The 72089-nt window shown below is 42.5% G+C and overlaps 1 protein-coding gene across 1 annotated transcript; it reads left to right on the top strand.

Moving 5' to 3' along the window:
• Positions 1 to 26884: 26884 nt before the first annotated feature.
• On the top strand, positions 26885 to 27694 carry LOC309550351 (olfactory receptor 13C9-like; the record flags this gene model as incomplete). Its single annotated transcript, XM_082250748.1, has 1 exon — positions 26885 to 27694. One exon carries the CDS (start codon positions 26885 to 26887, stop codon positions 27692 to 27694), a length of 810 nt encoding a protein of 269 aa, XP_082106874.1.
• Positions 27695 to 72089: the final 44395 nt, after the last annotated feature.

Genomic DNA, 72089 nt, shown 5'->3' with positions numbered 1-72089 from the left:
TTATTCTTTACTTTTAAGGTTAACTTAACCACTTGCCGACTGCCTAACGCAGATCTACGTCGGCAGTCAGCCCCTCACAGGCAAAGCGACGTAGGTCTACGTCGCTAGCTTGTGAGGGTCTAGGGAGCGAGCGCGCAGTCGGAGGCGCGCTCCCGCTCCCGCGCGGTCACGCACCCCCCCGCGCATGTGACCGGCGAACCCGATGTCCGCCGGTCACTCTGCGATCGTCAGGGGAGAGGGAGAAAGTCAGGCGGCTTGTGTAAACAAGCTGCCTGTCATTCTCCCCTGTGTATGAAGGATGATCATACGGTTCTACTATGTAGAACCGTTGATCACTGTTCATACATCTGAAGCCACAGCCAATCACAGTGGAAAGCACGCCCCTAGGGACACACATAGCCCCTCCCTTTCAAAAAAAGTTAACCCCTTCACTGCCAGTGTATTTTTACAGTAACAGTGCATATGTATAGCACTGGTTACTGTAGAAATGTCACTGGTAACCCCAAAAGTGTCAAAAATGTCAGTCAAGGGTCCGATCTGTCCGCCGCAATGTCGCAGTACCGCAAAAAAAATCGCAGATCGCCGCCATTGCGCGTTAAAAAAAAAAATGACAAAAATCTTTCCCTTTGTTAGTAAACGCGATAACTTTTGCGCAAACCAATCAAAATACGCTTTTTGCAATTTTTTTTACCAAACATAGGTAGCATAAAACAAATTGGCCGAAAATGTTAAAAAATTTTGATTTTTACATTTTTTTGGGGGGGGAATTTCATATAAAAAAAATGTGAAAAATATTGCTATTTTTGCAAAATTTACGCTCTTTTTTTGTTTATAGCGCATGATCAAAAAATCGCACAGGTGATCAAATACCACCAAAAGAAAGCTCTGTTTGTGGGAAAAAAAGGACGCCAAATTCGTTTAGATACAGCGTCGCACGACCGTGCAATTGTCCGTTAAAGTCACGCAGTGCCGAATCGCAAAATACCCCCTGGTCAGGAAGGGGGTAAAATCTTCCGGGGCTTAAGTGGTTAACAGGTTGTTGTGACATGGGTGGTTGGGGTGGATGGGTCGGCCCTGCCTACGGAGTCTCATGGATGTATCATGGATCAGTGTGCAGGATGATACGTTTTCCTAGGCTCTCTCCAACCACTTCCCCACTTAGGCCCACACACGTTACTGGCGACTATGGTCACTGTGTGTCACTTGGATTGTTGTTATTAACCGTTAGGGCAGTTGGGAGGGTCGCATCCATAGTTGATTGGACCACTCTGACTGCGGTCCTTGATCCCCTGTGATCCCCTTCCCTGCCCCCCTTTCTTTCCCTCCTTCCCCCTGTCCCCCCCCCCTTTTTTTTTTTTTCTCTTCTCCTATTATCCTTCCTCCCTAGACTGGGGATGGACGATTTAAAGATTATCTCCCTCAACGCGAGGGGTCTCAATACTCCAGAGAAAAGGCGTAATCTCCTTTCTGATCTGAAGCGCTCCCGGGCAAGTATTATTATATTGCTTATATTCAGGAAACAAATTCCAGGACAGATTTACCCTTATGTCTACCATTCTACTAACGTTTCTGCCAAGTTGCATGGTGTCTCTATACTGATATTCGGGAAAGTATCATGGACTTGCCAGGCCGTATTCAGTGATCCTGATGGTAGATACTTGTTCCTAAAATGCTCAATAGGTGATGAACAAGCGACGCTTGCTACAATCTATACCCCTAATTGTCATCAGGATATATTAATTTCTCACACTATAACCAGCCTCCTGGACTTTGCGGAAGGCCAATTGATTTTAGGTGGCGACTTTAATGGCCCCCTTATGCCACACTTTGACACCTCCTCTGGGGCCTCTGCACTCTCCCCTGGCTCCAACAACCGCATAGCGAAGTCTATACACGCGGCACAACTCGTCGATATTTGGCGGTTGCAACACCCGGCCGAAAGGGATTTCACATTTTATTCCTCACTGCATAACAGTTACTCTAGAATAGATTTTTTCCTTATCCCCCATGCCCAGTTACACACGGTGTGCCAATCCTCTATTGGCGACATCACATGGTCAGATCACGCTCCAGTTTTGATTATCTATACTCTGGCGGAGGGCTCCTCATCTAATTCCCACGATTCTGTGGGAAGCCCATAAAACCATTATGAGGGGCTTCCTAATTAAACATGGCATGCGGATCAAGAGGGAACGCAATAAACAACTTGCATCACTCCTTCAAACACTCCGAATCCTAGAGGCACGTCACGAACATGCCCCTTAAGCTACGATACATACGGAGCTCATCACTACTCGGAAACACATTAATGATCTCCTACATTATAGGGCTAAAGCAGCTTTATAGTTCTGCCACAAATTAAGCTATGAATCTGGGAATAAGTGTGGAAAATTGATAGCCAGATCGGTTAGGGCGCCTAAGTTGCTGTCCTATATTCCTCATGTACTGTCCCCTGGGGGTCTCAAGTGGACTCTAACTGCGCAAATACCCCAGGAATTTAGGAATTTTTACTCTTCCTTATACAATACAATCTGGCGGGTAGTTCCACCTCCCAATAGGACATTGACCAATACCTCACCTCTTCCCAGCTACCTATACTGTCCGCTGAGGCCCGTGCAACTCTCGATACCCCTATCTTATTAACGTAAATACAACAGTCATTGGGGACAATGAAACCGGGGAAGGCCCCCGGGTCCTGATGGCTTTACCCTACAGGACTACCAGACCCTACTCTCGATCCTAGGCCCATATCTCGAAAGGCTTTTTAACAAGACTGGTCCATCTGCAGGCCTTCCCTAGAGACACTCTAACAGCTCACATCTCACTTATCCCCAAGGACAGGAAAGACCCGTCTTTGTGTGGAAGTTATAGGCCCATATCACTTTTGAATGTCGATCTGAAGGTTTTCACTAAAATTCTTGCGACCCGCCTAGCTGGCCATCTCCCGGATCTAATACATCTGGATCAAGTAGGCTTTATCCCATCTAGGGAAACAAGGGATAACACTACAAAAGTCCTCAACCTAATTCACATTGTAAACATCACTAGTACCCCCTGCGTTTTCTTGAGTACCGATGCAGAAAAAGCTTTCGACCGCGTCGATTGGACTGGTTTTTGGTTCTTAAGCATATCGGGTTGGGTGATTTCATGATAAATTGGATAGTTAGAGTGTACTCCAATCTGACAGCTCGGGTGAAAGTCAATGGTGTCCTTTCGGAACCTTTTTTCCATTAGGAGTGGAATGAGGCAGGGATGTCCACTATCCCCCCTCCTCTTTGCCTTATCTCTTGAGACTTTCCTATGTAGAGTCCATCTGAACCCAGACATTCACAGGGGTACCAGTGGGGAATGACCAATGCAAAATAGCCACGTACGCAGATGATCTGCTATTGTCACTGACGAATCCGATAGTATCACTCCCGAACTTACTACGCAAATTCGATTGCTACGGGGTCCTCTCTAACTTAAAGGTAAATTTTGGGCCATGGGAGTGGGAATTCCTCCCCCCCTCTGCTTTGAAGTCTAGCTTTAAGTTGAAATGGACTGACTCGGCGTTGAAATACCTAGGGACCTGTATCCCCAATAAATTATCCCGAGTGTATGAGCTTAATTTTCCACCACTGGTGGCTGCCACCCACGCACTACTCGATCAATGGTATCAGGGGCTACATTCATGGTTTGGCAGGTGTAACCTGTTGAAGGTGTGCATTCTGCCATAACATCTTTACCTACTGCGTGCCTTGCCTATTAGGATCCCCACCAGCTATTTTAAAATGGTCCATTCCCTATTTGTCAGCTTCATCTGGGCTCATAAACGGCCACGCCTCTCATGCTGGCACCTTACTTTACCAAAACATATGCGGGGTCTTGCCCTTCCAGACATACGAAAATACCACCAGGCCTGAGCAGGTTGCTAGACTTGCGTTGTCATTCCAGGTCTAAACTCTGGACTCATATAGAGCAAGCGCAAACTGCCGTCCCTTTAAAGAGTGCATTGTGGTGTTACCACTCTTTACCCTCGGTGTTGAAATCACACCCTTTAATAGGCAACACACTACGTATATGCTCTCAAACCTGTCTTCAACACACTCTTACGGCATCTGACTCTCCTTTGTTTCCTGTCCTTGGGAACCCCCAAATTGCTCTGAGCCTCAGCTCTTGGGAATTTGCTACCAGATGGGAGGCGGGCCATGAACAGGCTTCAGGATATCTAGTGCATGGGAAATGGCCCTCGATCTCCAGACTGATGGATACAGGGGGCTGTTTAGTTTCCCCTTCTGGCGGGCACTACAGCTGCACCACTTTCTGCACTCGATCCCAAATCCTGAACGTTTCACCAGACCCGTAACAGTGTTTGAAACAGTGGCGGCTGGTGCACAAATTTTTTTTTGGGGGGGGGGGGCGCAAACAGAAAAATGTAATAGGTATTGCTTTGCGGCAAAAAAAGCTGTAAAAAAATTGCTTGACTTTGAGGTCACAAAAGTGTGAAAGGGGCCTTCAGTAAATAAGGTATAGGACGGACGGAGCGCTTCACCGAGGTACTGGCGAGACTGTCAGGCTGAATCTACACAGCGGAAAGGACACAGCTGCGGCGTCTCCCACTACACCACCACGGTATTCTGAAGGTTGTTAAACCTAATTTGTATGGCGGTCTAAAGGTGCATGGATGCACCAACGCATGTGAGTGCATTACCTTATGTTTTTACAAGAATTAAAAGGTTTTAACCACTTAAGCCCCAGCCCTATTTCGGACACTTTTTGTTTACAAGTTAAAACCAGTATTTTTTCCTAGAAAACTACTTAGAACCCCCAAACATTATATATATATATATATATATATATATATATATATATATATATATATATAAATATATATATATATATTTTTAGCAAAGATTCTGGAGAATAAAATGCCGGTCATTGCAATATTTTTTGTCACGCGGTATTTGCGCAGCGGTCTTTAAAACACCATTTTTTGGGAAAAATCCTGAAAAATTACATTTCACTGCATTTAAAAAATACTAACCAGTAAAGTTAGCCCATTTTTTTGGTATATTGTAAAAGATGATGTCACGCCGAGTAAATAGATACCCAACATGTTACAGTTTAAAATTTCGCACACCCGTGGGATGGCGACAAACTACGGTCAATAGAGATCTCAATAGGCGACGCTTTAAATGTTTTTAACGGTTACCAGTTTAGAGTTAGAGTGTAGCTCTTTTTTTTAGTTATTGCTCACGCTCTGGTTATCGCGGCAATACCTCGCATGTGTGGTTTGAACAGCGATCTAATTCGCGGCTCGACTTCCGTATACGTTTTTTTTTTGTGCACGAGCTAACGGTGACGGTGACCCCTCCACTACACTTCCATGTATGCAAAACGCCGAAAACTGAGTTTTGGCATACAGCCGTTTTTTAAATTTGCCGCACAGTAACCCTGAAGTGACGTCATGGACGCCGCCTCCGGGTTACGTCATCGGAGACCCGATCAAAGCTGTTTCTGGCTTTGATCGGGACTCCATCCAGCCGGCGGACGTGAGCAAAGCCACGGAAGGTGGCGGGAGGGGGGGCATCCCCTCCCGCTCACCCGGGTAACGATCGAGCGGCTCCCGAGCCGCAACGGTCATTACCGACGGAAAGCCGACCGTTGGCTCTAAACCACGGTACTGGGATGGTGCCTCTAGCTATACTACCGCAAAGTTTGCCAACGTACCCCTAGGTCACTTTGCGGTAAGTGGTTAAAGGTATAAGCACTATTGTAAGCTTTTTATTTACATGATACATTGGCTGTTACGTTGAGATTTGCTGATATGGGGAGGTGATCACCCGGGAGTGTCATCCATAGGATACCCTGCATTTGAGCCTAACTGAATCAATTTTAAGGTGAACACCCAATCACAAGGGGGTGCACAGTTAAGATTGAGCTGTGACACCTCGGTCACTCACTTTGTTTGGGAAACACTGCCACATCCAGGTGGCTTGAGCACTTATAAGAAGATTCTTTTATACCACTCTGCACTGATCATCACCAAAGACTTTTTTGGATAACTCATCATTATTTGATTTTTAAATATTGCATGGATTGATTTATATATTTTTATCACTGGGATTTATTGCAATAATTCATCATCTATTTGATTTTTTACATATTGCATGGACTGATATATATATATATATTTTTATCACTGGGACTTGTTGCAATATTCACTTATGCTTTGCACTTTGCACTTTTTTGCCTTTTAGCATTGGATTTTATTAATGATATATTGTTATACATTTTTAAATTCAGGATTCTTTGCTTGAGGGCTGATATTTATATACACATTTTTTTATATATTTCAATACTTATGCTCTTTTACACATTTAAATAGATTTTTATTTGCGCAACACTATTATAATATTTATTTGCTCTTTGCACTTTTATGAGAAGTGAGGTGTCAGCGGCATTTAAAATCTGATATAGGTAGGTTGCTCGCAGGAATCCTTGTTTATTAGAAAAATGTAATAGGTATTGCTTTGCGGCAAAAAACGCTGTAAAAAATTGCGTGACTTTGAGGTCGCAAAAGTGTGAAAGGGGCCTTCAGTAAATAAGGTATGGTGTGCCCCCTTTCAATGCAGAGTAACCAGCGTGCCCCCTTTCAATGCAGAGAGACCAGCGTGCCCCCTTTCAATGCAGAGAGACCAGCGTGCCCCTTTTCAATGCAGAGAGACCAGCATGCCCCCTTTCAATGCAGAGAGACCAGCGTGCCCCCTTTCAATGCAGAGAGACCAGCGTGCCCCCTTTCAATGCAGAGAGACCAGCGTGCCCCCTTTCAATGCACAGAGACCAGTGTGCCCCCTTTCAATGCACAGTGACCAGCGTGCCCCCTTCAATGCAGTGACCAGTGTACATGCCCCCTTTCAATGCAGTGACCAGCATACATGCCCCCTTTCAATGCAGTGACCAGCGTACATGCCCCCTTCAATGCAGTGACCAGCATACATGCCCCCTTTCAATGCAGTGACCACATACATGCCCCATTTCAATGCAGTGACCAGCATACATGCCCCCTTTCAATGCAGTGACCAGGGTACATGCCCCCTTTCAATGCAGTGACCAGCATACATGCCCCCTTTCAATGCAGTGACCAGCGTACATGCCCCCTTTCAATGCAGTGACCAGCATACATGCCCCCTTTCAATGCAGTGACCAGCGTACATGCCCCCTTTCAATGCAGTGACCAGTGTACATTAGGGTTGAGCGAACACGGACTGTATTATTCGTGTTCGTACCGAATAATTGGATTTTTGTTACCCGAACACGGACCCAAAAACTTTACTGTATATTCGGGTAAAAATCCGTGTTCGGTCATTTTATTTCCGGGTTTTGTATGCATTGGCGCGCTTTTCATGGCGGGCTTTCAACAGCCAATCAACAAGCGTTTAACTGGTGTGCCTTAAGCCATCCCAGCCATGCCTACAAATGTATTAGTAGCTGTGTTTGGCCATGTGAAGCATGTGACCAAGTCTTTATAAGTTCGAGCCAGCGCAGCTGCGTCATTATGCTGTGTAGTTCAGGGACAGAGCACACATCATACGTGCTGGCTGCTGATTAGGGACAGACAGGCAAAAATCATTTGTGTCCGGATAGAATTGAGGGACAGGTCGGAGTGTGTTAGGCAGGGCGAGTTGTAGGGCATTTTAGGGCGAGGCTGCTGATTTTTAGGGTCAGTGTTCTACAATCGATTTTGTTGTGTGGGGGGGGGGGGGGTTTGCAGTGACCGATCTTATCAATCCTTTTAGGGAGAGGCTGGAGATAGGCAGGTGTCAGTGGTCCACATCGATTTTGCTGTGTGTGGGGTGCAGTGAACACAATCTTTTTTGCCCACTGAGGAGGAGGGAGAAAAGTATTTTTCTATCAGTCACTGTGTGTAGCGTTTTTCCTTCAGTGCTGTGCTGTGCTGACTGTGATAATACACTGCTGTGTTCACATGTGCTATTATTGAGAGATTTCAATAGTTATAAACTTTTTTCTATTCCACTATTCAATATACATCCTTGGGTTAAAAAAATTAAATTGTGGCATAGTCTGTACTAATCTAGTTAAAAATTACAAACTTAAAAGGGGAATTTTTTTTTCCCTCCATAGCCTGCAGCAGAGCTGGTCCACATCGGTTTTGCTGTGTGTGGGGTGCAGTGAAAACAATCTTTTTTGCCCACTGAGGAGGAGGGAGAAAAGTCTTTTTCTATCAGTCACTGTGTGAAGCGTTTTTCCTTCAGTGCTGCTGTGCTGACTGTGATAATACACTGCTGTGTTCACATGTGCTATTATTGAGTGATTTCAAAAATTATACACTTTTTTCTATTCCACTATTCAAAATACACCATTGGGTTAAAAAAATTAAATTGTGGCATAGTCTGTACTAATCTAGTTAAAAATTACAAACTTAAAAGGGGAATTTTTTTTCCCCTCCATAGCCTGCAGCAGAGCTGAATGATATAAGACACTGCTGTTCCCATGTGCTATTGATAAATCACACCAATTTTATATCATATTTTCTATTCCGCTATTCAATAAAAACCTTTGGGTATAAACAATTAAATTGCGGGATAGTCTGTGTTGGTACGTGTGAGATACACCTTTCCAATTTTTGGGGTGCATCTCATACTTCTGAAGATTTGAGGGTGCTGCCTGTTCCGAACTCCTCCTACTCCTCATCCTGCCTTTGGGGGTACAAAAAATAGTAATTGGGGCCTAGTCTGGTTCTGTACGTGTGAGATACATACACTTTTTTTGATAATATTTTCTATTCCGCTATTCAATAAAAACCTTTGGGTATAAACAATTAAATTGCGGGATAGTCTGTGTTGGTACGTGTGAGATACACCTTTCCAATTTTTGGGGTGCATCTCATACTTCTGAAGATTTGAGGGTGCTGCCTGTTCCCAACTCCTCCTACTCCTCATCCTGCCTTTGGGGGTACAAAAAATAGTAATTGGGGCCTAGTCTGGTTCTGTACGTGTGAGATACATACACCTTTTTTTGATAATATTTTCTATTCCGCTATTCAATAAAAACCTTTGGGTATAAACAATTAAATTGCGGGATAGTCTGTGTTGGTACGTGTGACATACACCTTTCCAATTTTTGGGGTGCATCTCATACTTCTGAAGATTTGAGGGTGCTGCCTGTTCCGAACTCCTCCTACTCCTCATCCTGCCTTTGGGGGTACAAAAAATAGTAATTGGGGCCTAGTCTGGTTCTGTACGTGTGAGATACATACACTTTTTTTGATAATATTTTCTATTCCGCTATTCAATAAAAACCTTTGGGTATAAACAATTAAATTGCGGGATAGTCTGTGTTGGTACATGTGAGATACACCTTTCCAATTTTTGGGGTGCATCTCATACTTCTGAAGATTTGAGGGTGCTGCCTGTTCCGAACTCCTCCTACTCCTCATCCTGCCTTTGGGGGTACAAAAAATAGTAATTGGGGCCTAGTCTGGTTCTGTACGTGTGAGATACATACACCTTTTTTTTATAATATTTTCTATTCCGCTATTTAATCTACACCTTTGGGTAAAAACAATTAAATTGTGGGATAGTCTGTGTTGGTACGTGTGATATACATACACCTTTTGATATCATATTTTCTATTCCGCTATTTAATCAAAACCTTTGGGTATAAACAATTAAATTGCGGGATAGTCTGTGTCGGTATGTGTGAGATACATACACCTTTTGATATCATATTTTCTATTCCGCTATTCAATCTACACCTTTGGGTAAAAACAATTAAATTGCGGGATAGTCTGTGTCGGTACATGTGAGATACACCTTTCCAATTTTTGGGGCGCATCTCATACTGCCGAGGATTTGAGGGTGCTTCAGTCTGCCTCCTGCCTGTTCCGAACTCCTCCTACTCCTCATCCTGCCTTTTAGGGTACAAAAAATTGTAATCGGGGCCTAGTCTGTCTTTGTACGTGTGAGATACACCGTATTATAAAATTTTTCCTATTCTGCTATTCAATATACACCCTTTTGGAGTGTAAAAAATTTAATTGCGGGATAGTCTGTGTCGGTACGTGTGAGATACACCTTTTAAATTTGTTTGGCGTATCTCCTTCCACCGCCAGGGATTGCAGGGCGCTTCAGTTTGCCTCCTGTTCCCAACTCCTCCTACTCCTCTTCCTCATCCTGCCTTTAGGGTACAAAAAATTGTAATCGGGGCCTAGTTTGTGTTTGTACGTGTGAGATACACCGTTTTGTAAACTTTGTCCTATTCCGCTATTCAATATACACCCTGTTTGAGTGTAAAAAATTAAATTGCGGGATAGTCGTATCGGTACATGTGAGATACACCTTTTTAAATTTGTTTGGCGCATCTCCTTTTACCGCCGAGGATTGCAGGGCGCTTCAGTTTGCCTCCTGTTCCCAACTCCACCTACTCCTCTTCCTCATCCTGCTTTTAGGGTACAAAAAATTGTAATCGGGGCCTAGTCTGTGTTTGTACATGTGAGATACACCGTATTAAATTTTTTTTCCTATTCCGCTATTCAATATACACCCTTTTGGAGTGTAAAAAATTAAATTGCTGGATAGTCTGCGTCAGTACGTATGAAATACACCTTTTAAATTTGTTTGGCGCATCTCCTTCCACCGCCAAGGATTACAGGGCGCTTCAGTTTGCCTCCTGTTCCCAACTCCTCCTACTCCTCTTCCTCATCCTCCCTTTAGGGTACAAAAAATTTTAATCGGGGCCTAGTCTGTGTTTGTACATGCGAGATACACCGTTTTTTATCCTTTTTCCTATTCCGCTATTCAATATACACCCTTTTGGGGTAAAAAACATTAAATTGCGGCATAGTTTGCATATTTGACTGTGAGATACACCCGTGCGATACTGTTGTTGTTTTGTTCCGCTATTCAATAAACACCTTTCTAGGGCAAGATCATAAATTACAGAAATATCAGGAGACCGTCAAATAGGGGCAGTGGCCTGGGTCGTGGTGCTGCTGGTAGAGCTCCTGTTGCAAGGAGAGGACGTGGTCGATCTGTGCCAGCTACATGCACAAGTGAAACACCTTCCTCAAGTGTGAGTAGGCGACAGAACCTGCATCAGTATTTGGTAGGGTATCATACGCCTCTAGAAGTGATGAGGCCAGAACAAGTAGAGGCGATAGTAGATTGGTTTGCTGCTGACAGTGCCTCCAGTTCCTTCACATTGTCTCCCACCCAGTCTACTGCAGAAAGGTCAGAGTTGGCACCTGCAGCCGATGTCCAACCATCTTTCACCTCACCCCCTTGCAAATCAGGCAAGCAGTCTGAGCCCCAAGCCATACAGCAGTCTCTTCTTCTTTTTGATGATTCTGTCAGCAGGGTTTCCCAGGGCCATCCACCTAGCCCTGCCCCAGAAGTGGAAGAGATTGAGTGCAGCGATGCCCAACCACTTATTTCTCAAGATGAGTACATGCAAGGACCATCGCAGCACGTCTCCGATGATGACGAAACGCAGGTGACAACTGCTGCGGCGTTCAGCATTGTGGAGACCGACAAGGAGGGCAGGGGTGAAGACTGGGTGGAAGATGATGTGGAGGACGATGAGGTCCTCGACCCCACATGGAATGAAGGTCTTGCAGGTGACCTGAGTAGTTTGAAGAAAGAGGCGGTGGTCGCACAGAGCCACCAGCACAGCAGAAGAGGGAGCAGGGTGCAGAAGCGGAGCGGCCGTGCCCTAGACACTACGCCTGCTACTGCCCAACGCAGTAAGGGAACGAGCGCAGCAAAGCCAGCTCAAAGGAGTTCTCTAGCGTAGAAGTTCTTTAGAAAATGTGCTGATGACAGGACACGAGTGGTTTGCACCCTGTGCAATCAGAGCCTGAAGCGAGGCATAAACCTTCTCAACCTGAGCACAACCTGCATGATCAGGCATCTAAGTACAAAGCACGAGCTGCAGTGGAGTAGACACCTTCAAAACCAAGAAACGTCTCTGGCTCATCCTGCTTCCTCTTCTGCTGCAGTCTCGGCCGCTCCATCCACATCTGTAGTGATACCGGCACCTGCCACCCCGCAAACAGACGATCTGTCAGCAACACCACCACCTGGGTCACCAACCATCTCCACAATGTCCCGTGGAAGCGTTCAGTTTTCCATCTCCCAAACACTTGAGAGGAAGAGGAAGTACCCCCCTACCCACCAGAAATCCCTGGCCCTGAATGCCAGCATTTCAAAATTCTTGGCCTTTGAAATGCTGTCATTCCGTCTGGTGGAGATGCACAGTTTTAAAAATCTTATGTCGGTGGCTGTCCCACAGTACATCGTGCCCAGCCGCCACTACTTTTCCAGGCAAGCCATCCCTTACCTGCACAACCAAGTGGGGGAAAAAATCAGGTGTGCACTGCGCAACGCCATCTGTGCCAAGGTCCACCTAACTACCGATACGTGGACCAGTAAGCACGGTCAGGGGCGTTATATCTCCCTAAAGGCACACTGGGTAAATGCAGTGGCGGATGGGCCTGAGGCAGATAGCAATTTGGCGCATGTCCTTCCACCACTGAGGATTGCAGGGCGCTTCAGTTTGCCTCCTGTTCCTAACTCCTCCTACTCCGCTTCCTCATCCTCTACCGCCTCCTCATCCGGACAGCGTAACACCTTCACCACCAACTTCAGCACGGCCAGGGGTAAACGACAGCAGGCAGTTTTAAAACTTGCCTGTTTGGGGGAAAAACCACACACCGCGCAGGAGTTGTGGAGGAGCATGGAACAGCAGACAAATGAGTGGTTGCTGCCAGCGAGCCTCAAGCCCGGCCTGGTGATGTGCGATAACGGGCGAAATCTCATAGCAGCTCTGGGCCTAGCCGGTTTGACGCACATCCCTTGCCTGGCGCATGTGCTGAATTTGGTGGTGCAGAGGTTCCTTAAAAACTACCCCGATATGTCAGAGCTGCTGCAGAAAGTGCGGGCTGTCTGTGCGCACTTTCGGCGTTCTCACCCTGCTGCTGCTCGCCTGTCAGCGCTGCAGCGTAACTTCGGCCTTCCCGCTCACCGCCTCATATGTGACGTGCCCACAAGGTGGAACTCCACCTTGCACATGCTGGCAAGACTGTGCGAGCAGCAGCAGGCCATAGTGGAGTTTCAGCTGCAGCACGCACGCGTGAGTCGCTCTGCGGAACAGCACCACTTCACCACCAATAACTGGGCCTCCATGCGAGACCTGTGTGCCTTGTTGCGCTGTTTTGAGTACTCCACCAACATGGCCAGTGCCGATGACGCCGTTGTCAGCTTAACTATCCCACTTCTATGCCTCCTTGAAAAAACAATTCGGGCGATGATGGAAGAGGATGTGGCACAGGATGAGGAGGAGGAGGAGGATGAAGAGGTAACATTTCCAAGGCTTTCAGGGCAGTCATTCACAAGGGGCTCCGCGGGTGGGTTCCTGCACACACAAACGCCAGGGACACAATTGTCCAGCAGGGGCACAGTTCTGGATGATGAGGAGGATGAGGAGGAGGAGCTGGCTGAGGAGATGGAACCATGTTCACAGCAGGGTGGCACCCAGGCCAGCTCATGGCCATCACTGGTGCGTGGCTGGGGGGATACAGAGGACACAGGCGATACACCTCCCACAGAGGACAGCCTTTCGTTGCCTCTGGGCAGCCTGGCACATATGAGCGATTACATGCTGCAGTGTCTCCATAACGACCGCCGAGTTGCCCACATTCTAACTTGTGCTGATTACTGGGTGGCCACGGTGCTGGATCCCCGTTACAAGGACAACGTACCGTCCTTAATTCACTCACTGGAGCGTGCTCGCAAGATGTGCGAGTACAAGCGCACGCTGGTAGACGCGATGCTGCTGGCATTCCCACCTGACAGCGGGGCCACAGTGGAAGCACAAGGCAGAGGAGGAGGAAGAGGTCGCCAACACAACCAGGGCACTGCCAGCACCTCAGAAGGCAGGGTTAGCATGGCCGAAATGTGGAAAAGCTTTGTCAGCATGCCATAACAAACAGCAGCACCAGCAGCTCATATGGAACGTCTTAGCAGGAGGCAGCATTTCACCAACATGGTGGAGCAGTATGTGTGCACACGCCTAGACGTACTGAATGACGGGTCTGCCCCCTTCAACTTCTGGGTCTCCAAATTGGGCACATGGCCTGAGCTTGCCCTTTACGCCTTGGAGGTGCTGGCGTGCCCTGCAGCCAGTGTATTATCTGAACGGATATTTAGCACGGCTGGGGGCGTTATCACAGACAAGCACAGCCGCCTGTCCAGAGACAATGTGGACAAGCTCACGTTCATTAAAATGAACCAGGCATGGATCACTTTTCCGTACCTTGTGCAGAATAGCGATGGATACCGACCTTACCCAGCCATTGTTCTATTTTTGCTCTTTCTCACTCTTTTGGGGTGTACCCTCATTTAAAATTTCTGACAAAAAGCAGTGTTGGCTACCTCGTCCTCCTCAGGGCCAGATTAACATAGGGGCTATTGGAGCTGCAGCTCCAGGCCCCTACCTTAATATAGGCCCCGGGTTGGCCATATTCACTGTTACCGCTCTTCTGTCACTTGTAAACACAGAAGTCTGGCTTCTATGCTCGCTTCCCCAGGCAGCTCCCTCAGAACTTCCCCACACAGCACGAAGGCCGGACAAGGAGGGACAGTTGCCGATGCATGGATGTGTTTATGGTTTTCAGAGACAGCATCCCATGTTGAATTAGGCATGCATGGCTGCACCCTTCCTCCTCTGGGTGCATGCCAAGCCACGGCCCTTAAGGCCATTCAAAATCCTCAGCACCAAGCCCATGATGCTCTTATTTCGGCCCTGGTCCTCCTCCACCGCCGCTTCCACCAACACCGCCCATAGGTGTGCGCAGCCTATTGCATTAGGGTGTGCACCCCAAAATAAATACACATGAATGTGTTTGCCTACATGTACATGGCCCCAATACATTACTCTCCCTGCTGGCAAAGTGAAATAGAGCAGAGTAGGTCCGAAGGGAAATCTTTCCCATCTCCTCACTGGCAAACAGAGCGATAATGCTATGTGCCCTGTGCGCACGCCTATGACACCGCCACATCCACCACCACCTCAACCTCCCTCCTACTCCATATGGGCCTCGTCCTTCAGAGATGAAGAACATTGTTTTATTTTTCTGTTTTTTTTTTGTTGTTTTAAGTTATTTCCCTATACACATTTGTTTGCAGAGCACTTGCCATGCTCTTAACTATGTTTGCTGCCATTTGCAGCACTCTAGCCCTTTCCATTGGTGTTTTAGAGCCATTTTAGTGCCTGAAAGTTCGGGTCCCCATTGACTTCATTGGGGTTCGGTGTCCGGGAAAAGTTCGGCAAAAGTCCGGTACACGGACCCGGACTTTTTTTTCAAGTTCGGCCGAATCCGCCGAACACGGACATCCAGGTGTCCACTCAACTCTAGTGTACATGCCCTCTTCAATGCAGTGACCAGCGTACATGCCCCCTTTCAATGCAGTGACCAGCGTACATTCCCCCTTCAATGCAGAAACCAGCGTGTGTGCGTGCCCCCTTCAATGCAGTTTCGGCCCCCCCCAGACCAGTGCACTTACCTGGAGCCCTGGAGCAGCCGCGGCGGCTTCTCCTCACTGTGTCCCCCGGCGGCGCGTCTCCACTCTCCTCGAGTCCTCCCACTCCCTCCATGGCCAATGGCATGGGGTTTGCCTTGCGGCCAATAAGGAAGCCAGTATTAAACCGGCTTCCTGATTGGCCAGGAGGAGGATCGGTGTGACAATAGCAAATTTTCATTCGCTATTGTCACACAATGGGCGGGCTCGGGGCGCACTGCTCTGCGCCCTGGGATCACCCTTTGTATCACCCTATTAGAGCCTCTGGCTCTAATCAGGTGATTAAAAAAAAACCCCATTAGCTCCATTCGTCCGGTGCCCCTGCATGCAGATTAGGGGGCCGGACGCATGGATGGGGGGCGGCCCCCCTGTGCCCTCAATACCGTGGCCGCCACTGGTTTGAAACATACTGTTCTGACTCTGGCAATCTCCCACGCACTTTGTCCGTTACATATGGTTTACTGATTACACCTTTAGAACAACCACGTTTGTCCTGTCTAGATAAATGGGAGAATAACCTAAATTGTAAGTTTACGCCAGTGCAAATCCAATTGATCCTGAAATTTGCTCTTAAGTCTTCGACATGTACCAAAATCCAGGAAACAAACTTTAAAATTCTGACAAGATGATATCTTACCCCTCATAGAGTACACAAATACTTCTCACACACCTCGGATTGTTGCTGGAGGTTCCGAAAGAGTTGCAGAACACTCCTTCATATCTTTTGGTCCTGTTCTAAAATACGACCTTTCTGGCTAGCAGTGAGATTTATAATCCAGAAACTTACAGGCTATGACATTCCTGATGACCCAGCTCTATTTCTCCTTCATGTCTCTAACGTCCCTGCTAAGATTTATGGGGGATTGATTGTTCATCATCTGTTGAATGTCATTAGGGCCTGTATCCCTCTTTACTGGAGAAAACACTTGGCTCCATCCGTATCGGATTGGCTTAGTAGAGTAGAAGACATTAATAAAATGGAAGACCTGATTCTCACCCCACAACAACAACAGGAACAATATGATAAAACCTGGGGTCTTTGGAACCTATTTATTCTCTCTGAGGGGGGAAGACTGGCAAGTTGCAACATAATTTAGTATATCCCGCCCAATCTCCCTGTGTGGAGTAGGGGAAACTAGCTCTCTGTACCCCCTCATCAGTATTAGGTACCGTCCGTACCCTGTTCCTATCAGTCCCCCCCTCCCCCCTTTTTTTTTTCTTTTCTCCCCCCATCTCCCTTTTTTTTTCTCTTTCCCCTTCGCTATTTAGATAAAATGTCTAAATGTATGGGAGGCAAGAGAACAGGGAAATTAGTATTATACATTGGTGGTGGATGCTGGGGGGTAATGTGATGGGAGAGGAAGAGTTTATACCAAAATTGTTCGGTTTACTTCCCCCCCCCCCCCTGTAGAGACTCTACTTTATACGAGATCCTTGCATTACTCTCCCCGCTGATGTTTATTTTATGCATTCCATTTATGTACCGTCTACTGTACCTTTGCCTCTCTGGATTTAAGGAAATGTATTCTTTGTTTTGGTTTACTGTACTCTTCCCAAACCTTTAATAAAGTTATATTTGAAATTAAATAATAGAAACAGAATTTCAACCAAATATCCAGGAAAAAAAAAACATGATACAGATGTTATAACTTAGGTTGCAGTTCAGTGAGTAAAATAAGAATTTGATCCCCAAGCAAAACATGACTTAGTACTTGGTGGAGAAACCCTTGTTGGCAAGCACAGAGGTGTAAGACGTTTCTTGTAGTTAGTGACCAGTAGGTTTGCCAACATCTGAGGAGGGATTTTGGTCCACTCTTCTTTACAGATCTTCTGTAATTCCTTAAGATTTTTTGGCTGTCTTTTGGCAACTCAAAGTTTCAGCTCCCTCCAGAAATTTTCTATAGGATTAAGGTCTGGAGATTGGCTAGGCCACTCCATGTCCCTAATGGGCTTCTTGTTAAGCCACTCTTTTGTTACCTTGGCGGTATGTTTTGGGTCATTGTCTATTCAAATTCATTCTATTGAAATTGGAATTTCGGAAGAAGTTATAATATTACCATCTTAAGAAATTTGGATTTTAAATAGAATAAATTTGAATTTAAATAGAACAGAATAGAATAGAATAGAATAGAGAATAGTAGATAAAATATAGGAATAGAATAGAAAATAATAGAATAGAAGAAAAACAATAGAACAGAATAGAATAAAATAGAAAGAATATATAACTATCTTTCAAAATGCGAATTTCGAAAGAATAAATTCTAATTCGAATAGAAATTATTAGAATAGAATAGCAAAGAATAGAATAGAAAATAATAGAAAAGAATAGAATAGAAAATCAATAGAACAGAATAAAATGAAATAGAAATAATATAATAGTTATATTCTATTTTATAAATTCTATATTAATTGTTTTTCAATTCTTTTATATTCTATTCTCTTAGTTTTATTCTATTCTTATCTATTATGTTCTATTTCAATCTTTTTTATTCAAATTCATTCTATTTCAATTTCAAATTTCTGAAGATGGTTTTATTCTTTATATTTTATTCTATCCTATTGTTTTTCTATGCTATTCTATTCTTTTATTTTCTTTTTTCTTTTATTTTCTAATATTTTTTGGATTCCATTGTTTTGGATTCTATTCTAATCTACTCTATTCAAATTCGAATTTAGAAGAAGGTCATATTCTATTTTATTCTATTCTATTACATTCTATTCTATTCTTTACTATTCTTTGATTTTTTATTATATTGCTTTTATTATTTTATATTCTATTTTATTGTATTATCTTTTACTTTCAATAATGTTTATTGAATTTTTCAAAATACATGAATAACAAAAAATACATGGGGTAAACAAAAAAAAAAAGGGGGTATAATGGACAGTGAAGGATACATACGATTGCAAAAGTCCTTGTGCAGTCAAGTAAAATACAACATATACAGTATACTGGTACAACAACTGTGTATAGTAGGACTAATAACATACGCTATATGGAACATATCAAAATGGATTAACTCCTGTTGGAGCTGTAGGAACTGTCATAACACAATGAAACAGAATAGTTGAAACTGTCAACAAGAAGGGGTAAAATATTTGCTTTGCATCCAAATTGACCAGTCTTTGTGGAATTTAGGACCCTTGAGGGTAGAGTAGGCGTAAGCTCTTTCCAGAGAAAACTGGAGATTGATTTGTCTAATGGCCTCTAGGTGTGAAGGAGCAACAGGTTGTTTCCAACACCTGGCTATAATTGTTCTGGCCGCTATTAAGATGTGGATCATAGGAGTCTAGGCCCAGGGAAAGGAGTGCCAAGGCCGGATCTGGGCTGAGTAGTATACCGGTGGTATCTGACAGAATCTCAAAGATTTTGCCCCAAAAACTGGTCAAGCCCTTGCAATACCAGAAGATATGAACAATTGTGCCCACCTGATCACAATTGCGCCAGCAGAGGGGGCTTTGAGCATCAAATATTTTAGACAGTCGATAAGGGGTCAGGTACCAATGAGTTAGGAGTTTTTGCGCCAGTTCCCAATGTGATACACATTTGGATGCTTTGTACGTGGCACGGATGGCTAACTGCCATTGTGCGTCTGAAAAAACCTGTTTGAGTTCTCCTTCCCAGGCGACCATATGCAGAGATTTGTGGAACAATGTTTTGTGTTTGATGGTGTTGTAGAATAAGGAGATGCCCTTTATAGAGCATAAGGGGTTAGTGAGAAACTGCCATATTTGAGGTGATAGGAGAATCTCCGGCGGAGGATGTTTACGCAGGAAGCTGAAAATGCTATTGTATGCAAAAATGGCTTGTGCGGATAATGAAAATTCACTTTTGAGTGACGCGAACGGTTTAAGAGTTTCGCCCTGGTAGAGCTGTGAGATAGAGGTGATAAAATTTTGAAATGTTGACACAGGGGAGGAGAACGCTGAGAGCAGCAAGCGGGATTGACATTTTATAGGTGTTGGAGATCCCGGAAGGTGCGAGGACAACAATCTCCACGACAATAGGGGGGCTTGTGTTGATAGGGGAAGCGTGTGAAGGGAAATCTGTTTCCATCTATCTGCTAACAACAAATTACTAAGAGTTTCCACTTTTGAGAGTGCTGTTTCTATAGGAATCCACGGGAGACCGGAACGTTCGGAAAACCTTCTGGTAGCGTCCGGAGCTTGTCGACCCTTCACAAAGCCCATATGGTGCTAACCAAAGTTGGAAGGATTACTGCAAGTCTATTGGCTATTTGTTTGGCGAAAATTTTTACGTCAGTATTTAATATTAAAATGGGCCTGAAATTGGCGGGAGTGGAAGGTGGTTTACCGGATTTGGGGAGGGTAGTAATATTGGCTTGGAGCATTTCCGGCGGGAGACCACCGGTTTGGACGGCTTCAGAAAATAAGGGCAGCATGTGTGGCATTAAAATATCTTGCATGGTATGATAGTATTCGTTCGTCAGGCCATCTAGACCTGGGGATTTGTGGAGGGGAAGAGCTTGTAGTGTTTTGGCCAATTCTTGGGTTGTGAAGGGTCGATTCAGATGAGATAGGGAGTCAGCGAACAGCGATGGCAGGGCAAGGCGGTCGAGAAATGACCTTATGTCAGATTCAGTGGGTTGGGGGGGTATCTCTGTCTTTGTCTAGATTATAGAGGGAGCTGTAGTAATCTGCAACGGTGTCAGCGATTTTATGGGGGTGGGTCAGTTTTTCGCCGGTGTAGGGGTGGGTAATGGAATATATTTGCGTTTTCACTCATTTAGCTTTCAGCCTGGAAGCCAAGAATTTGCCCGCTTTGTTGTGGGATGAGTAATACTGTAAACGCAGTCGAGCTAGCATTTTATCATGCCGGTCAATCAAGAGCCGACGAAGATCCGAGCGTAGGGATGTGAGTTTGGAAGCGTTGGCGGGAGAGGGCGTAGTTTTGTTGATGGTGTCTAAGGAGTGAATTTCTGCAGTAAGGGCCTGTAACTTATTATGGTATTTCTTTTTCAAACGAGAGCCTAGTTGTATAAGGATCCCCCTAATAAACGCTTTGTGGGTATTCCAAAGGGTGGTAGGGTTGATTTCAGGGGTGCCATTGGCATCAAAGAATTCCCGCAGTCGTGCCTGCAGGTGTTTAAGGGAGTCAGGGTCAGACAAAATGGAGTTATTGCAGCGCCAAATAAATGAAGATGGGTTGGCTGGGCTGGTAGAGATGGTCATGTGTACTGCTGCATGGTCGGACCACGTGATAGGGGAAAGGCCAGTATCCATGACTAGGGGTAAGGTGGCAGAGTCTATCAAGAACATGTCAATTCTAGTGTATGTGTTGTGGCAAGGAGAAAAATAAGTGTAACCTCTCTCTTCCGCGTGTTGGTATCGCCACACGTCATGGAGTCCTTCAGCATGTGTGAGTATTGCCAGGGTAGGCAGTTTCGATTTGACCCTAGAGGAGGAGTCCATGGCGTGGTCCGACACCAAGTTGAAATCACTGCATATGATTTGCTTACCTACAGTAAATTTTGCAACCTTGGCATACAGTTTACGTAAAAATCGTAATTGGTGAGTGTTAGGCACATAAACATTCACTATCGTATAGGGACAGTTATCCAAAATACAATTGATAATAATGTATCGTCCCTCTGTGTCCTGCACCACCCTGGAGTAGGCGAAGGACACAGAGGCACGGAATGCCAGCAAGACCCCCCTTTTCTTCTCGCCGGAGGAGGCCAGAAAAACGTGTGGGAATTCATGGTGGGAGCGTTTGGGGGTGCCGCCCAGCTTGAAGTGCGTCTCTTGGACGTCCGTCTTGGAGGATAGTGCTTCTTGCCAGATAGAGTAGCGCTTTGCTGGGTGGTTGAGGCCCTTAACGTTCATTGAAATAAAATGTAGGGGCATCATGGTATCATATAGGGGAATGCAAATGTGCCAGGGTCTGTGGAGTAATACAGTCTTCCGGGGCTTGGGTGGGTATCAACCAAGAGTAGAGAAAAAAGAGAGAAAAAAAAGCAAGGCCATGGCATGGAGTGTGGGAAAGCAGCAAGGTGATTGAGAGTACCTGAGAGGAAAGTAGTCACTGTAGAGTGGATGCAGGAGGCACAACAAGTATCAGAGGGCCGAAGACAGGGACGTATCCAACGTTGGATCAAAGTAGCAGGAGATGTCCGGAGATATGAGCAGCAAACGCAGCCAATACTGGAGTCATGTTCCAGAGCTGTAGAAAAAAAAGGGACAAACAAGACCAAAAACAAACAACAAAGCGGGGAGGGAAGGTAAAAAGGACTTGGTCCATTAGGACCAGGCGTGCAATCTAGATTGCAGAGATTGCGGGGTTCATGGACACGGTGGTGGGTGTCCATCAAAGACATCGGGGCCGGGTGTACCCATGAGGTGTAAGGCATACGACGGTGAGACGATCTGGACGGTCTGGACATGACATGCCAATCTGGTTGGACATGATGAAGCTGTGGTGGGGCGCTGTTGCTTGAAGAGTTGTCTGGAGGCTCTGGAACTATTCCCCATTGCCAGAGCATACGAATCCCCTGATCAATGTTGGTTATTTGGGATGTTGTTCCCTGATAGGTAACGCAAAGTTTGGCCGGATACTTCCATTTATTTTTGATCTTGTGATTTCGAAGGGCTTTGGTCACGGAGTTAAGGTTGCGTCGCTGTTGTAGGGTGTATTGGGAATAATCAGGGAGGATCTGGAGATTTGCAGCTTGGTCTGGTAGGTGATCCTTGCGTCGGAATGTCTCCAGAATCTTCTCCTTCACTTGAAAGAAATGCACTCTGAGCAAAACATCCCGGGGGGGATTTCTTGTGGGAGAAAGGAAGGTTTAGGGATGCGATGGATTCTATCTACTCTTAAGTCCGCATTAGTAAGCTCAGGAATGGATTTCTGGAAAAGATCCCTCACAAAAGAAGGTAATTGGTTAGGGAGGACGGACTCCGGAATACCGCAGATTTTCAAGTTATTTCGCCGTGAACGGTCTTCAAGGTCTGCCAACTTGGCGGTGAAGATCATTTTGTTGTGCTGTGTGGGAGTCCACTAGGGTGTTATAAGATGCTGTAAATTCACCCATTTTGTCTTCAATAGTATGTACTCTGTTCCCTAGCCCATGGAGTTCTTTCTGACAGTATGTGATTGAGGCAGTGATGTTTGCTTGCAGAGATGTGTGCAGCATGGACATCATGTCCCTTAACTGACACAGGCTGACCCGTGGTGACCAGGGAGGCGAATGGGTCTGGGGTAGGAGTGTAGGCCTCAGCGTGAGCGTTATGAACTGCGGCAGCGCTCACCTCCATATCCGGATGCTCCAGGGCTGGCAATGCTTCTTCCCACCTAGGATGAGACTTGGCCGGGCTCTCCGTGGACGGTGTGGAGGGCAAGGAATCTGAGGAGCGAGAGGGCCGCATCAGTATCGGCTGTGCAGAGAGCCCGGGAGCCGCAGGGGAAGCCGCGTCATCTGTGCGCGCTGCCGCAAGAGGGCGGAGGCGCTGAGGTAGAGGAGAGGCGCCGGCGCCATCTTGCTGTAGACCGCCGGCGGACGGCTTGAAGAATTCAGAAAGTTTACGCACTACAGGCGCATCCAATTTCTTCCTCGTCATGGCCGTGGGATACAGGGCAGGTTCAGACAACCTGATTTGCTCAGTAGGGGTACTGACCGTCACTGTGGTGGGCCGTAGATGCGGAGATGATCGGGTACACGCCGGAGCACAGAGTCGCCACGCCCCCTCTTATTGTATTATCTTTTAGAAAACCAATTTGTAATTTTTTCAAATTCAATTTCGATTCAAATTTGTTTTTTAATTCAAATCAAATTTTGTCCAAATGTTTGATATTAGATTCAGAACTAAACAAACCACACATGTCTGCTTACCTCTCTGCTTGCCAACAAGGGTTTCTCCACTAAGTACTAAGTCAAGTTTTGCTTGGGGATCAAATACTTATTTTACTCACGGAACTGCAACTTAATTTATAGCATTTGTTTTATGTGTTTTTCCTGGATTTTTAGTTGATATTCTGTCTCTATCATATGATAAAAATGATAGACCCTTAATTTCTATGTAAGTGGGCGAACTTACAAAATCTGCAGGGGATTAAATAATTATTTTCCCCATTATATACTGGAATTTTTTATTCTAGTAATGGTGGCCATTAGCGACTTACTGGGACTGTGATATTGCATGGGACAATCTGACACTAACTGACACTTTTGACACTTTGTGGGAACCAATAACACTAATATAGTGATCAGTACTAAAAACATTCACTGTCACTGTACTAATGACACTGGCTGGGAATGGGGTTAAACATCTAGCATAATCAAAGGGTTAAATGTGTGCCTAACCAGTGTTTTTGTGTGCACAGTGTGCTGCTTTCACTAAGGGATGTTCTGGATTTTTTTCCCCCTGCAGGGAATCTCCCTGTCCACTGCATCTCCTCGCCGATCGGCAGTCATCCATTGGTTAGCACCCCCTGATCAGCTTCTACTGTGACTAATCACAGCAGAAGAGGCGCGCTCAAAATAACTCAACACACAGCCATTAATGTCTAAACCGCTGGCAACAAAAGTGAGTACACCCCTAAGTGAAAATATTTGTGGGTGATCCCGCAAGCTATTTTGTAAAATAATATATATTCTGCTGCCTGCACTAATCACTCCCCTTGTGGTAAGTGTGCATGGCATTATAAAATATATAAAAGTGCAGTGCCTACAGAATAAAACAACCGTGAATGCATAAGAAATGTGATATTAAAAACAATAACATAATTACATATACAAGTTGGTGTTAAATTAACCAGTTCCCGACCACCCGCGTCGCCTTTTTACTGCGGCAGGGTGGATCGTACAGGCAGAAAGACGTAGACCTACGTCGCTCGTCTGAGAGGACCTGGGGGGCGAGCGAGCACCACCGCCGGCGCGCTTCTGCCCCTGATCGTCAGCGGGGAAGCCGATGCGTGTGTCAGGCGGCTCCGATTGCCGCCTGACACTCTCGATCGAACCCCGCTGAGAGAGAAGGACGGTCGACTGTTGTAAACACAGCTGACTGTTCTTCTCCCTGGGATGATCGCAGAGCTCATGTGATCCTGCTATATAGGATCGCATGTCTCTGTGGTAATCTCAGAAGCCACGCCCCATCCCCCCCAACAGTTAGAATCACTCCCCTAGGGTCACATTTAACCCCTTGATTACCCACACTGTTAACCCCTTCCCTGCCAGTGTCAATATTACAGTAACAGTGCATAGTTTTAGCACTGATTACTGTAGTAATATCACTGGTACCCCCAAAAAGTGTCAAAATGTCAGTCAGGAGTCCCATCTGTCGCAGTCCCGCAAAAAATCGGAGATCGCCGCCATTACTAGTGAAAAAAAAAAAAAAAACAATAAAACATGGCATAAATTTTTCCCGTAGTTAATAGACACAATAATTTTTGCGCAAACCAATCAAAATACCCTTATTGCTATTTTTTTTTAAACAAAAATATGTAGCAGAAAACAAATTGGCCTAAAATGTTAAAAAATTTTGATTTTTACATTTTTTTGGGGGGGAATGTTATATAGCAGAAAGTGAAAAATATTGTTTTTTTTCAGAATTGTAGTTCTTTTTTTGCTTTTAGGGCAAAAAATAAAAATCTAACAGGTGATCAAATACCACCAAAAGAAAGCTCTATTTGTGGGAAAAAAAGATGTAAATTTTGTTTGGGTACAGCATCGCACGACCACACAATTGTCTGTTAAAGTAACACAGTGCCTAAATGCAAAATATGGCCTGGTCATTAGGGGACAAATCCTTTCAGTCCAGAACTGATTAATTGATATAATCTGTCAATAAAGTCTATAAAATAATTTGCAAGTGATGTAAATGATGACACAAATATATTCCGTGGATAAATTATACTAAAAAGTCCCCAATCACCAGTGCACAAAATATAAAGTGACAATCCGTAAGCGGTAGTTCACAAAACGGTGTGTCCGATGCTCCACCTTCACTCGTGTAACCCCCCACAAGGTGGGTTCTCACCTCATAAAGTGTGACCTCACTGGTACGCTTGGTCAATGACAGCATAAGGATATTCCAGCAGGGAAAGGGTATATGAACTCCTCCGATGCTCTGGCTCCCAATCTGGCTTTAATGGATTCACCAGCTCTCATGAATGGGAAAAGGAAACATATACCCATGGCGCAAGTAACGTTTTGATAAAAACATATGTTTATAAAAAAAAGGTTAATCTCTCACATTTGTCAGGTGCTGAAGTGCACCAGACTATCCAAGCCAAAAATAACGGGCACACAGGTGTACCGACAGAAAAGCTCAATAGAATACTCGCAGTTAAGCCCAAACAGCAGCGCTCCTCTCACTGCTACACGATCTGCTCACTGACACAGCCTTGGCCCTCTCCTACGTGTGACGACACAGGGACTGACGTGTCTTCCTCAGGGGGATCCTTATTTTTTATTTCTTATGCATTCACAGTTAGTTTAATCTATATAAACACACCTCCAAGACGACCACTGCCTTGCTAAAGAAGCTGAGGGTAAAGGTGATGGACTGGCCAAGCATGTCTCCAGACCTAAACCCTATTGAGCATCTGTGGGGCATCCTCAAATGGAAAGTGGAGGAGCACAAGGTCTCTAACATCCACCAGCTCTGTGATGTCGTCATGGCGGAGCGGAAGAGGACTCCATGGCAACCTGTGAAGCTCTGGTGAACTCCATGCCAAGGAGGGTTAAGACAGTGCTGGAAAATATTGGTGGCCACACAAAATATTGACACTTTGGGCCCAATTTGGACATTTTCACTTAGGGGTGTACTCACGTGTTGCCAGCGGTTTAGACATTAATGGCTGTGTGTTGAGTTATTTTGAGGGGACAGCAAATTGACACTGTTATACGAGCTGTACACTCACTACTTTACATTGTAGCAAAGTGACATTTCTTCAGTGTTGTCACATGAAAAGATAGAATAAAATATTTACAAAAATGTGAGGGGTGTACTCATTTTTGTGAGATCCTGTGTGTAATTCTGCACAGAGCGGCCACTTTGTAGCAGTAAAGCTGCTATAGGGGAGTCGGCAACTGGATAAATTAAATATATCACATAAGATATAAAAACAAGTTATGTTTTCACAAATCTAATTTACAGATCTCACACATCTTTGAAACTCCTATAGGAAAAAAGAAAGTACTCTTTTTTCAACATTAAGTTGTGAAATTTGTGATATGATCCCAGGGAACCAGACCTTGCTGAAAGAATTTTTGCTAGTTGGCTTTTCTGAAAACATTCAACTTTGCAGATTATTTTTCATTTCCTTATTTTTAATTTATATAATGACCATTGTGGGCAACAGTTTTCTGATCTGTGCTGTTTTCATGGGTCCTAAATTGCACACACCCATGTACTTTTTTCTCTGCAATCTGTCAATTCTAGACTTATGTTACTCGTCCATCTCTGTCCCACATATATTACTTATTGTCCTTTCTCAGAAAAAAGCTGTTTCCATTTTAAGCTGCATGGCACAAATGAACATTGGGCATTTTCTGGGGAGTACAGAGAGCCTACTGTTAGCAGTTATGGCATACGATCGCTACATTGCCATATGTTTCCCCTTGTATTATACAATCATTATGAACTGGAAGATGTGTCAGAATATTACAGTCATTGTGTGGTTTGGGGGGTTCTTTACATCAGTTATCCCCAATATATCAAAGCCGCTGATATTCTGTATTGAAAACAAACTAGATCATTTTGCCTGTGAGATATTAGCGCTGCTTAGGATTGCATGTGGGAATCTTGCCATCTTCAAACTAAGACTATTAATTGTAAGTCTGTTTGTCCTCTTAGCACCATTTGTCTTTATTGTTGTGTCTTATGTTCTTATAATTTCATCGATATTAAAAATTCAGTCTAATGATGGACGATCCAAAGCTTTTTCCACTTGCGCTTCTCACCTGACTGTTGTCTTCATGTTTTTTGGGACAACTATTACTATGTACATGGGACAGTCCAAGCATCTATCTTCTATGCTAAAATATATCTCTTTATTTTATGGTGTTATTACTCCTGTATTAAACCCTTTGATATACAGTCTAAGAAATGTTGAAGTTAAAAAAGCAGTTTTGAAAATATTGAAAAGATAGTGGTTACATAGTTACATAGCTAGTCAGGTTGAAAAAAAAGACACAAAAAGGCACAAAAAAAAGACACAAGTCCATCTGGCTCAACCAATGAAAAAACAACAACAAAAAAAACAGTAGAGAAAACACAACCATACAATCCCATATACACAATCCTATACTCACAGTTGATCCAGAGGAATGTATAAGGCCCCTTTCACACTATCCGTCCGTCGGACGGATTCCGTTTTTCTCAGCGGGGGATCGAGCCGCCGATCCCCCGCTGAGCAGGAGGATGACAGCTGTGTCTCCACGCTGTGTGCGGAGACACAGCTGTCAGTTCCCCATGCATCTCTATGGGGGAAATCGGATGGGAACGGACCGTATGGAAAATAGGGTTTCCATCCATCCAGATTTGACGGATCGGATCAGATCGGCTGTCAGCAGACATGTCTCCACTGACATCCGATCCCCCATAGAGATGCATGGGGGGACCGTTCAGATCTGCCAAAAAACGGACAGGCGGATCTAAACGGTCCGCCTGTGTGAAATGGGCCTTAAGTTCTGTGTTAAGATAAGAAGTGAAGGGTTATTTTGATACTGTATATTCAACACGAAAAAAAAAATATTGGGTTGACCTGTATGAACGTGACCTTTTTAACCTAGTCAACCCAGTTACTGTTCATGCCTTAGACAGTACAATTAATTTACATTTACATGGCTGTAAATGTAACCCCTATTTGACCCCTATTCCTTTATGTTTTTAAAAATCCCTTTTATATTTACTATTGTATACCTTTTTTTCCGGGGTTCTTCTTCGCTGGTTCTGGGTTTTCCTTCCCCTCTTCCTGTGACAGCAGTATACAGTTTTCAATACTTCACTGCACAAAGCAATGCTTATGTCAACGTAACTTTCTGCCGTATTTTACTGTCCATGCAAATCTAATGATGCACACAGAGGCCGTGGGTAAATTTACTTTGTCAATTGTTCAACCTTGAAGATGAGCTGCCATTTCTTACTTTCTTACAAACTCCAGGAATGTCCTCTTATTCTGGCTTTACTACCTGGCGACTCACCTGGAAAATCATGCAGACTGCACAACTGTGTCATTCCATGTTGGAAAGTCCCCAACCACCAGTACTTGCCCACACAGAATTAGTGTGTGATATAAGTGTGCTATAAACAAAGTTATGTAACTAGTGATGGGCCGAACACCCCCCTGTTGGGTTCGTACCAGAAACACACAAACAGCTGATGTTCGAGTCGAACTTACGTTCAACTCGAACATCAAGCCCATTCCTATATGTAACACAACACTGGAGTAACACAGCTAGGAGCACTCAATACACCTAGCTTTAAAGGGTAATTTTTAAAGCTAATACCTCCTTTCTTTGCCATATGACAATATAAGAGGTAGATTGATTTTGTCAAAATGTTGCCAAAGCTGAAAGCAAAAGCACATGTTTTTTAGCATGAGAGATTTGAGAAGGCAGCCATTATTACACCTTTACCAATATAACCCTTTAGCTGGTAACTGAAAGTGTACGAGCACACTGAGTGGGGGATCTGATTCCATAGAGATGTCTGGGTCCAAGAGCCCAAAACTAGTTGCAGGAACTAGTCGTGGCATGCTGCAAATATAAAACCCTAATGCCATAGAGGAGGTGAGTACTAGATGCAGGCTGGGTACAGCAACTAGTAGAGAGATCTAGAGTGGCAGCACATCCTGGTTGAACACAGGCCAGGGTTAGTAATAGACAATAAGGAAAAGGACAGCAGGAAGGGTCAAGGTGCAGGCCAACATCGATACCAGATCAATAATAGGCAGAAAGGGAAGTAGTAGTCAGGACAGGGCGAGATCAGTAACAGAAACACAGTGGGGTTTATTTACTAAAGCTAGTGCAAAATCCGTCTCACTTCTGCACAGAAATCAGTCAGCTTCTAACCTTGGCTTGTTCAATTAAGCTTTGCCAATAAAACCCGGAAGCTGATTGGTTTCTCTGCAGAAGTGAGCCTGATTTTGCACTCTCCAGCTTTAGTAAATAAACCCCAGTGGTTTTTGCAGAGCCACATAGCAAAACAGAAAGGCAGAAAATACTTTCAGGATTTGAGGTCACAAGTGGGTAGCCAAAGGCCATCCAGTAGCTCCCAGTTTCAGAGCTGAGACCTAAATTGTCTCTGTTATACTCTATAGGTTTAGCTTAGTCTGGACAGTTTAAATCTCTATAATTTCTACCTTAAATGCAGGGAAATTTGAATCCAGGTAACTACAGAAAAACAATAATTGAATCGCTATCCTGGCAGGAAGGTAATATGGACCTTTAAAATGTAACTTAAGCATATGTTCTGGAATATGGAGAAGATATCGGCTCTGTTCTCCATATCAAATCCATATCCCTATGAATATATAAGTAAAATTGAGATGTCTGACCCGCTAGTCCTAGAACGTAGTCATGGTCATGCTAGAAATGTGTGACTTTGTAGGATTTGGTACACCAAGTAAAAGAGGCAAGCATATGTGGAAACATATACATTATTTTATTCACAAAGACATATTAAAAACAACCCTCCCCCTGCCCCAAAGCATCCCCCTATGTTAAGGGCATGTGGCCTTCTATGGTTCTGGAGTTAATCCCCCCTTTTATGGCCTGCCAGGCTACGTGTTTGGAAAAGGGTCTGGTATGGATTTGGGGTGCCGTTTATTTTTTTTTTCTTTGATTTTGGCAGGTTTTTTTTTCGTATTGCCAGCAATGGCTTGCAGCTGCGATAATCAATTTAAATATCTTTTTTTTTCTTTGCAAGTGTCAGCTTTGCTGCAGCAGGTTCTATACATGGCACATATGTGCCACTTTACAAGCAGACTAAGTGGACCTCCTAGGCATTATATTTAAAGGAATTTTTCATTTGTATTCTTTCACTTTAAGCATCATTAAAATCACTGCCCCTTTAAAAATAATCTTTTTTAAAAGTTTTTTTTCCATTGATACATGTCCCCCAGGGTTGTACCCAGGCCCCCATACCATTTTATGGCCAATAATTTGCATAAATTGTGTATTTATAATGTTGTCCTTTAGGTCTTTATGAAAGAGCTGCAGTCTGATAAATGGTATTTGGTTTACCTTTTTGCACAAGTACATTTCCCTCATGGCAATTGCTTAACATTCTTGCAAATTGGCCTCAGATAGGTCAAGCAAATTATCAGATTTAACTTCCATAGACTTAAAAGGGGTTTGCTGCTATGCTTAGGTTCACACTTTTTTTTTTACATTTTTAAAAATGTTTTGAACTTTGCTCATCAAATAGAAAACAGGTGAGATCCTCCAAAAGCCTTATTTTGTTTATTCTGGCAAATCATTGCTTAAGTAAGTAGGAAAAGTTTGTTTTCAGGGATATACTTTAGAAATTTGATCTATTGATTTGGATGAACTAGTAGGCTTCTAACATACATGGTTATGAATTCCAATGAACAAATTCTTAAAGTTTATCTGTCAGCTATTTTAAACTATTAAAAGTTAAAGTCCTGCCTTAAAGCGTAACTCCACTTTTGTTAAGAAAAAAACATTCCCCCCTGGGTGATCTCTGTACATTGCAGCAATTTTAACATACTTTTTGCAGATTCCTACCTTTTGTTATTCTGAAGAAATCACTGTTTGTTCCTCTGTGCCTCTTTGTGCTGAGTGGGTCAAATGGGTCAAATGGGAGTGGTCTTATAATTATCGATCAGCTGTGGGAGCTGCAGGGCTCTAATGAGTAAAGCTGCTGGGCCTGCATCCCTTTAGACGTGCTCCTATTGGGAGTATCTCACCAAAAATGACATTTTTGTTGCAGGGGATCTCAGAAATCTGACTTGTATCTTAGGCAGACTTCTGGGAAAATTGGTGAGCCAATCACACAAGCAGGAAATTATGTTTCTGGGGTGTGGTCAGTATACATTCTGTGTACAGAACAGCTCCAGGTAGCCATATTGCATTGCATTTTCCAAAAATTACAACAGCTGCAGGTTGAAAAGCAAAGGTAATTTTTTAATAACATTCAATTACAATATGATTTGTGTCGTCAATTGTATACTCTATCTTGTTTTTTCTTTGTTTGCTGATTTTTTTTCACACGAAAGTGGAGTTAACCTTTAGGTTTGAGCGTGAAGGACTAAGCGTAGGGAAATGTGCACCAATACTTTTGGAATTGATAAAGTAAGTCAATCATTTCATGTGACCCTGTCACTTGTCTATACAAAATCAGAAAAAAGGACCCTACAGAGAAGGCCCCATAATTGAGGGCATCATAATTGACACTGGATTTACAATGGGGGACTTCTTTGCAAATTTACTTTTTTTAACCAGTTCCGGGCCACCCTATAGCAGATTTACTGCTGCAGGACCATTAATATATAAATATATATATATACGTGATTCTGCACTTCAGCCTATTTTTCACAGCAGGAGATGTTTGGGTTCCTGGGCACTGGATGTCCACCGACACCAGCTGATCATCAGTAATACACACAGAATGGAGATCTGCCTTGTTTACATACATTTTGACAGAGGGGAAGGGATGGATTTTATGTCCCTGCATATCAGGGAATAAAATCCATCTCTTCCTCTAGTAAAAGCAGCACACACAGCAGCACACACATGTCACAAAACCACTGGCTAGGCACACAGTTAACCCTTTGATCACTCTAGATGTTTAACAGATGTGCACTACCGAAGAATTTGTTTTGTTTCTTTTTTTTTTCATTTGTTTTTTCATTTATCGGATCATTCATTATGATCGGCATTTCTTACTTTGGATCATTCGTAACTTCGGATGCATTCATATTCATTCCATTCCATTTGTTTAGAAGCGTCATTCTTTACTTCGTATAATTTGTAACTTCAGATGCATTCATAGATAACACACTAACACTGCCCATCTGAAAATTGAATGAATCTAAATATATCCAAAAGAAATATGAATACAAATGCATTCATCAAGTATTTCTTTATAAGCAACAATAACGAATAGTCAGAAAATATGAAAAACTAAATTATCCGAATGTTATCTGATTTTTGTATTTTTCAGATTTCGTTTTTTCTGACAATTAGTTTTTGAATGTATTCGTCCAAAAAGTCTTCTGTTCATTCGTATGCTCCCGAATGAACAAATATGCCAAATTTTGTCCAAAAACCAATTTCACATGTCTAATGTTTAACCCCTTCCCAGCCAGTGTCATTAGCACAGTGGCAGTGCATATTATTAGTACTGATCACTGCATTAGTGTCACTGATACCTACAAAGTGCCAAACGTGTCATTTAGTGTCCGATTCACCGCCGCAATATCACAATCCTATTATAAGTTGCTGATTGCTGCCATTACGAGTATAAAACAAACAAATAAATAAATAAATAAATAAATAAAAATTCCATAAATATATACCATAGTTTGTAGACACTATAACGTTGCCGTAAAGCAATCAATATATGCTTACTGGGATTTTGTTTACCAAAAACATGTAGAAGAAAACATATTGGCCTAAATTTTGAAAAAATTGGATTCTTTAAATCATAAAAATATAAATATCGGCCTTTTTTTGTTTATAGCACAAAAAAAAAAAAAAATAGTGGTGATCAAATAACACCATGAGAAAGCTCTATTTGTGGGAAAAAAAAACATACATTTTGTTTGGGTACAGCTTTGCATGACCGCAAAATTGTCAGTTAACCACCTCAATACTGGGCACTTTCACCCCCTTCCTTCCCAGACCAATTTTCAGCTTTCGGTGCTCTCACATTTTGAATGACAATTACTCAGTCATGCTACACTTTACCAAAATGACATTTTTATCATTTTGTTTACACAAATAGAGCTTTCGTTTGGTGGTATTTATTCACTACTGGGCTTTTTATTTTTTGCGATATAAGTGAAAAAATAACGGAAATAGTGAAAAAAAACAATATTTTCTACATTTTCTTTTAAAAGAAATCCAATAAAATCAAAATTTGTCATAATTTTAGGCCAGGATATATTATGCTACATGTCTTTGGTAAAAAAAATCCTGATAAGTGTATGATAATAGGTTTGCGTGAAAGTTTTAGAGTCTACAAGCTAGGCTACGTATCATCGAAAATTGTATTGATGTACTGACTACCTACCGCATTTCTTGAGGCCCTAAAATGTCAGGACAGTACAGATACCCCCCAAATGACCCCTTTTTGTAAAGATGACAGTCCAAGGTATTTTCTAAAAGGCATAGTGAGTTTTTTGAAGTTGCAATATTTTTTTGCCCACAATAGTTGAATGAAGTTGTAATGAAGATTTTTTTTTTTCCCCCCACAAAATTGTCATGTTGACAAATTATTTCTTACACATGGCAAACTTGCAATTACAGCCCAAAATATATTCTGCTACTCCTCCTGAGTATGGCGATACCACATGTGTGAGACATTTCCACAGCCTGGCCACATATAGAGGCCCAACATCCAAGTAGTACCGTCAGGCGTTCTAAAGGCATAAATGACACATTTCATTTCCTGAGTACCTATTACATTTTTGAAGGCCCTGGAGCACCAGGACAATAGAATTACCCAAAAAATTACCCCATTTTGGAAACAAAACACCCCAATGTATATTCCACGAGGCACAATGAGTCTTTTGAAGGTGTCATTTTTTTTCCACAAGTTTTTGGAAAATGTGTAAAGAAAATGAAAACCTATTTTTTTTTTTTACACAAAGTTGTCAATTTATACAATTTTTTTAACACATAGCATGTACATAGCAAAAATGACACCCCAAAATATATTCTGCTACTCCTCCTGAGTATGGCAATACCACATATCTGAGACTTTTCCACAACCTGGTCTCATACAGAGGCCCAACATTCAAGGAGCACCGTCAGGCGTTCTAAAGGCATAAATTAATCATTTCATTTCCTGAGTACCTATCACATTTTTGAAGGCCCTGGATAATTTTTTAGCCATGTGGACAGATGTGCGCTGATTCCTGGGACAGATGTGTGACAGATGTTGATCACTGGGATGTGGAAGATGTTCACTTTGACAGATGTGGCATATGATGTGCGCCAGATGACTACACATGTGATAAATGATCACTGACAGATATGGCCGATGATGTGCGCCAGATGATCACAGACAGATTTTGCAAATGATGTGTGCCAGATGTGGCAGATGATGTGCGACAGATGATCACAGACAGATGTGCGCCAGATGTGGCAGATGATGTGTGTCAGATGTGGCCAGATTATCACGGACATATGTGGCAGTTGATGTGCACCAGATGTGGCAGATGTGTGCCAGATGTGGCAGATAATCTGTGCCAGATGTGTGCCAGATAATCATGGACATATGTGGCAGATGACGTGCGCCAGATGATCACAGACATATGTGGCAGTCGATGTGCACCAGATGTGGCAGATGTGCGCCAGATGTGGCAGATAATCTGTGCCAGATATGCGCCAGATGATCACGAACAGATGTGCGCCAGATGTGGCAGATGGTGTGTGCCAGATGTGCGCCAGATGATCACGGACATATGTGGCAGATGATGTGCACCAGATGATCACAGACATATGTGGCAGTTGATGTGCTCCTGATGTGACAGATGTGCGCCAGATGTGGAAGATGTGTGCCAGATGTGTGCCAGATGATCACTGACATATGTGGCAGATGATGTGTGCCAGATGTGCGCCTGATGATCCCAGACTTATGTGGCAGATGATGTGCACCAGATGTGGCAGATGATGTGCGCCAGATGATCACAGGCAGATGTGCGCCAGATGATAACGGACAGATGGGGCAGATGTGCGCCAGATGATCACGGACAGATGTGGAAGATGTGCTCCAGATAATTTGCGCCAGATGATCATGAACAGATGTGGAAGATGTTCACTGGGACAGATTTTATTGCGACAGATGTGTGACAGGTGTTTTATTGTGGGGGCACTGTGTTTGGGGAAACTTTTGGGGACACTTTTGGGGGCACTAGCACAGGGTGATCAGTGAGTAAAGAGCAGTAAAACAGCTCTATACTCACTGATCGCCGCCTGCCAGCACCGATCTGCTCTCCTTCTCCTCACTGTGTGAGGAGAAGCAGAGCCGATCACCGTGACAACATCTCTATTTACATCACATGACGGCTGTGATTGGACACGGCCGTCATATGATCAGGAGGGCCAATCACAGAGCCCTCCTGTCGAGCGGTGTTGCTCTGTTTCCCGGGGACACAGGCACACTGGGATCGCACAGCTGCACGTGCACGCAGCTGCGCAATCTCCCTCCTGCTGCAGGATGCTCCTGAATGTCCACTCAGAAGGAGGAAGCTCCCACTCGGTTGTATATATGTACATTGGCCGGGTGGGAGGTGGTTAAAGTAATACAGTGTCCTGCTCATGAAGAGGGGTACATCTTCCAGAGGTCAAATGGTTAATAAAGGAATTTTTCAGACATTTGGGTGTCTTTATTTCTAGGCTACACTTGTGAATAAGTAGGGGTACAAGTATGTACCCCTAGGTCATTCACTTATTGGAGGGTGGCATCTGGGGGGCCCCTTATTATTAAAAGGGGCTTCCATATTACAATTTGCCCCACTAACCAAGTTTGTGGGAAAGAGACCCTTATCCTCATCAACATGGGGACAAGGTGCTTTGCTAGGAGGAGTTCTCCCTGACAAGGCACCCCCACCATGTTGAGGGCATGTGGTCTGGTATGGTTCAGAAAGGAGGGTTGAATTCCTTTTCTGGCCAGCTTACATACTCAGATTAAGGGTCTGGTATCGATTTTTAGGGGGACCCACTCTTAAAACATATTTGAAGGTAATGGACAGAAGAAGATAGAAAATCCAGTTCCATTTTGTTATGCTGGATTTGTCTCAATCTTTTCCAACCCTTTCACTGTAGGTCAGGATCATTCAGGATAACCTAAGGATCACTCACACTTCAGCCCAGGGGGCTTCCTGCAAGAAGTACAGACCCTCTAGACCTCTAGACCCAGGCTAAAGCCATGGGGCCTTACAACAGGCACACAACCTGCTCACAAGGGAACATCCCCTAGGACTCTTTGTTTACTCAAAGGGGGAGGACTGAAGGGTAGAGATGGCCTTGTGGTTCGTCCGGCGGTCCGTTCACGGCAAATTTGTGAAAAGTCAGACTTTTGCCGATGTTCGCGAAGATGTCCGCGCCGCCATTTTCTTTTTCATTCAGAAGAACTTTGACCCATGACACAGCCGACAGGTGGAACGGGACAGCCAATTGAAACATTTCAGCACATGGACATGCCCCCTATCCTAAAAAGAGACCTGAGCTGTCAGCCATTTCACATTCTGCTTTTTGTTAGCATAGGGAGAGCTCTGCTGTGTTCATGAGGGAGAGATTGCCAGACAAAAATAGCTCTGTTAACATCCACAAAAGTCCTTTTCAGGGCTGGTATTTCGGTATAGGTCTACTACAGTCTCTTTTTTAGGTTAGGGACAGGTATCCAGTCGGTGCTTTAGGGGCAGTTAGAGATCGGCAGCAGTGACACAAATCGCTCTGTTAATGTCCACAAAAGTCCTTTTCAGGGCTGGTATTTCGGTATAGGTCCAGTCTCTTTTCAGGTTAGGGACAGGTATCCAGTCTGTGCTTTAGGAGCAGTTAGAGATCGGCAACAGTGACACAAATCGTTCTGTTAATGTCCACAAAAGTCCTTTCCAGGGCTGGTATTTCTGTATAGGTCCAGTCTCTTTTCAGGTTAGGGACAGGTATCCAGTCTGTGCTTTAGGGGCAGTTAGAGATCGGCAGCAGTGACACAAATCGCTCTGATAATGTCCACAAAAGTCATTTAAAGGGCTGCAATATTTTTTGTATTGATGTGCAGTGCACTATATAGGGGGGGGGGGGGTAATCCACGGTATAATATACTTTGTAGAAAGCATATTATAGTGGATTAGTATTGTGTGCACTGTGCAGCATTGTGACCGGTGTGGTGACTGAGCGTTGCTGCAGCAATACTACAAACAGTGACAAAAGCACTTTTAATGTATTATACTTTTAATGTATTATAACTGGTGTGATAGACCAGTGCCCCCCCCCCCCCAATACCACATATTGAAGTGGGGTGTTATCTGAGTATACTTTTACAAGTGTATTTGTGTCCTTCAACAATATTGCCTCTTTTGCTGTGTTAAGTCTGATACACACACAGTGCCAAACTCACTGGCCAATTTTTTGAACAACTGGTGTGTTAGACCAGTGGGTCTGTAAAGGTTCTGCCAAATTGTGGAATGGATGCGGACCCATTTTACAGATGTGTGAATGGACCCTATATGTATTTGACATGTATTAACCGGCTGCTGTCAGTTCTGGCTGATTTATGAAAAAAAAAATAATAATTTTTTGCTGTAAAAAAAAGAAAAAAAAAAATTTAGGGCAACTTTTCTAATTGCAATACTTCTGTTATGACATTGTCCATGTGCTGGGACTATTTGTGCACAGCTAGTACATCTTTTGTGGCTGCAAATATGACCTAAAGGTTTTTAAAGTTCGCCTCCCATTAAAGTCAATGGGGCCCGCCGCGAACTTGCGGTTCGCGGACTTTTGAGAGAATTTGTGGCTGACGTTCGCAAACCGCCCGATGTTCGTCCATCTCTACATCTCTACTGAAGGGCACTTTTAGAACAGGGCTCAGCTGTTTTAACAAAAAAATGTTCAACCCATGTATGACAAACTTGCCAGGGGATGGCCACCTGACAAGACAGGGAGACGTATATGTACCTCTGACCCCATCACAGGACTTTGGAAGCATTTTAAACAGAACCAGGCATTTAATATATCTCAAAATGACCCTGAGCACCATATTCTAAACGTTGCCTTGGTAATATACCAAAAAACACTAATTACAGGAAGGCTGTAAGGCAACTCATCTCTACATATAGCCTAGAGCTGTAAATAAGGAAATATTATATAATATACAATAGCAATAAAGAACTCTGAAAATTTGAATACATAACATGATTTTTTTAAGCAAATGAATGGAGCAATTATAAATAATTGGTTCCAAAGGATGAATAATTTTCTATAAAATTATAAGATAATAGGCTCAATTCCAAAAGGTTACTCAACAGATAAGGGATTCCAGTGAGATTAAACAATTATATTCAGGTGGCTGATAATGAAACTTTATTATTGTATTAAAGCTTTGTGAATTAAGCCAATGTATCTTGAGTCCATTTATGTATTTTAATGACAAAGGGGAGATAATTTGTTGCAACCAACAACAATGTGATGTGTTATACCACAAATAATTTGGTAGTGCTGCTTATATATACTGGGAACTTAACTAAAGAAAAGAACATTTCTTAAGTTATTGCTTCCCTATAAAATGTAATATTTTTTAAATTTTTATTATCTGCACAATGATCAGTTAATTTACAAAAACAATAAAAGAAAGTCACTAGGTTGCAAATCACTTAATTTTTTGTTAGATTTGATTATAGCAGCCAATCACAATGTGTGCTGCATTTGGTAGTGTTGCGTATATATAGTAAACAATTTAACTAAAGAAAAGACGATTTATTAATTTAATGTGTGCTTTTGAAATCTAATTTGATTCTTCCTTTAAATGGCTACACAATGATTAGTTCATTTCTAGAAATAATATAACAAGGTGCCAGATTGCAATTCATTTCATTGTTTGTTAGTTTTAATTGTATTTGATTAGCTACAAGAAGGACCTATGTTCTAGGCAATATATGAAAGTTATGTGTCACTAAATCAAAAAATCTAATTCTACTTTTAAAACTAGAAATATAAACCTCTCAGATAAAATACTCATCCGAAGTTACGAATGATCCAAAATAACATTGTCAATTTACAAAGTGAGATTACTAAAAATAACTTACTTTCCCAATATACAGAAATAATATCGTATCAACAGCTCTATAAATATATTACTGTATTGTTCCAGGAAAAGACCCTCATTGTCATACGTACCCATATAAAGGTTAAGAAGCTTTTCACTGATTGTTATAGCCTAATATGTAATCCACACCATAGAAGCCTATTACATAATCTACTCCATAGTGATAAAAGTATATAAACTGCAGTAAAATCACAGATGCCGTAGAAGGGGTTGCCTTTTTTATATAACACAGATGCAATTAAATCTATATGGTGCAATTTAGTAAACCCTTGTCTATATGGTGCCCTATGGCAAACACATAGTACCAAAAGCCGATCTTGTATAAAACAAGACCCAGTTGCAAGCTTTCTAAATTCAGCATATCTTTAGGAATGTGAGCTGTTTGATCCAATAATTAACTGGGCAAATTGATTAATAACTGTGTTCATAGGTGTCCATGTATTCATATTATACATACTGTAAATTAACAGCATTGCACATGCCATGATTTATCCCAGTCCTAAAAATAAGCCCTTAGTTATAAGACTATCTAATTTTTTATTAGGCCACTAAGAACAATTTACTAACACTTCATAAATTACATTGTCCTAATACAATTTTGGTTGCCTCAAATATTTTTTTCCATTTATACTCCATACACCTGATTATTCAAGAGATCAGTTTACATTGAGCAAAGTGAGTTTTTAAAAAGTCTCTATTTATAATTTTCAAGTTCTATTAGGAATAATTAGTCCCATCACCTGCCCTGAGAATACACAGTATGGGCAATAAATATGTTGCGAGCAAAGTGATTTTTATTAAATTGACGTAGCTTATCAATTTAACTCATAGAGATACTAAGTTTAAATTTTCTTAAAAAGGGTTTATTATTTAAAGGGTGTCTTTTTTTTTTTTTTTTTTTTGGGGGGGGGGGGGGATATTTTAGTTTGCTTTCATTTTGATTGCTATTGCTTGATTGCCACTTGTTTCTGTAAAAAAAAAGAAAACAATAGCAAAACCATTTGGGTTGTGATGGAGCCATTTTTTATGTACAATAAAAGGTCCATGATAGTTGATAGAATCTTCCTTGATTCTCTGGAGCCATTTAAATTCCACTGCACTAAAAGTCACCAAAACCTTTTTTTAATTTCTCCTTCCCCCTTGACTCCAATACATTAGTTGTTCAGTGGTGAGCATACCTGCCTTACAGCATCAGAGTCCTTGGTTTGAATCCCAACCAGGACACTATTGCGTGGAGTTTGCATATTCTTACTGTGTTTGTATGGGTATCTTCTGGGGCCTCAGTTTCCTTCCACAATCCAAAGACATTTGGTCTCTATATTTATATGATAATTACAAATACATAAATGAATAGGACTGAACAAAATGTAAAATGCAAAATAATGTCTTCAGACAGAAACAAGTCTACACATTTTTTTTTGTGTTTTTTTATATTTTGGTGAGTTTATCTTTTTTGACTTTTACAGATTTCATGAATTTGTTCATTCATCTATTCATTTTTTATTTTTTTTTTGTCCTTGAATTCATATTGTATCTGCTTGTTTACTCATTCACGTATTTTTCTTGTTTATTGCTTGTAAAAATAAATATATCATGTAAAATATGAAAGCAAAGGATGTTTTCTGAAAATGTAGAACACAAATATAATTTACAGATATCCATTATATTTTAAGATCCTATAGGAAAAGAAAGTACTATTTTTTACATTAAGCTGTGTAAACTGTGATATGATACCTGGGAACCAGACCTTCCTCAGAGAATTCATGCTGGTTGACTTTTCTCAAAACATGAAGATTTGCATATTATTTTTCATTTCCTTATTTCTACTTTATATAATGACCATTGCGGGGAATAGTTTTCTAATTTGTATTGTTTTCCTGGGTCCTAAATTGCACACACCAATGTACCGTTTTCTCTGCAACCTGTCATTTCTAGACTTATGTTTCTCGTCCATCTCTGTCCCAAAAATATTACATATTATCCTTTTTCAGAAAAAAACTATTTCTTTTTTGAGCTGCATGGCACAAATGAACATTGGGCATTTTCTGGGGAGTACAGAGAGCCTACTGTTGGCAGCTATGGCATACGATCGCTACATTGCTATATGTTTCCCCTTGTATTATAAAATCATTATGAACTGGAAGATGTGTCAGAATATTACAGTCATTGTGTGGTTAGGGGGTTTCTTTACATCAGTTATTCCCAATATATCAAAGCCTCTGATCTTCTGTGCTGGAAACAAACTAGATCATTTTGTCTGTGAGATATTAGCGCTACTTAAGATCGCATGTGGGAATCTTGCCATCTTCAAACTAAGACTATTAATTGTAAGTCTATTTGTCCTCTTAGCACCATTTGTGTTTATTGTGGTGTCTTATGTTCTCATCATTTCATCAATATTAAAAATTCAGTCTAATGATGGACGATCCAAAGCTTTTTCCACTTGCGCTTCTCACCTGACTGTTGTCTTCATGTTTTATGGGACAACTATGACCATGTACATGGGACAGTCCAAGCACCTATCTTCTATGTTAAAATATATTTTTTTTATTTATGGTGTTATAACTCCTGTATTAAACCCTTTGATATACAGTTTAAGAAATAATGAAGTTAAAAATGCATTTCTGAAAATATTTAAAAAGCTTTCATCTTCAGGGACCATGTAGTAAGCCCTAGAGGTTGTAGGTATCTTAATTAGGGTTGAGCGAACACAGACTATATTGTTGGGGATCGTACCAGACTTTTTGGTGTGCGGTACTCGGACACGGACCCGAACATTTTACTGTATATTCGGGATACAGTCCGTTGTTCGGTAATTTTATTTCATGTTTTGGCGCAGTTTTAATGTTTTGGCGCGGTTTTAATGGCGTGGTTTCAACAGCTGCAGGGCAGCCAATCAGCAAGCGTTTAACTAGTGTGCCCTGAGAAGCCATCACAGCCATGCCTACTAATGGCATGGCTGTGATTGGCCAGTGCAGCATGTGACCCAGCCTCTATATAAGCTGGAGTCACATAGCGCCGCACGTCACTTTGCTCTAACAACTGTAGGGTCAGGTTCCCGCTGCTGCTGATATGAGGGAGAAATAGGAGATTATTGTAGGGGCAGGCTGGAGATTGCTTTCAGGGAAAGAATAGGAGAATCTTCTTTAATCAGACAGCGATCTACATCGATTTTATTGTGTGGGGGTGCAGTGTACGATCTTTTTGCCCTGACCTGAGCCCAGTGAGGAGGAGGGAGAAAAATCAGTCTGTTAGGTGGGCGGCGTGCAGCGTGCGGATTGCGGCGTGTGGCGTGTAGCAGTCATGTAATGCAAGCTCAGTGCATATGTGTCTGCTTAATCTGAATTTAAAAAACAAAAAACATTTTTTCTTTCATATTTTACTGTGACATACAGTGTTTAGACACTGCTGTTCTAATCTGCTATTCAAAAATCAACAATTTAAGGGGGAAAAATTATTTTTCAGGTTTTCATTCAAATGGGTTTTTTTCGTTCAATAGCAGAATAGAACAACAACAGTATCCAACCTGTTAGGCGTGCGGCGTGTAGCAGCCATGTAATGCAAGCTCAATGCATTTGTGTCTGCTAAATCTGGATTTAAAAAAAAAAAAAAAAACTTTTTCCTTCATATTTTACTGTGACATACAGTGTTTAGACACTGCTGTTCTAATCTGCTATTCAAAAATCAACAATTAAAGGGAAAAATACAATTTTTTCATTCATACGCTACTGTGAGATACACCCTTTGGATACTGTTGTTCTATTCCGCTATTCAATAAACACCCATTTAGGGAAAAAAAATTTAATTGCGGCCTAGTCTGCATATTTTAATGTGAGATACACCCATTGGATACTGTTGTTCTATTCCGCTTTTCAATAAAAACCCATTTAGGGAAAGAAAGAAATTAAATTGTGGCCTAGTCTATATCTGTACGTGTGAGATACACCCCTTGGATACTGTTGTTCTATTCTGCTATTCAATAAACACCCATTTAGGGGAAAGAAAGATATTAAATTGCGGATTAATTCTGTATCTGTACGTGTGAGATACACCCTTGTAGATACTGTTGTTCTATTCTGCTATTCAATAAACACCCATTTAGGGGAAAGAAAGATATTAAATTGCTGCTTAATCTGTATCTGTACGTGTGAGATACACCCTTTTAGATACTGTTGTTCTATTCTGCTATTCAATAAACACCCATTTAGGGGAAAATTAATCATTTTGCAGCTTTTTCTGATTATGTTACTGTGAGATACACCCTTTAAATTTGTTTGGCGCATCTCCTTCCACCACCGAGGATTGCAGGGCGCTTCAGTTTGACTCCTGTTGCTAACTCCTCCTACTCCGCTTCCTCATCCTCATCCTCTACCGCCTCCGCATCCGGAGGACTGATCATTTCCAAGCCTTTCAGGGCAGTCATTCACAAGTGGCTCTGAGGGTGGGTTCCTGCACCCACAAACGCCAGGTACACAATTGTCCAGCAAGGGCACAGTTCTGGAGGATGACGAGGTGGAGGACGAGGAGATGGAGGAGGAGAAACCATGTTCACAGCAGCGTGGCACCCAGATAACTGATAACAACAGATACTACACTTGATCTTAGCCAAAAGTTCGAGAAGCGATGCTGGTGGCATTCCCACCTGACAGCGGGAGCACAGTGGAAGCACAAGGCGAAGGCAGAGGAGGAGGAGGTCGCCAACGCAGTCAGGGCACTGCCAGCACCTCAGAAGGTAGGGTTCGCATGTATGAAATGTGGAAAAGCTTTGTCAGCACGCCACAACAACCAGGACCACCAGCTGTTTTTTTTTTTTAAGCACACTCGGACTATGACGCGGTGGGTGCATAAAAAAGGGCACACCAAAAAAGTGAAAAACAAAAAGTGCACAGGGTGTACACATGGTCCCTGACCCTAATCCCCTGGGGCACAAGGCTCCTGATAGGGACTGGGGTACTTACACTGGCCGAAACCAGGCAGCCCCATTCTTTAGGAGGTCTACTGAAACAGACCACCCCAAGTACTAGGTGGGGTTCTCCCGAAGAGAGGCCCCATGAGAGAGGGCGAACCAAGCAAGAAGGCCATATGCACCCCCTCCCAAGACTTTCAGGGACAGGCCCAAGGACCTACACCCTACCACTACCCTATTGTGTACAGCCACAATAAAAAACACAAAACGTGAGACACACAACACATAAAAGTGGGAAAAGGGATAGTGGAGAAGAAGTGCAAGGTTAGTGCCACATTGCAATACTATGGCAGGCCCTTCGGCCAGGAATAAAAACTTCCTCTGGTCCTGACTCCTGACCATAAGGCCCGGCCCTAGAGGCAGATGTGACAAATGTGTGTAGGAAGTGCAGTGTCCTTGGTGCCATACTCATAGTGTTGCCATCCACCGTGAATTATGGCACCCCTGGACTGCCACTCCAGGGGCACATAAACCACAGGCTTTTCAGAATCCCGGTCCCTGGCAAAACCAGTGCAGCCCCGTCCCTACCAGAAGGCCTCAGAACTTAGACAGCTTTGGGAGAGCCCGACTCACAACCAGGGACACATACCTTTTCCAAGGCCAGACTCAACCCAGAAGGGGGGAAAAAAGCCCCCCCGCCACCATCACCATTCCTTACCATATACAGTTCCTTATGTACTATACACGTACTGAATGATGGGTTTGCCCCCTTCAACTTCTGGGTCTCCAAATTGGGCACATGGCCTGAGCTTGCCCTTTATGCCTTGGAGGTTCTGGCCTGCCCTGCAGCCAGTGTATTACCTGAACGTGTATTTAGCATGGCTGGGGGCGTTATCACAGACAAGCGCAGCCGCCTGTCCAGAGCCAATGTGGACAAGCTCACATTCATTAAAATGAACCAGGCATGGATCCCACAGGACTTGTCTGTACCTTGTGCAGAATAGACATGTATACCGGCCTTACCCAGCCATTGTTGTATTTTTGATCTTTCTCACTCTTTTGGGGTGTACCCTAATTTAAAAAGAAATAGAATTAAAAACGAAAACCAGTGTTGGCTACCTTGTCCTCCTCCACCGCCGCTTCCACCTACACCGCCACATCCACCGCCACCTCAACCCCCTACTCCATATGGGCCTCGTCCTCCTAGATCAAGATGATTATTTTTTATTTTTATGTTATTTTAAGTTATTTCCCTATCCACATTTGTTTGCACTTGCCATGCTCTTAAGAAGATTTTGCTGCCATTTGCAGCCCTCTAGCCCTTTCCATGTTTTTTTAGAGCCATTTTAGTGCTCAAAAGTTCAGGTCACCATTGACTTTAATGGGGTTTGGGATCGGGGTAAAGTTCGGGTTAAGTTCGGGTCACGAACCCAGACTTTTTTTCAAATTTGGCCGAACCCGGACATCCAGGTGTTCACTCAACTCTAATCTTAATCACTTCCATACTGAGCCAATTATGGTATACAGGCAGTCCTCGAGTTACAAACATCAAACTTACAAACAATTCCTACTTACAAATGGAAAGAGAAAACTGGAAGTGAGGAGAAATCTAGCCTTTAGTTCTCATGGGAAAAGGGTGTCTCCACTGAAGATTTATCACTAATCCTTGTTTCCACAACAACCCAAAATGTTCAAAATACAGTTGTCATAGGGACAGAAAGTGAGGTGAAATCTTTTGAACAGGGATACAGACAGCAAAACAAATGGTACAGGGGTGTTAACCCTTCCCTATGCTATCCAAAAAATGTAAAAATTATTATTTTGGCTGGAGCTAAATTTAAAAAATGTACTTGTTCCGACTTACAAACATATTCGGCTTAAGAACAAACCTACAGTCCCTATGTGGTTTGTAACCCAGGGACTGCCTGTACCTCTCCTACATGTAAAAATCATATTTTTTCTGGCTTTAAAATTACACAGAACTGCCAAACATTATATACAGTATCTCACAAAAGTGAGTACACCCCTCACATTTTTGTAAACATTTTTTATATCTTTTCAAGTGTGTCTTGCCTACAGTCAAGCATGGTGGTGGAAAACATATATACAGTGTATTGCGAAAGTATTCGGCCCCCTTGAACTTTTCGACCTTTTGCCACATTTCAGGCTTCAAACATATAGATATAAAACTGTAATTTTTTTTTGAAGAATCAACAAGTGGGACACAATCATGAAGTGGAACAAAATTTATTGGATATTTCAAACTTTTTTAACAAATAAAAAACTGAAAAATTGGGCGTGCAAAATTATTCAGCCCCCTTAAGTTAATACTTTGTAGCGCCACCTTTTGCTGCGATTACAGCTGTAAGTCGCTTGGGTATGTCTCTATCTGTTTTGCACATCGAGAGACTGAAATTTTTTCCCATTCCTCCTTGCAAAACAGCTTGAGCTCAGTGAGGTTGGATGGAGAGCGTTTGTGAACAGCAGTTTTCAGTTCTTTCCAGAGATTCTTGATTGGATTAAGGTCTGGACTTTGACTTGGCCATTCTAACACCTGGATATGTTTATTTGTGAACCATTCCATTGTAGATTTTGCTTTATGTTTTGGATCATTGTCTTGTTGGAAGACAAATCTCCGTCCCAGTCTCAGGTCTTTTGCAGACTCCATCAGGTTTTCTTCCAGAATGGTCCTGTATTTGGCTCCATCCATCTTCCCATCAATTTTAACCATCTTCTCTGTCCCTGCTGAAGAAAAGCAGGCCCAAACCGTGATGCTGCTACCACCATGTTTGACAGTGGGGATGGTGTGTTCAGGGTGATGAGCTGTGTTGCTTTTACGCCAAACATAAAGTTTTGTATTGTTGCCAAAAAGTTCGATTTTGGTTTCATCTGACCAGAACACCTTCTTCCACATGTTTGGTGTGTCTCCCAGGTGGCTTGTGGCAAACTTTAAACGACACTTTTTATGGATATCTTTAAGAATTGTCTTTCTTCTTGCCACTCTTCCATAAAGGCCAGATTTGTGCAGTATACAACTGATTGTTGTCCTATGGACAGAGTCTCCCACCTCAGCTGTAGATCTCTGCAGTTCATCCAGAGTGATCATGGGCCTCTTGGCTGCATCTCTGATCAGTCTTCTCCTTGTATGAGCTGAAAGTTTAGAGGGACGGCCAGGTCTTCGTAGATTTGCAGTGGTCTGATACTCTTTCAATTTCAATATTATCGCTTGCACAGGGCTCCTTGGGATGTTTAAAGCTTGTGAAATCGTTTTGTGACCAAATCCGGCTTTAAACTTCTCTAAAACAGTATCTCGGACCTGCCTGGTGTGTTCCTTGTTCTTCATGATGCTCTCTGCACTTTAAACGGACCTCTGAGACTATCACAGTGCAGTTGCATTTATACGGAGACTTGATTACACACAGGTGGATTCTATTTATCATCATTAGTCATTTAGGTCAACAATGTATCATTCAGAGATTCTCACTGAACTTCTGGAGAGAGTTTGCTGCACTGAAAGTAAAGGGGCTGAATAATTTTGCACGCCCAATTTTTCAGTTTTTTATTTGTTAAAAAAGTTTGAAATATCCTATAAATTTCGTTCCACTTCATGATTGTGTCCCACTTGTTGTTGATTCTTTAAAAAAAAATTACAGTTTTATATCTTTTATGTTTGAAGCCTGAAATGTGGCAAAAGGTTGAAAAGTTCAAGGGGGTACAGACCAAAAGTATGGACACACCTTCTCATTCAAAGAGTTTTCTTTATTTTCATGACTATGAAAATTGTAGAGTCACACTTCAAGAGGTAGTCACCTGAAATGGTTTTCACTTCACAGGTGTGCCCTGTCAGGTTTAATAAGTGTGATTTCTTGCCTTATAAATAGGGTTGGGACCATCAGTTGTGTTGTGCAGAAGTCAGGTGGATGCACAGCTGATAGTCCTACTGAATAGACTGTTAGAATTTGTATTATGGCAAGAAAAAAGCAGCTAAGTACAGGAAAATGAGTGGCCATCATTACTTTAAAAAATGAAGGTCAGTCAGTCCGAAAAATTGGGAAAACTTTGAAAGTGTCCCCAAGTGCAGTCACAAAAACCATCAAGTGCTACAAAGAAACTGGCTTACATGCGGACCACCCCAGGAAAGGAAGACCAAGAATCACCTCTGTTGCGGAGGATAAGTTCATCTGAGTCACCAGCCTCAGAAATCGCAGGTTAACAGCAGCTCAGATTAGAGACCAGGTCAGTGGCACACGGAGTTCTAGCAGCAGACACATCTCTAGAACAACTGTTAAGAGGAGACTGTGTGAATCAGGCCTTCATGCTAGAATATCTGCTAGGAAACAACTGCTAAAGAAAGGCAACAAGCAGAAGAGACTTGTTTGGGCTAAAGAACACAAGGAATGGACATTAGACCAGTGCAAATCTGTGATTTGGTCTGATGAGTCCAAATTTGAGATCTTTGGTTCCAACCACCGTGTCTTTGGGCAACGCAGAAAAGGTGAACGGATGGACTCAACATGCTTGGTTCCCACCGTGAAGCATGGAGGAGGAGGTGTGATGGTGTGGGGGTGCTTTGCTGGTGACACTGTTGGGGATTTATTCAAAATTGAAGGCATACTGAACCAGCATGGCTACCACAGCATCTTGCAGCGGCATGCTATTCCATCCGGTTTGCGTTTAGTTGGACCACCATTTATTTTTCAACAGGACAATGACCCCAAACACACCTCCACGCTGTGTAAGGGCTATTTGACCAAGAAGAAGAGTGATGAGGTGCTGCACCAGATGACCTGGCCTCCACAGTCACCGGACCTGGACCCAATCGAGAGGGTTTGGGGTGAGCTGGACCACAGAGTGAAGGCAAAAGGGCCAACAAGTGCTAAGCATCTCTGGGAACTCCTTCAAGACTGTTGGAAGACCATTTCAGGTGACTACCGCTTGAAGTGTGACTCTACAATTTTCATAATCATGAAAATAAAAAAAACTCTTTGAATGAGAAGGTGTGTCCACACTTTTGGTCTGTACTGGTATATATATATATATATATATATATATATATATATATATATATATTTGTTTATTTTTATTTTTTTGCAGAGACCCTAGGGAATAAAATGGCAGTCATTGCAATTGTTTATGTTACACATTATTTGATTTGGTAAAAAAACACTTTCATTAATTTAAAAAAAAAATGCAATATTTACCCTGTTTTTTTGTGTAATGTGAGGGACTGGAAGGTGTGACCAGTAATGGGATGGATTGGTGTAAAGAGAACATTAACAATTCCATGTGTAAGGGATTAGCTCGGTGGCGGGTGTGGATGACCCCTTGGGGGGTGCGTTTTCCCAGAGAGGTAGCCGACAAGTGCTTGCAAACAAACAGTGTGGTTTATTAAATGGTGTTTTCTTCACCAGGCTGTATGCAGCAAAACATCCAAAATAAAATAAAACAGAAAATAAATCCTTGCCTCTGTGGGCGGCTACCTTCTCACAACTGGAACCTGCCTAAGTGTCTGTCTCCAACCTACCGTCGGGCAGACTTCCTTGTCCTACAGCGGACACTCAATAGTCCTTTTATAATAGCTTCACAGGGCAACACAGTCCTTTTGTTTCTTTCACATCAACAGTTCGTCTTCTCACCTTTGAGACGTATTCACCCTTGGTTACCGTCCCGGGCACACATCACTCCGGGGGGTCTTCTCCCAGGCCCACACATCCTGTCGGGAGGCACACGCTGACTGTCCTCCTGCTCCCAGCCCACATGGCTTCAGGACACAGCTTCTGGAGGCAGCAAACAATAGGAATTTCTCTGAACAAATTATAGAGCCTTAACTCCCTCATTCTGAACAGGTGAAGGCCTTTCAATTTCCTGCTGGCTAGCTCTGTAGCCAACACCCTAAATTAATTAATGGACTTTCTAAGTCAGGTGGAAATGTATCTCCTTCCTGTGACTACATTCCCAGATTTAGCTGACTTCCTGTTACATACCCCCCCCTCTTGTTTCAACCCTAGGGTTGGGACACAGATTTCCAGGCACGCATGTGTCAAGCACTGCTGACTCACTGATAAGCCTCCTATTATCCTCAAGCTTCCGGATGAAACTGTTTTGTCATCTTCATTGACGGATTTCTCATAAATGCCACACAGTTTGTCTCTCATCTCATATACACATTCTTCAACTGCATTTTTGGCATCATTTCGCTCCTTCTCGTTTCTGTCATCTTCATTGACAGCTTTCTCATAAATGTCAGACAGCTTGTCCCTCATAACCGTCTGTCCAATCCACCATGGAGGACCGTGATCCATAGGCAACTCAATTGGGCTAGTCTTAATGTCTTCAACATTCTTAAGACGCCTCTCTCTGCAATCCATAAATGTTTTCCACAAAACTTTGAGAACCTTTGCTTCACTAAGCTTTGTTCCAAGTAGGGACTCTTGACATCCCTCTGTGACTTGAGTTGCCTCTCCATACAGCTGTACACAATCATTGACTTTTTGTTGTAAAAGGGAATGATCTTCCTTCTTGAGCTTTGCTTGCTCTAAGATGCTGTGCAGAGGATTTTCCAATTGAGACAACAGGCTGTCACACATTTCTTCAAAGTGACCCCTGTTCCTTTTCCCAGAGATATCAATATCATTCAAACATTTCATATTCATAGGCAGATCTGAAGCATTTGCACTCATCAACTTCTTAAACTTTTCGCCCTCCTGAGCGAGTCGCAGTAAAGGCCTACTATTTGATTTGATATTGAGTTTATATTTCTTGCCAAACTCTTCACAGAAGAAGCCAACCAGAACATCATCAACTTTCCTTCCACCAACATAGGGGTCAAAGGCAACAACACAGTTGAACCCAGCGATCTGGGTGGTATCCATTATAGACCTCCTCTCTGCATCAGTGAAGAAGCATGGAACTGCAACACATTCTTTTACAGGTTTCTTCAATGCATTTTCTGCTGAACTATTTGACCGCTCAAGGTCACCTAGTTCTTTTTCTCTATCTGAATTCCACATGGAATGCATCTCAAGATCACGATCAAACTTCTGCCACCCGTCTTTCACCAGTTTCATTTTAGAAATATTCTCTGAAAGGCACTTGAAATTCATTTGCTTCACGTTTTCACCAACAGCCTTAGTTTTCTCCACTAGGTGGCGTTTGCTTTTTCCTCCCAGATTTATATCACTTGCTTTAGTTTTCTCCGCTTTAGTTTTCTCCACTAGGTTTTCAGCCTGAACTGAGAAATCATCACATTTCTTACACAACTCCTTTATTTGCTGAAGTTCTAATGATACCTTTTCCAATGCTTGAAGTTTTTGAAGGAACGGTTTATTCCAAAGGGGTGATTCAAGCCACGTGTCATCACATTTCTGAGGCTCACTCAGGACAGACCCCAAAACACTGATCCTTTTAAAAACTGCATCAGGCACACTATCCCCTCTTTGGGACAGATCCTCTGTTGCCTGGAATTCCTCTTCCAGTTCCTGCAACGGAATCTTCATCTCTTCTACTTGCTGTTCTAAGGCTCGTTTAGACTTTTCTAGCTCCTGAACGCTTTTCACAACATCATCCTTGGAGCTGACCAATTCTTCCATTTCTGTACGCAGCTGTTTGTTAACACTTTCTAGTTCAGCCTTACACTCTAGAACTTCCTCCAAAGAGCGAGCCAAGAACAGGGCTTTGCTCTCGTTATCACGCGCCTCCGTTTTTGCACGGTCGCGTTCTTCTGCATATTTTGCAGACACAGTCTTCTCTTCACCAAGCATCTGATCAAACTTCTTTTTCACATCTTCAACACACTGTAATGAACCAACGCTTTCTTCCATGCGTTTTTTCATATCCGCTATCTGAGCTTGCAATGTTGCGACTTGCTCTGATAGGTTTTTCTTTGCTTCCGCCTCCTCTTTTAATTGTTCCAGGAAGCCATTTTTCTCATCTTCCATTTGTTTGAGCTTTGTGCTAAAACTCAGCCTTTGACACCTCTCTTCCTGTAAGAGTTCCTGCGTGTCTTGCAGCTGCGATTCCAAGATAGAAAAATCTTCCGCAATTTCTCTAGATTTGCTGTCTGCTTGAGAAAGCTGATTTGTAACATTGTCCAACTCAACCTGCAGTCGGTTTGCCTTCTCTGACAGCTTAGCACACAATCGGTCACCTTCTGACACCTTGACTTGCGATTCCAGAAGCTGTGCCTCTACTTTTTCCCTCTTATGTTCACAATCTCCTTTTCCCTGCATAAGAGCCTTCACCTCATTGGCTAGCATCTGGGAATAAGAATGTAATTCTGCCACACAGGCTTCTTTCTCCTTTAACTGCTGCTGGACACGTTGGGCTTCCCCTTTCCAACTTTCACAGTCCGCACGCCATTCATCTACCACATTGCTCAAAGTAGTGAGCTCATACACAGTACTCAGTAATTTAGCCTCTCTTTCACTTTTCTCTTTGTCGCTGAGAGACAATGTCGCTTTCAGAGCAACATTCTGTTCCTGCGACTCCTGCAGGTCTATTTTTGTAGCTCCCAAAGACTGAAGACTTTTTTCCAGCTGATTACGCAACTCCAACATATCAGCCATACTTTGCTTCTGCAAAGTCTGAATTTCACTTTCCTTTTCCATGAGGATGGTATCTTTCTCCATTATAGTCTCTCTGCGTTTTTGCAACTCGACCAAAAGAAGAGCAGTGGATTCTTCCCACTGTGACACATGAGACTTGAGTAGTTCATTCGTTTCCTGCAAGTTTCTATGCTCCATTTTAAGCAATTCCAAGGCTTGTTCCTTTTCTTCCATTTTCCGTTGCAAGGCATCCAACTCAGCCCTGCACACATACTCGGTTTCCTCCAAACCGATGGCCTCCATTGGCTGCTGGCGTCTCTGTTTCCAGCCTGCCATGCTCTCTTGATGAGCCTTTTGTTGAGCTGCAAAGCTCTGCTGAAAATCCGCATTTGCCTGCTGTTGAGCTGCATTTGCTTGCTGTTGAGCTGCATTTGATATAATCAGATGTTTCAACATCTCCTCCATTTTGAGTTTACTTTTCATCTGAGCACACTGCGTCTCCATAGCGGTTTCATCAGTGTTGCTAGGGACAACAACCTTCCTCTTTAGTAGACTCTCTTTAGGCATGGATGGGGCTGGTTCAGACGGCAACATCCCCTCCATCCATAGAATCCGGTCTCTCATTTCATCTATCTTTGCATTCTTCAGGCGTTTTGAACGCCCCATCTTCAATAACTCCACAAACAAATTTTTCACAGTCCAGCAAAAATTTTTCAGACCACTGTCTCTTTAACACATGTAGTTTTTCTCTCTCTCTTGCAAGATCTCTTTTCCTGCACACACAGTTTGTGCAGTCACTTGCACCAGACACAACAAAGTTCATCAAATAATTTTGAGACCGCTGTCTCTTTAAAACACTTTTTTTTTTTCTGTCAGGATCTTCTCTCCTGCACACATAGATTGTGCAATCTCATGCACCAGATAAAGTTCATCAAACATTTGCACTTCCTTGCAGGGATCTCTGCTTATGCCCACTGCATACCTCCACCATATGTAAGGGATTAGCTCGGTGGCGGGTGTGGATGACCCCTTGGGGGGTGCGTTTTCCCAGAGAGGTAGCCGACAAGTGCTTGCAAACAAACAGTGTGGTTTATTAAATGGTGTTTTCTTCACCAGGCTGTATGCAGCAAAACATCCAAAATAAAATAAAACAGAAAATAAATCCTTGCCTCTGTGGGCGGCTACCTTCTCACAACTGGAACCTGCCTAAGTGTCAGTCTCCAACCTACCGTCGGGCAGACTTCCTTGTCCTACAGCGGACACTCAATAGTCCTTTTATAATAGCTTCACAGGGCAACACAGTCCTTTTGTTTCTTTCACATCAACAGTTCGTCTTCTCACCTTTGAGACGTATTCACCCTTGGTTACCGTCCCGGGCACACATCACTCCGGGGGGTCTTCTCCCAGGCCCACACATCCTGTCGGGAGGCACACGCTGACTGTCCTCCTGCTCCCAGCCCACATGGCTTCAGGACACAGCTTCTGGAGGCAGCAAACAATAGGAATTTCTCTGAACAAATTATAGAGCCTTAACTCCCTCATTCTGAACAGGTGAAGGCCTTTCAATTTCCTGCTGGCTAGCTCTGTAGCCAACACCCTAAATTAATTAATGGACTTTCTAAGTCAGGTGGAAATGTATCTCCTTCCTGTGACTACATTCCCAGATTTAGCTGACTTCCTGTTACACATGGGAGATGTACATTTTGTTGGAGATAGTAAGGACTATTTCCTGCCCGTGATTTTGCCCTCCTGGCACATTGTAACCACACAGTTATGACCATAGGGGCATTTGGCTATTGGGCTGCATACTTGGTTGGGGGTGAAACCATCTATCTTACAAACTTCACTTTGCCAGATTCTCCTTATCTTAAAAATTTTCAGATATAAAGCTGCTTTACTTCCAGAATGTATTGGAATTTCTGCTGACCTGTCTCCACTATTGAAAAAATGAAATCCTTCATTTTTGTTTCTGCAGATGTCAACATTGTCTTATTTGACTGTGAATTCAATTTTAATCTCCTTGTGGAGAAACACAAGACATAAGGGAAGTCCTGACAAAATATTTGTCCAACAGTTGTTACATTAACCAATTGCCGACCGCTGCAAGTACATATACTGCGGCGGTCAGCCCCGTGCAGGCAAAGTGACGTACCAGTATGTCACTCGCCTGCGAGCCAATAGGGGGCGAGCGCGCGCCGCCGGAGGTGCCCTCCTGCCCCTGCTCACTCCCTAACATCCCTGCGCATGTGACCGGCAGACCCGATGTCCGCCGGTCACTCGCAATCGTCCGGTACAGAGGGTGTCTAATGTAAACAAAGCCGTCTGTCATTCTCCCCTGTGTAAGTGCAGAGATCATACGGTCCTGCTATGTAGGATCGTATGTCTCTGTTGTTACACAAACAGCCACATCCCATAACAGTTAGAAGCACGCCCCTAGGGACACACTTAACCCCTCCTTCTCCAATAAAGTTAACCCCTTCTCTGCCAGTGTCATTTTTACAGTAACAGTGCATATGTATAGCACTGATTACTGTAGTAATGTCATTGGTACCCCCAAAAGTGTCAAAAATGTCAGTCAGGGGTCCGATCTGTCCGCCGCAATGTTACAGTCCCGCAAAAAAATCGCAGATCCCTGCCATTACTCGTTAAAAAAAAAAACAATAAAAATGACAAAAATCTTTCCCTTAGTTAGTAAACGCAATAACTTTTGCGCAAACCAATCAAAATACGCTTATTGCAATTTTTTTTTTACCAAACATATGTAGCATAAAACAAATTGGCCTAAAATGTTAAAAAATTTTGATTTTTACATTTTTTTGGGGGGGAATTTCATATAAAAAATGTGAAAAATATTGTTATTTTTGCAAAATTGTTGCAATTTTTTTGTTTATAGCGCATGATCAAAAAATCGCACAGGTGATCAAATACCACCGAAAGAAAGCTCTGTTTGTGGGAAGAAAAGGACGTCAATTTCATTTGGGTACAGCATCGCACGACCGCGCAATTGTCCGTTAAATTCACGCAGTGCCGAATCGCAAAATAGGGCCTGGTCAGGAAGGGGTAAAATCTTCCAGGGCTTAAGTGGTTAAAAAAGGCAATTATGAAACAGCATTTTACAATATGGTTAGAAGGGTCCTACTCCAAAGAGCTTTCAATCTACGAGGGTAATGCACATAACTGCACACACCTTAAAATTCACATTATAAAACAGGAATGAAAATAAGGCTGATAAGAAATAGCACAATCATTTTATAAAAACAACATCTAAAGTTTAAAGGGGAATTTCAGTCAAAAATGATTTTTTCCTATTAATAGTAAGTTAAATATCTTTATCTTTGATATTATTCATTTTTTGGTTAGCTGCTTGTGGAGCTTAGAAAGTCTTATCTAAAGTGGACAAACAGCTTCTTCCTGTTCTTCACTGACAACTCTATTTCCTGTTATCTGAAATTTTCATGGTGCCTTTTACTTCCTGAAAACATTGTCCTTCTCCCTTGCCCAGGCATGCCCATTCATTACAGCTGCCCCTGTCCTGCCACCACCCCTCCTCTCCTTAGTCGGACAGAGAACAATATCCTCCTGTCTTCAAAGCCTTGTGTTGACTAACAGCTTCCTGAGAGAGAGGGAGGGAGAGAGAGTAGGCATGGTATGTTATGCTCACTGCATGTGGCTAAAGCAGTACATACACACAGAGACACACGCGTCTTACAAACGACAATGTCACTTCCTAAAATTAATTATTCATGTTGGAACACGCCCAGCAGCTGGAGAGTAATGGCACGCTCAGCTGCTATAAATGACTGAGGGAGCTGAGGAAAAAAAAACACGTGACCGGAGCACTTTTATACAAATGTAAGGTACAAAGAGAACTTTTTTAATTTATTTGCATAATACAGATCGAATTTAAAAGCTCATTACATGTCAATAATGATTTTTTCTGTGCTTGCCTGTAGTATTCCTTTAGGTGCAGCTTAACCGCTGTAACGTTCATGCATTTTTGTTAGTGGATGGATTTACAGCTGCAGAATTATTACACTCAGTAGCCTTGTAGAGATTCTGTTGAACAAACATATCCAACTCTCAGGACTTCATCACCGTGCACAGCCTGGTTATGCAATATACATACACTCTATATGATGTTCCTGGAGTGATAGAATATATGATAGTATAGAGTTGAGAGACAGGCGATAGTATGGTGAGCACTCAGTAATAGTATTCAAGAGAGTGGTAGGTGATGGTAGTATGCAGATAGGTTCTAACAATTATGTATAGTACAGGTGATAGGGGACAGCAGATGAAGTATAGAGTAACCCAGTGCAAAGATAGTTGATGGTAGTCCCAAGAGCTCACAATCTATGCAGATGATAGGAGTAGCTTAGATAGAGATAGTCTTGATATATGCAGTAGATGATAGTGAAGTAAAGTTAGTAAGGGATCCCCTGTGGGGTACTTATCACTAGATAGTTAGCAGTAGCAAGGTCCAGTAGTAAAGAGTGATCCGGTAGCGAGATACGGGATCCGTAGCGAGGTTCCGGTTCAGTTCAGGTAAAGGGTATAGCTGGAAGCTCCGGCAGCACAAGACAAGGTAAGGTAAGGTAAGGTGAACATGCGGTTTCACAAGGCAGGTAAGCATCAAGGCACATTGAACGAACACATGTGAGTGAAAGCTGGTGGTTTAAATAGCTGTTCAGTCCGGCGCCTCATGATGATGTCAGCACTCTTAAAGGGAAACACACCTATATGTGCTTCATCTATCTAGGTAGATGGAACGCACCCGGAAATGATGTGATAGGAGGCACTGAGAGTGCCAGAACCTTACAACCGCTATACGACTGCCCGTCGCAGATATACTGTGGCAGGCAGCCGCTCCTGGGCAAACCGACATAGGTATATGTCGGTCACGCGTGGGCAGCTAGGGGGCGAGTGTGCGCCGGCGGCGGCCCGCTCCCCTTACTGCTCATCAGCGGGGAAGCCGATGCAGCGGGCAGGTGGCTCCGATTGCTGCCTGACACCCATGATCATTCCCCGCTGAGAGAGAAGAATGGTCAGCTGTTGTAAACACAGCTGACCGTTCTTCTCCCTGTAATTATCACAGAGCGCCTGTGATCCTTCTATATAGGAACACAGGTCTCTGTGATCATTTCACAAGCCACTCCCCCCCCACACACACACAGTTAGAAACACGCCCCTAGGTACACATTTCATGCTCAAAACATTATTTCCATGTAAATAGAAGGACTTTTAGCACGACTACTTATTTATTTGCTCGCTGCCGTACATTGCCGATAGTGAATTTGCATTCACGATTACGTTTTTCCGCACGCTATACTGAATTCAGTTTAGGAGTAAATCTATGGCGTTTAGAAACTAAAGGTACAAACATACGCCAGCGTAGCGTTATAGTGAATTAGGCCCCCGAGTCTCTTTTTCTACAGCCTCATGACAGTAGATGCATGGGAGGTCCTCTTTGCTGAGCAGCTTCCTGTTCATTTACACACTAAAGCATAGTAAACATGGTTCATTTACTAAAAACTGAAGAGTGCAAAATCTGGTGCAGCTCTGCATAAAAAAACAATAAGCTTCCAGTTTTATTTGTTAAAACCAATTTGAACAGGCTGAAGTTAGAAGCTGATTGGCTACCATGTACAAATGCATCCGATTTTGCACTCTCCAGTTTTAGTAAATCAACTCCACTGTTACTAAGCTTCAGTTATGAATGGACACAGGCGCAATCAGTACCAATCCCTCGGTACACACACACATAAATATATACTTTATGTATATAATGAAGTATTATTGGATTGAATGCCACTGGTTTACATTCTTTGGATAAATAAGGAATTAGCACAATGACCATAGTAGAATACACCTCTGGCAGGCTCCTCCCCCGTATGCGTTGCGTCACTGAAACTACTTCGTCAGCAGGGGTGACAAAGTCGTTTCAATGCATATGGGGGGGGGAGGGGGAGCCTGTGCATGGACGCCATATTCAGGTCGATCGTTCATACATCCAGTGAGACGAGCCTGTGAAAGCCCGCACTGCTGAAGTGCATGAAATTGTGAGTGTGCTACTTGTTTGAATGTTGTTTAATAAAGTAATTCAGAGAGCACTAGAGGAGTTTTTTCTGTTTTATATACATATGCAATCCTGGCTTGTATTATCCTGAGTCCTTAAGCAAGAAGGGGGAGAAGTACACCCTAACCTACCTTTGACACCATTGGGTGTAACAGCGCATCTGACTCATTGAAACATATGAGTCAGGGACTAAGGTGAGCTGCTATAGAACATGGATTTGAAACACACTGAGCACTTGTGTGTGGATTGAAGCACTAGCACTTTGTACATTATATTGCATGGCACAGAAGAATATTTATTTATATTTATTTCACTATGGACTTTTTTCTAATAATTTATGTATCCAAGATATGAATAACTATTTTTAATGGCTATTTATGAGATTAATGTGCACAAGTATTGCAATTTTTGGAATTTAATAATATTTATACCCCCTCAAGTTTGCAATTAACCCATTCACTTTTTGGGTTTGTTATATGATTGGCACTGTTCTTATTCACTCATTTATTGTATATGATTTATTTATTCACCATTTTTCCCTATTTATTAACTAATTGGCGCTGCATTAATTATATATCTTATTTTGCCATTTGTGTTGAGTGAAGACACTGAATGCATGCGGCCATTGGGGTTTTGTTTATTGCGCTGATTTTATTGTTATTTTTTTGTCTCTTTGGGAATGTTTGACCATTCATCCAGAAGCGCATTTGTGAGGTCATGCACTGATGTTGGACAAGAAGGCCTGGCTCGCAGTCTCCACTCTAATTCAACCCAAAGGTGTTCTATCGGGTTTAAGTCAGGGCTCTGCGCAGGCCATATATATGAGTATTGCTGCACTTAAGTTAAAAATTAGCATAAAATAGGCGAAAAGCAGCTACCACAGATCCAAGTTGTAAAAACAGATCAATAAACATGTATAGCAGGGGTGTAGCGCTAATCAAGGACGATGCAAGTCCATAAACAGGGAAAATTCACAAGGTGATAATATTAACTCCACAAGCATATGTGTAAGGGTTGAAAGATCCAAGACCACCAGCAAGCTGAAAGACACACTGCCTCTTACCAGATGACATAGACCCTCATTACAAAGGTCATGTCAAGCATTCACTTGTAAAGTCAAATCAGCACTCCTCCAGGATGACAGGAACGATCCTCTCCGGGTGTGCCCAAGTGAAACAAAGCAAGAGTATCCTCATAGCGTATTATGTACAAACTTGTTTATTGTCACGCAAGTTAATAAAACTGCTTACATGGTAGTTGAATTGGTAAAGCAGAATGGAAATTCCCCATGTATTGCGTTCCATGTCCGTATCCCCTGCGCAGGCCAGTCAAGTTCCTCCACCCCCAGCCCCGCTCATCCATGTCTTTATGGACTTGCTTTGAGCACTGGTGTGCAGTCATGTTGGAACAGGAAGGCCATCCCTAAACCCTTCCCACAAAGTTGGTAGCATGAAATTGTACAAGATGTCTTCATATGCTGAGACCTTAAGTGTAGGGATGGTTGAATGGTTTGGCCCGAGCATGAGTTTGGGCTGAACATTTGCATGTTCGACTGTTCACTGAACACCAGAATTTGCAGGGTGTTCACCTGAACAGATGAACACCCTGCAATGCACTGAGCACTGTACAGTGCATTCTGTGCCCCGATTGGTCAAAGCTTTGCCTAATCAGGGCACGGTGTAAGCCGGTTGTTAAGGATCGGGGTAGGGAAGCCTTAATGGTCCTTAACAACCGATGGGTCATCAGCTGTCAGTGGGTTTCCCGCTGACAGCTGAATAATAAAAAAGAAGCGACAGTTAACAACACTTTTTTTCATTTCTGTTATAAAAGTTTGTGAATAAATAATCTGTCTTCATAAATTTAGCCCAACATGTATTCTGCTACATTTCAATGATAAAAAAATAAATCAGCGTAACATATTTAGTCTATGTGAAAGTTAAAGAGTCTACAAACTATGGTACATATATTTGAAAATGTATCAGTCCTGATGTACTGCCTAATTCATTTCTTGAGGCCCTAAAATGTACATTACAGTACAAAAAGCCTCCTAATGAACTTTTTTTGGGGAAAGTAGAGAGTCCAAAGTATTTAGTAAGAGGCATGTTGAGTTTTTCGAAGTTGTAAAATTTTGTCACAGTTTTTTGAAAAATTAAGATATTAAATAATGTTTTTTTTTTTTTTTTTACAAATTTGCCACTTTAACAAGTTATTTCTCACACACAGCATAGGAATACTTAGAATTCCCTGACTACCTATAACATTTCAGAGGCCCTGCAGCACTAGGACAGCAGAAACTCCCACAAAATAACCTAATTTTGAAAAACAATCTTTCCAAGGAATTTTCAAAAATCATAGTGAATCTTTGAAATTGTAATTTTTCGCTAAATGCTTTTGGAAAAAGAAAGGAAAAGAAAGAAAAAGGAAAGAAGATTAAAAGGGATTTTTTACACAAGTTGTCAATTAATAAGATATCCCTAAGGCCCCTTTCACATCTGCTTTTCGATCAGGTCCCCTGTCAGTTTTTCAGGCAGACCTGATCAGATGCTCCCTGTACCTCTATGGGGCAGCAGATGTCAGAAGTGATATGTCCGCTGACACCCGCTGCTCCCTGATCCTGTCCGTGAAATCCAGACAGATGGAGATCCTATTTTCCAATCCATCTGGAGGATCGGATGGGATGAAAACGGACAAGCGGTCCATTTTCATCCGATCTCCAATATAGATCCCATCTCTTCCCCGTCCTCATTTTCCCTGATCCAGTCATGTCCAACCCCGATATGTAGATTCGAAAAGGGGTTAAGATCCTCTCAACTAATGCCCAAGGCCTGAACGTGCCCGAAAAACGCTCCTAACTGCTGGTAGAGGCATGAAGACTGCGGGCACAAATACTTCTGATACAGAAAACCCATTTCAGAATGGGTGATTAAGTGTCTCTCTCCAACAAACACTTCCCGACTGGTTACCATGCCACCACAGAAGGTTCCAAGATGTGCGGGTTTCCATTCTTTTTGCGCACCATCTTGACTTTAAATTTCTCGATGTTAAAAGAGACCCAGAGGGTAGATACCACTTTGTCAAAGGCCACTTGGGTTCTCTCCCCATAACGATCGCCAATATATATGCACCTAACAACAAGCAGGTCGCTATCTTTTGTGCAGTGACTCAGGAACTTTTAGACTTCACGTCGGGCATCTTGATTTTTGGGGTAGACTTCAACACCCCATTAAACCCCCTTTTAGACTCCTCCATGGGGTCCTCCATACTTCCCTACAGGGCATTATGGCAAATTACCATTCAGCTTTGCTGTCTGCACTTACGCGACTCCTGGAGACTGCTATATCCCAACGATAGGGACTACATTGGGATATTCTGCCCCACACTCAAAGTTCTCCAGAATAGACTTTTGGGATATTGGGATATTCTGCCCCACACTCAAAGTTCTCCAGAATAGACTACCTTTTCATCTTGCAGCCTGATCTGCCATTTCCCTCCTCTGCGACTATTGAGCCTAAAGTCTTTTCGGATCACAACCGGATCACTATGTCCCTTAGATTCCCAGAAACCGACTCTAGAAGCAAATCTTGGAGATTGAACCCTTCCCTCTTGTGAGACAAAGTGGAGGTTGCCCGGCTTCAAGGCAAATTACACGAGTATTTTGCAATGAATGATATACCTGATACTAGACCGCTGATACAGTGGGAAGCCCGCAAGTGTATAATTCGAGGTGAATTCTTGTCCCTCTCTGCTTCGCTCAAGAGAACGAGCCAGTGTGAGATTGACGACCTTTACTCCCATTTAGACAGGCTCGAGACAGTATATCATACTATTCCATCGCTACATAGACGATCTGTTATTTATAGTGGATAAGAACTTAGGTAGATCTAGACACCTTTCTAAATTATCTCAATACCAATAGTTTGAACGTAAAATTTACTGATCAGGCAAATCAGGAGGAGATTTGTTTTTTGGACATTTGGTTAAGTAGAGATAACACAAGAGTTAATACAGATTTATATAGGAAACTAATTTCGGGTAACACTCTACTTATGGCCCAATCAGGACATCCGAAACATACCATTAAAGAAATTCCTGTTGGCCAGTTTTTGCATCTGCGTCGGATATGTAGTAGTCAGGAAGCGTTTGATAGAGAATCACATGCTCTCTATCATTGTTTCCTGGCAAGAGGCTATCCATAATGGATGCTTGATAGAGCACTGAATATAGCGGCCTCCAAAAGCTGTGCTGAATTGTTGAAAAAGGAAAATAAATATATAAAAAGTAATTCAAAATTTACCAGAAATAAACTCACTTTAACAACAGCATTCAGCTCGGAATTTGGGGAGTATAGAAAAATTATTAATAGACATCTACCCATTCTCTTGGAGGATGAATTGCTCTGTGAGGGCATCAATATTGTGCCTAAATGAGCACCCACATTAGGTAATTCACTGTCACCTAGTTTTTTAATCCACCTTCATCCCAATCTACAATCTGGTTGCACTTTAAAGGCAATTTTTGATGCGGTTGTTCATATACCAATAATAAAGTACATAATATTAGATCCTTCTATAATTGTATTTACTACTATATGTGGTGTACATGATCACTTGTCGCACTTGTCAGGTACAGTACATAGGACGCACCATCCGATGATTAAGGGATCGTTTTTACAAACATATGAACAGTATTGTCAAAAACAAATCTACCAGTGTAGCCCGACATTTTAATGACCATCATGGAGAGGATACATCAATGGCAGGCGTATTATCTTGGAAAAGTTCCATTCACCAAAAAGAGGAGGAGATTTATTCAAACTGTTATGCAAACGCAAAGTCTTTTGGATTTTTTCTTTAAAACCAGGTTCCCTTACGGTTTGAATCAGGGATGGGATATTACACATTTTTATGAATAAGCCTGTCATCCTTCTCCTTTTTCTCTTTTTGGGGGTCTTTTTTCGGGTTCCTTCTTTTTCTGACTCTGTTTTCTCTGCCTTTTGGTTTCCTCCGTTAGGTTCTCTTTGCCTGGTTTAGACTCTTGCAAGTCCTTCTTCTTTTTCTTTGTATCATCTTACTTTAAATCTTCTCTTACTCATGTTTTTACATCTTAAAGTTTGGGGGTTTTGTGAGGACCTTCAACGTCTGGGCAGATATATATTTGTATGCAATCAACAAAGCCTATATGTTTATGTGACTTTGATCTTTTAAAGGCTGTATTACAATCGACTGTGCTTTGTCAATGCATACAAAGAAAATATAAAAACTTTATTTTTATGTAATTTGTAGAAATTAATTTAATCAGAGGAGTGGTGAGCTGAGATTTATGTTATTTCAGTCTTTTTTTCTCTGTATATTTTTTACTTTTTTTGTATTTTTATGCACTATTATCAATAGGATTATTGCTTTATTATCAATATTTTTTATTTTTTGTCAGTGCGGAATCCTGCTGACAGCAGATGAATTATGATTGTTAAGGACCAGCTATTCACTATCTGGTAAGTACCCCGGCCAGTGCTAGCTCCTTAACAACCATCCTTTCATTCCCTGGTTGTCAAGGCTACCTTGCTAAAGTATTGAAAGTTTTCATTACTAAAATACTGCATCAATTCAAGAAATAGCACATTCAGCATTTTAGTAGCTATTTTTAGTAAACTGCAAAAAATTTTTTTAAAACGATATGAGCTATTTTACCGTCTATCTTAAAGCAGTAGATACCATTTCGTGAACTGAGCTCATTGTGAGTGGATTGCTGCTGTCATTGTACTGTTAAGGTGTTTAGAGATAATGTTTGGAGGCACTGACATGCAGTGATATCAGAGCAGCCAGCCATTGTATATGATCATCACCATAGTGGTACAATGTCACCATAGTGACGCTGCAAATGTTGTGGTGATACTATGTATATTTTTCTTTTACAAATTTATTTAACTTTTTTTTTTACAATTGTTTTTTTTACTAATTTTTACCAGGAAAATGCAGTGTCACTTTACTGATATGGAACTACTCTAGGGGCATGATAAGGGATTTTTTTTTTATACTCTAATTGCTCACTGTATAAGTAATTCGTAACATCATTCAAAGGTTTCATTCATGAAACCTTTGTTTAATACTGTGATGATGTGATTGGTCATAGCTATCATAATGGTATGGGGCTGCTCTGATTTTCCCTGGTACCATGTGATCACTGTGATCAATCACAGAGATAGCACAGTAGTAAGCAAGGCATCATGAATGCCAACCTTGTTTACTACTGTAATTGTGATTGGTCAGAGTGATCACATGCTACCAGGGCCAACCACAGCAGCCCAGTACAGTAATTGGTGTTCTGCTGTTTCACAGGTCAGTCTGCTGCTTTCCCCCAGAGGACACGCTGGAGGCACAGTTGTGAACGCGTATGATTACCTCCTCCTGGAACTAGAAAGCATCTATCTGGCTGTTTATCTACATTGACCGAGGGGGAAGTGGTTAAAGTAGTCATCTTTTTTGAATTTATGTCTGCATCCCTGATTTGTTTATAATGTTTTGGAGACAACTTCAGCCTGAGGGTAAGCTGTCACAACAATTAGAATTTGTAATACCACTGTTACTTGTAGAACTTCCTGCTGTGACTGGGGGTTTGACTCGGCCAAACACCAATTCACTTTGGCAGTTTGCTGAACCTCCGATGAAGCAAATTTTAGTCTGGACCTAGGTTTAGACCAAACCAGCAAATCATCCTTAGTGGTAACATTAGAATGGTATATGGTTGTATTAATGACCACTGTGTATCTCTTCTTGTCTGCTGGCAGGATGGTAATGCTCAGATCCATACTAAGCAATTGAGAGCCTTCTCTCTAGTGGGAAAAAGTTGGAAGAAGGTGCTTTGGTCCTGAACTGGGCCATCAAGACCTACAGACACAATTGTTCCAAAATCTTCTATTGGTATCTGATTGTTGTTGATGGGAGAGTCTGTAGCTGTGATGATGTCCACAGGGATATGTCAGGGTGCTACCGTAAAGCACAGTCCCATAGATAAGATTTCCTTTTCCAGCTGTGTAAGTTCTCTATCTGTCCTCTTGTCCATATTGCTTTGGGATTTTTTGCTATCAATCCCTTTTCCTCAAGTTAACAGGTTTGTGAACTTGGTAATCTGTCTTTCCTTGCCCTTAGCACATTGGGCTAGCTGAGCTTATTTCACTCTTTCTAGAACCTCAGAAAGTTGTTTTGAGGCCAAACTAATATAATTGGTTTTCTTTCTCAAAGCATCAATAGTAAAGTGGATATGTCTCATCCACTTTTTAGCAGTAGTTTTTACGTTTTTGACAATAATTGATTCACCACCACACCCTATATCTAAAATAAGGCTTTGATAAAGACGGACAGTGATCTGTCAGACGAACTACATAAGCCTTTTATATCTCTGTTTCAGGAGATGTAACTTTTCAGACATTTATGGAAACTGGGATCAATCACTGCTGCGCTCAAACCACTTAGTGAATTCTCCATTTAATACATAAAAACACCAGAAAATGAAACAAAAGTGTACATAATAACACAATACATAAATGTGTAATTACTAAAGCAAAAACAGAAATATGTTTATAAATTCCAGGACACAGAAGGTGAAATAAATAGTGCATTATAATGTCTAAATGGTGCAAAATCAAAAGGCTGTGCAATATGTGGAAAATCCTAAATATCTAAAACTCTGTAATGTTGCACTCCAGGTAAATAGCCCTTCTTGTCCCCTTGAGGATAAACACTCACCTTCAAGTGGCTGTAAAGCCTCAAGGTTTTTCACTTTAATGCATTGTATGCATTAATATGAAAAACCTTCTGTGCTGCAGCTCCCCCCAGACCTCCCATTTTTCTTACCTGAGCCTGATCCGATCTAGCGATGTGCACGAGCACAGCAGCTCCAGCTGCTGTCTCTCTCCTCATTGGACAGATTGATAGAAGCAGGATCCATGGCTCCCACTGCTGTCAATCAAATCCAGGGATATGGGAGAAGGGGGTATAGCCAAGTCTTGTTGTCTGTGTCAATGGACACAGCAGCGGAACCCGGGAGCGAAAGCCTGCACAGGTGCCCCCAGGAAAAGCGGCTTTCCATGGGTGCACCTGATGAAGAAGAGGGGCTTGAAGTGCCAGCGGGACGCCCAAGAAGAAGAGGATCTAGGCTGTCTGTGCAAAACGATTGCACAGAGCAGGTAAGTATAGGCATGTTTGTTACTTTTATAATAAAAAAATGAGGGTTTACAACCCCTTTAAGATTTGATCTTCATTGCAAGAGTCAAAACGCACATCATATCAGCGGGAACCGCCAATGTATGATGCATGTATGGCCATTCCTGTTCATGAGAAGTTGATCTGTTGATTTTTCATGATTGGACGTGTTGGTATAATATACTGTACTTATACTGACATTAATTAAACTAGATCAAGCTATGTTCTAGTTAAAGCACTTGTAAAGCCAGAAGGATTTTTATCTTAATGTATTCTATGCATTTATTAAGATAAAGGGCCTTTTACAGTATGTGTAGCAGCCTCCCCAGCATCCCCTAACACTTCCCTGAGCCCCATCTCTATCCAGCAATGTCCACGAGTTCCTCGGCTGTCTGGGACTCTCCCTCCTGATTGGCTGAGACACAGCAGCTGTGCCATTGGCTCCCACGGCTATCAATCAAAGTCAGTTAGCCAATCAGGAGAGAGAGAGGGGATGGGGCTGAACGGCAGCTCTGTTTCTGAATGGACACACAGAGATGCAGCTCAGCTTGGGTACCCCCATAGCAAGCTGCTTGCTGTGAGGGCACTTGGCAGGAGGGAGGGGCAAGGAGTAGCAAAGAGCGACCCGTGAAGAAGAGGATCCAGGCTGCCCTGTGCAAAACCAACTGAACAGAACTAGTAAGTAGAAGATGTTTTTTTATTTATTTTATTTTTTTAAAACTAGACTTTACAATCACTTTAATATTTATTTATTTACAGACTTCTTTACATTCTGTAGAATGTATGTTTTCCTATTCACAGATGAGAATCTACACTGGGGTAGATCTTCAAAGTAGTGATCACCATAATTGCTAATTACAGTGATCACATGATCAGGACTTGGTTCTCTGGGCTCCTCATCCTTAAGGCCCGTACACATGATATGAAAATCGGAAGGGCAATTTCCTCCGAAGAACGAGCTGCCGATTTTTGGATTGTTAGTATAGTGCTTTCGACAGCCGATTGCGAATTTTCGAAGGACAAAAACTGGATGTGCAGGCTATAAAATTTTTATCGTATGTCAACACAACGTCCGATTTTCGTTAAATCAGTACAGTTTTCGTCTGGAAAAAAATCGTAAGAGCAAGACTAGGCATGCTCAGAAACGAAAAAACACATACAAAACAATTTAACACATGACATCACTTCTGAAGTTGAAATCTGTCGTACGGAAATTTTCATATGAAAGTAACCTTTTTACTTTCAACATGAGCATGCAACAAAAAACGGACGACAGATCGTTCGATAATCTGATCGTGTGTACAAGGCTTTTGAACAAGACCTGTCAGTAATACAGTAGCTTGGTCCCAGTGCTGGGAGCGCTTAATCAAGTGTGCTTTCAGGACAAACACAGGAGCACATATAGGCAGTATCAAGGAGTAAAGCTCATTGCCTGGACGCTACATATATGTGTTATCTATGTCATGAATGTAATATTAAATAATATTGATATAGCTATTTTATGCAGGTGATTTCTAGAATTTTAAATGAGCATACAGAGAAGCATGGATATATGTTATTTGATATTATTTAAAACTAAAGATAAAATGTAAACTTTATTACAATTTATCACTGAAAACATCATTCACAGTCCTATAGTGTATAACACTTTAATTAATATGTATTCACTGAAAATATAAGTATAAATAAATAAAAATGTAATATTAATTCAGAAACAAGTATGTTTTAAAAGTGTAATTTTCATGAGAAGAGGTTTTTTTTAGAATGTGACAATAATCACAGAGTCTTTATTATTAAACATAAAAGAAGTAATGAATAGCTTAATGCTCAAGGGGTGTATTTCTTCACTTTTAATGAAAATAACATAGTTTGCGAGCACCAATACAATGAGGGGATAATTGTAGGTTTTGCACTGTGCCAGGAGACACATTTCACTCTCCAGTGATTATCCTGTACACAGTCATTGCTAATTTATAATTATGTTAAAGTGTTTGTTCATGATAAGATATTCAGGTGCCAGGAGATGTAAGGGCAGGTTAATATTACCAAGATCTATTCCCCTTTGGAGACTTGTTACTGCAGATAACTAGACACAAGTGAAATAGTTCAATTTTAATTATGAAAGTTGATGTTGAACTAAATAAACCTGTTAGGAGATATACTTTCAAATCTTTTCAATAGTTAGCTTAAAAAAGACATGACAATATAAAAAAAATACTATTGCTATGTTAATAATGTTAACCCCAAGTAAGAAAAGGTAAGAAGTATGCTTTGATTTTTTTTTTTTTTTTTATATATGGAAATACTATTCTTTTTTTTTTTTTTTTAAACATATTTATTGTGTTTTTAACACAAATACAAATGTTCTCAGTGAAAGAGATACAAGAGTATGGAATTCAAAGAACTCGTCAGTGCAAAAGAACATGTACCATGGAACATGAAACAACCAAACCACAGAAAATTATATGAAAGTAAAGTGTACCCATAGAGCAGGGGTGGGGAACCTACAGTTCGGGGGCCGTATGCGCCCCCCGAAGTCATCTGGTCCGGCCCCCCATGAAGCTGAGTCTGTGTCTCTCAAGTGATCTGTAAGAATCGAGCCGATGCTTCCTGTATAGTTCCTGCTCTGTTATGATAGTCTGAGTGAGTCACAGGCAGAGTGATATCAAATGCACTCTGACTGTGACCAATACAGGAAACATCACCTCTTCCAGCCAGAGCCAGCAGTACCAGCCAGAGCCAGTAGTACCAGCCAGAACCAGCAGTACCAGTCAGAGCCAGCAGTACTCACAGCAGTACCAGCCAGAGCAAGCAGTACACACATCGGTACCAGCCAGAACCAGCAGCACCCACAGCAGTACCAGCCAGAATCAGCAGTACACACAGCGGTACCAGCCAGAACCAGCAGTACCCACAGCAGTACCAGTCAGAGTGAGCAGTACCTACAGCAGTACCAGCCAGCAGTACCTACACACAGTACCAGCCAGCAGTACCAGCCTGAGCCAGAAGTACCCACAGCAATACCAACCAGCAGTACCAGCCTGAGCCAGCAGCAGCCACAGCAGTACCCGCTTGAGCCAGCGGTACCAGCCAGCAGTACCCACAGCACAGTACCAGCCATCAGTACCAGCCTTAGCCAGCAGTACCCACAGCAGTACAAACCAGCAGTACCTACAGCACAGTACCAGCCTGAGTCAGCAGTACCCACAGCAGTACCAGCCTGGGCCAGCAGTACCCACAGCAGTACCAGCCAGCAGTACCCACAAGCCTGAGCCAGCAGTACCAGCCAGCAGTACTCACAGCACAGTACAAGCCAGCAGTACCAGCCTGAGCCAGCAGTACCCACAGCAGTACCAGCCAGCTGTACCCACCAGCAGCACCAGCCAGCTATACCCACCAGCAGTACCCGCCAGCAGTTCTTTTCAAAACTTACCACCACAAAAAAGTCAACTGCGCTCCAGACTGACCGACGCAAACCTGGAAAACCTGTTGCGAGTAGCAACATCATCAATACCAGCTAACATCACACACCTCACCAAAGAGAAGCAGTTGCAGCCATCACATTAGGGGTGTGTTAATTAAATGTTTGACCAAATATAACAGGCTAATTTTTAAGGTGATCATTTTGTATGGCCCCCGAATGATTTTTATAAATAACCAAATGGCCCTTGGCAGAAAAAAGGTTCCCCACCCCTGCCATAGAGGAACAGGTGAGAACATATATGCAATAAATGCGACATATAAGTACGCGCGCCTCCCCGAGGCACCCAAATGGGAACACTTTCCGCCCCAAGAGGGCGCCCGCACCTAAGCTTCACCCGCCTCCAGCAAATGTTGACAAATCTTATGTCTCTATCACCAGGAGTTTACATAAGAACAAGAGAAGAAGTAAAAACAAAAAAAACAAAAATCAGTGTACCTTAATGCACCCGAGCATAATGAAATACCCGGGGGAATCAATGCAGCAGGATATCATTTTTAAAGTATGAGCACCAGGGTTGCCAATCACGAGACAGCTGACACGAGCGCCCGTTCACAGCTGCAAGCAGGCGTTCATACACATACAACGGCTTTTCCCTCTGGGGGATCAGGATCTTTCCATTTTCTCATCATAACAAGCCCTGAAGCATGTAGTATAAGCATACAGGTAGGTCTGAAGGAGGAAGGAATGTCTGAAATGTCCAGACTCAACATGGTGAGAGCAGGGTCGTGTTTTAATTTAAGACCGGTAACTTTAGACATCAGGTGAAAGATATCTGCCCAGAAGCTGCGGAGTCGCGAACACTACCACAGCATGTGAAGCAAGGTGCCCACCTGACCGCAGCATCGCCAGCATTGGTCAGAGGGTTTGGCAGTAGGGTTTAGGAATTTAGCCAGAAGGAAAGGGGTGTAATACCACCGCTGATGGAGTTTTTGGGCTGTTTCCCAGTGGTTAACTCCCTTGGTAAATTTAAAATTGTGCTGGATGGCTTGAAGCCATTGATTGTCCTTAAAAACAGATTTGAGATCCCGTTCCCATTTTAGCATGTGGGTGGTTTTGGTGAAGATATTTTTAGTTTGTAGTAATTAAAAAAACTAAGAGATACCCCCGTGCTTCGGAGAAGTCGCATTGAAAAAGTTCCAGGCCGAGGTCGGGATAGTCGTGTGGGGAAATACTATTCTTAATCATCCCCACATGATAAATCAGATACTTCCTGGATAAACACTTTTTTTAGTACCATTTCATACAAATTTAACCACTTCTGGACCGGGCCTTTTTCTGACACTTGTTGTTTACAAGTTAAAAACATTTTGTTTGCTAGAAAA

Source organism: Pelophylax lessonae, assembly GCF_965119305.1.
Source record: "Pelophylax lessonae genome assembly, chromosome: 3".
Taxonomy (NCBI): Eukaryota; Metazoa; Chordata; class Amphibia; order Anura; family Ranidae; genus Pelophylax; species Pelophylax lessonae.
The sequence above is the reverse complement of the archived record's forward strand: the minus strand, read 5'-3'. Positions and strand labels throughout refer to the sequence as shown.